General features: G+C 54.4%; 3 protein-coding genes across 3 annotated transcripts; 1 reads left to right on the forward strand and 2 right to left on the reverse strand.

Moving 5' to 3' along the window:
• Positions 1-5,901: 5,901 nt before the first annotated feature.
• Positions 5,902-26,350, forward strand: TERT (telomerase reverse transcriptase). Its single transcript, XM_036410484.2, has 16 exons — positions 5,902-6,222; positions 6,330-7,653; positions 11,530-11,725; positions 13,154-13,334; positions 14,135-14,314; positions 15,056-15,214; positions 18,589-18,684; positions 19,204-19,289; positions 19,509-19,622; positions 19,938-20,009; positions 20,595-20,783; positions 21,118-21,244; positions 21,908-21,969; positions 22,297-22,421; positions 23,220-23,357; positions 23,809-26,350. Exons 1-16 carry the CDS (start codon positions 6,004-6,006, stop codon positions 23,910-23,912), a joined length of 3,372 nt encoding a protein of 1,123 aa, XP_036266377.1. The 5' UTR covers positions 5,902-6,003; the 3' UTR covers positions 23,913-26,350.
• A 2,033-nt stretch (positions 26,351-28,383) lies between these two features.
• On the reverse strand, positions 28,384-39,843 carry SLC6A18 (solute carrier family 6 member 18). The gene is made up of 12 exons (XM_036410491.2): positions 39,601-39,843; positions 38,736-38,876; positions 38,096-38,233; positions 37,355-37,536; positions 35,723-35,833; positions 34,719-34,831; positions 33,836-33,964; positions 32,475-32,631; positions 31,855-32,059; positions 31,335-31,494; positions 29,988-30,150; positions 28,384-28,674 (listed from the first exon to the last, which is right to left on the reverse strand). The coding sequence occupies exons 1-12, from the start codon at positions 39,758-39,760 to the stop codon at positions 28,468-28,470; spliced, it is 1,866 nt and encodes a 621-aa protein (XP_036266384.2). The 5' UTR covers positions 39,761-39,843; the 3' UTR covers positions 28,384-28,467.
• A 1,015-nt stretch (positions 39,844-40,858) lies between these two features.
• SLC6A19 (solute carrier family 6 member 19) lies at positions 40,859-55,877 on the reverse strand. The gene is made up of 12 exons (XM_036410492.2): positions 55,520-55,877; positions 50,734-50,874; positions 50,146-50,283; positions 49,098-49,279; positions 48,657-48,767; positions 48,202-48,314; positions 46,694-46,822; positions 46,442-46,598; positions 45,624-45,828; positions 45,351-45,510; positions 43,096-43,258; positions 40,859-42,879 (listed from the first exon to the last, which is right to left on the reverse strand). Exons 1-12 carry the CDS (start codon positions 55,719-55,721, stop codon positions 42,676-42,678), a joined length of 1,905 nt encoding a protein of 634 aa, XP_036266385.1. The 5' UTR covers positions 55,722-55,877; the 3' UTR covers positions 40,859-42,675.
• Between the last annotated feature and the right edge of the window lie 13,411 nt (positions 55,878-69,288).

The following is a 69,288-nucleotide window of genomic DNA, read 5'->3' on the forward strand; positions in this document are numbered from 1 at the left end:
AGGTACACAATGCACTTACTTTAACAGTGCATGCGTGTCTTCCATCAACAATAGAAAATTTCAGCCATTTTCTCTCAAATAATGCTGCTTTCACACTTTCTGACTCTCCTGTGCTTTTGTTCTAATCTCTTAACCTCTTGCTGTTTCTTTGTCTCTGCTGAAGTCTGTGTAGTTTTTTCATTTACATCATTTTCCATGTTGCTAATTGTCTCTACTTCGGTACTTAGTTCATCTAACTGAATTTCATTCATTGATACACATAATTCTAGACATTCTGTTTGACTCTTTAAATCTTCCTGGTCTTGCTCTTCAGTCATACCTTACCCTCCTGCTTTTGTTTTTAAATAGATGAAACAAATTTGCACTATACTATAAATCTTTTCAGTTGCTGCATAATTTGGACATCTGTTTCACTGTGTTTTGTGTATTTCTGCCTACTCTCCGGGACTTTGTTTTCTGTGTTTGAAGGTTTTGATGGTGTGTTCATAGGTTAAACTTCATCTGTGGGAATCTCGAGACCTAAAATGTAGGTCAGTCCTTCCAGAATGATCCCGTGTTATATCTGCCTGGCAAACACAGGCACAAAATGACTAGTTTTTTCAAAGGTCCTGGCTGAAGGCAAGCATGGGAGGCAGGTGTGGAGAGACCAGGCAATATGCATCTCCGAAGGCCAGAGTAAAAAGCCTGGGTTTATTCTAGGATCAATGACAGGCCCTAGCAAGTATGAGGAGGATGTGACGTGCTCTTAGTCGTGACTTTCTTTTTTTCTCTTTCCTTCTTTCTTTCTTTCTTTCCTTCTTTCTTTCTTTCTTTCTTTCTTTCTTTCTTTCTTTCTTTCTTTCTTTCTTTCATGCATATTTTTATTGATTTCAGGGAGAAAGGAAGAGGGACAGAGAGATAGAAACATCAATGATGAGAGTCATTGATCAGCTGCCTCCTGCACACCCACACTGGGGATCAAGGCCGAAACCTGAGCTGACCGAAATCAAAGTGACCTCCTGGTTCATAGGTTGATGCTCAACCACTGAGCCATGCCGGTGGTGCATTTGTTTTTCAAAGATCCTTCTAGATGCTCCCTGGAGAAGGGCTAGCAGGAATGGAAGGACTTAGAAGTCTGTTGCAATCATGGCAGAGATGGCAGTGGCTAATGTGGCACATGCTAGAAAGAAGAATCGAGGACATTCCCTGGCATGGGGCTTCAGTCTTGCTTTCATCTTAAGCAGTAACTGAGTTTACTTGTAAGGAAGTTTGAGTTTAGTTCCTTTTTTCATAAAATCACTAGCACTCTTCTCAGAAGCTTCTCTGTCTTTGAGGTCACTGCCTCCTCTCTGTCCCTATTTTCCCTCACTCTTGCTGGTGGGAATAGACTTCCCCCAGGTCACAGAGTTTCCCAGCCCCAAGTTTCTCCAAGACCATAGTTAGGACCCTGCTTCTAACGCGCCTCATAGAGGCCCCGGTCCCTGTGCCTTCCTGGCAGGGAACCAGCACTTGGCTAGGCGGGAACGTGGTGCTCACAGAGGGAGTGATTAAAGGACTTAATTCTCTAAGTAAATTCCACCTTTTGGCATCCCAGTGGATAATTTTAACTTACTGCTTTCTTAAATTTCATCAAATACCTCTTAAGAGTGCAGAAATCTGAATGTGGGCGGCTAGAGCTGACTGCCAAGATTCGAGGAGTAAACACTGACAGCCTCGGGGGTTTTGAGCCCTGAGCTTTTTTATTGGTTTTCATAAGGAGGTTTAAGGTGCAAGAAAAAGTACACAGGAGATGGAAACAGATCAAAGAGGATTAACGTGGTGAAGCCGCCCATGGGGGAGAGCAAAAGCTTCATCCAACTAAGAAAGTGGGAAAACATGTTAGCTGCCAAACTGGCAGCATCTGAGTTCCTGTGACTCTTATGACCTGGCAGGGGCATGTCCCCAGAGACCCCACCCTGGGGCACTGAGTGAGCACTGGCCTGAGACTGGGAGACCCTGGGTTTGTGCCCAGGCTCTGCCTCAAATTCTTATGGTGATTTTCAGGAAGCCACCTCTCTGAACCTGTAAGAAAGTACAATGGCACTTACCTAGCTACCTCTCAGGGCTGCTCAGCGATAATGAATTTGCTAATGTGCATAAATTTGCATGTGAATTGTAAAACTCTTTATGAACAAAGACATTATTCATATTGTTATTTATCTTCACCACTAAGAATTAAATATTCCAATAACCTCTTTGGCGTAATAAAACCGACACAGAGCATCCATTGTTTTATTACTCTTTTATTTATTTATTTATTTATTTATTTATTTATTTATTTAAAATATATTTTATTGATTTTTTACAGAGAGGAAGAGAGAGGGACAGAGAGCCAGAAACATCAATGAGAGAGAATCATTGATCAGCTGCCTCCTGCATACCCCCTACTGGGGATGTGCCTGCAACCAAGGTACATGCCCTTGACCGGAATCGAACCCGGGACCTTTCAGTCCGCAGGCCGACGCTTTATTCACTGAGCCAAACCAGTCTCGGCTTATTACTCTTTTATTGTGCTCACAGAGACCTGGCCGGACTCCCGATATAAATCAGATAAACCCAGGATAGAAAATGAACTGGGGGTTGCCCTGAACCCCCCAGGTTGGGGTAACAATAGCAGCTGGAACAATGGGCTCTTGGACAGACAAGTGCAGAGATTCTATGGGACAGCTCTCCTCTTCTTACCCACCCACCACCCGAGACTTGGGCACACAGATTCACACGGCCGTGTCCTCTGCTCCATCCTCTCCCCAGCAGGTCCCTAGGCTCTCTCGCCGCTCCTTGCTTCTCCAGAAAACACTTTCTAAACTTGCCTTAAGGTTGTTTCCTTTTTTCAATCCCTGTCTAGTTTGAATGACAGCTCTCCTGACATGTTTCTGCTTTGCCATTATTCTCTGAGCTGGAACCTACCTCACAGCCCAAATGCAGGTCCTTGTGTTGTGGCCTCAAACTCTGGCTCTGCCAGCTTCCAATCCAGACCCCCTCCTGGACATGTCCCCCAGCCCTGAGGTTGTCAAGGCCTCTCAGGACTATGAGAGAGAGCCTCTATCTCACTTATATACCTATTAGAGTGGCTACAGTAAGAACAGTGACACCACCAATGTAGGCAGGGACACAGAGAAACCACATTCGGAATGCACCAATCTGCATGGGTGATAAAGTGACATCAAACTACCCACACACATACCAGGGTCAGCATCCTGGCTCTGGCTTAGTGTTGACTGGCTTTTGGAAGTTTAACCACTTGTGGGCACAGGGAGAGAAACCTGATGCTGAATGGTTCCTCTAACAGTTGTACTCTACTGTGCTGAGTGTCCTGGGCAGAATAATGCCCCCAAGATGTCACCTCCTGGTCCTGGAACCTGTCAGTGTGACCTGATCCAGCACAAGGGACTCTGCAGAAGGGATTATGTTAAGGATATTGGGTGCGGTGGGGGCATGGGGGTGTGAGGGGAGGAGAGGGTGTGGCCCTGGATTATCCAGTTGGCCCTAAATCAGTCTGTCTCAGGTGCCTTAGGAGAGGGAGTGGAAGAGACTGAGTTAGAGAGCTGGGAGGTTTCCCAGTGTCTTGTCCTCAATGCCTGGTGCTGGCATTTTCACAGGCAAGGGCACGCTGTTACCCACATTTTGGTTTTACACTGTTTTGTGGTCAGGTTGATAAAGACGATTTGAATGCATCCTGTTATGCCACACTGCATTCATCTGGCCCCCATCCTGACAACCTAACCCACTGAGCCACCTGGATCCTGATTCTGCAGCCTGGTCTTCCTGCCTCCTCCTGGCTTTGGGTCTAAGACATGAGCTGCATGTGTCATCCAGGATGCTGACAAGAGGGTGCCCAAGGGGGGCATGCATTGGGCACCTGGCAGGCTGTCCACTGGGCACAGGCACAGGCAGCACCAGAGCACTTTACTGCGGGTCCCTCCCTCGGCCCACGGGCTATCACTCAATGCTAAGCCCAACAACCTAATCACTTATTTAGACATCTCCCTAGGCATAGGTCACACTCACTGGTCTGGAGTTTATGGAATTCTGTCTCCCTCCCTTTGCTCAGATGACTCTTCTACAGGCTTTTCTGTAATCGCCAGGGTCCAGGTGTGCACATTGTTGCAAACCTGGGAACATCAGTCTCTTATTTATCATCTCCCAGTGAGTGAATGGTACATCGGTATCCTTGGCTCCTGGCACAGAATCTGCTCCATTTAGAAACTTCTGAGTGTAAGGCCCATCCATGTCTTCCCAGAAGACCCCAAATGGGATTTTGTGGTTGTATTTGATCTCAAGCTGACAATGCCACTTCTTTTCTCGGAACATTTATCATGTCTCATGAGGCAATGATTTAAGACCATCCATCACTCACACCTCAGAGCCAGAACAGAAGCTGCAATACTGGAGGGCTCTGGATGTGACCAATTTCCATTCAAACTGGAGATTTCCTCACTGTGGACATGGTACTAAGCACACACGCCTGTCATTTTCTGCCTTGGGGCCATCTATTCTTTTATTATTACTATGTTTCATCCTGGTTTTTCCAGGTGAGCCAGAGTAACGTCATTGTTGGAAAAGAACAAATTTCCAGAAGCAGCCCCAAACCCTCTAGCTGCACAAGGAGACAGTGTTCACTCGGGGACCTGCAGAACAGCAACCCTTTCTCCCCAGGATTACTGGCAGTGACAGCCTGAGGGCACCATAAATCTGAAACACCATCTGTCTGGGGAGGGAGCATGGCCTGTAAATGCTAAGGCCATGAATGGGGGCAATTTCCGGAGCAAGTCTCTTCCTGTCATGCAAGGTTAACATTTGTTCAGCCTTCAGTGTTTGCCAACTCGGATCTGTCACCTCAAGGAGCCTCCCAGACCTGGAAGCTTCTCCACTTCGTAGTGATGCAAACGTGGACACCTGCAGTGCCTGGGTCTGGGTGTAATCTCATTGGGTTGACTCCTCTGAACTGCTTTATTCAGACGACCAGCCCTTGTTAAAACTGTCCTCCTGCCTCTGGGGAGGATGAAGGGTTGTGGGGGTCTCTGCTGCTGAGCTGAAAGGCGGAGCTGCAAGGCTATAGGGAGGTGCCTTGGTCTGTCCAGTCTTACCTTCCTTCCTCTAGGTTGGGAGGGCTCATGTATGAAGGGACCACGCAGGTGAGTCCACAGGTGGTGCCACACAGAGTCTGTGTGAATAGGGAACTGACTTTGTGTGTGTATTTCTGTTTATGGTCGGGACAAGAGAAGCTTAAGAAGCCAAAGAGAAATTACAGTCCTGGTCAAGGAGACCAACTCAGTGGAGAAGGACTGCTGCTGCGTGCTAACCACGGCCGCTACCCACTGCCAGCCCTGAAACTGATGCGGGAGCACCACTGGGTGCTGGCAGAGGATGCGCCTGTGCCTTCGATCCCCCCAGATCTGCCTTGCCCGAGCAGTGGGGTCCATTCTCTTTGTTGTACATCATTATATGATATACTGTCCTCCTTCTAAACCCCTCTACCGAACCCCAGAGCAGCCCTCTGTGCCTGAGTTAACGGTCCACGTGAAAAAATGATAAACAGGAAGGACCCTCTCTACAGGGGATGCAGAGTGCACCAGGTCTCCCAGGGGTCCCCTCGGATACCCCTAGAGCCTCTCCAAGGTGGGCCTTGCTGCGAGCCCTGCACCCTGGGAGAGGTCGCTGGGCGCCGGTGGGGAGGCTGACCAGTGCAGCGAGCGCAGAGGGTGCACACCAGGCCTCATGGACACTAGATGCCAACATCAGGCACCGAACACCAGAGCGAGAGGTAAAGTAAAGGGGCCGGGCACCATCTGTGACCCGCCCCTTCGGCCCGACTAGGCTCCGCCTCTTCCTCCCCCAGCCTCGCCTCCTCTGCGCAGACCCCGCCTCCCCCGCCGGCTCCACCCCTTTCCCCCCGGGCAGCCCGCCCTCCCCCGGGACCCCTTCTGGCTGCACAGCGCGCGCGCCCGGGTTCACTACACGTGGGAGCGCAACACGCCTCCCGCAATGCAGCGCGCGCCCCGGTGCCGCGCCGTGCGCGCCTTGCTGCGGGGCCGCTACCGGGAGGTGCTGCCGCTGGACACCTTCGTGCGGCGCCTGGGTCCCCAGGGCCGGTGCCTCGTGCAGCCGGGGGACCCGATGGCCTTTCGCGCCATGGTGGCCCAGTGCCTGGTGTGTGTGCCCTGGGGCGCGCAGCCAACCCCCGTCGCCCCGGACTTCCGCCAGGTGGGCTTCCCGGGGACTCCAGTCGGGCCTGGGAGGGGGGGGGGGGCGAGGGACGGAGGACGCCGTCGCAGCCCTAATGCTCCCGGGCACCTCCATCCGTCCCGCAGGTGTCCTGCCTCAAGGAGCTGGTGGCCAGGGTCGTGCAGCGGCTCTGCGAGCGCGGCGCGAGGAACGTGCTGACCTTCGGCTTCGCGCTGCTGGACGGGGCCCGCGGCGGCCCGCCCGTGGCCTTCACCACCAACGTGCGCAGCTACCTGCCCAACACGGTGACCGAGACGCTGCGCGGCAGCGGGGCCTGGGGGCTGCTGCTGCGCCGTGTGGGGGACGACGTGCTCGCACACCTGCTGGCGCGCTGCGCGCTCTACCTGCTAGTGCCCCCCAACTGTGCCTACCAGGTGTGCGGGCCGCCCCTCTACGACCTCTGCACCCCAAGACACGCGGGCCGGACCCTGGCGGGCCTGGGACCCACGCGCCAGGCCTGGAATGGCGGAGGTGGCGGAGTGGCCGAGGTACCCCCCGGCTGCCGAACAAGGCGGCGGCGGCGGCGGCGGCGGAGCAGCGCAGGGGGAAGTCCGCCTCCGGCCAAGAGGCCCAGGCGTGGCCCAATCCCAGAGCCATGCCGGGGCCCAGGCGCCAGCGATCCCCGCCTGGTGACACCCGCCAGAGCCACCGCGGAAGCCTCGCCTGGGGAGGGAGAGCGGAGCAGGCCCGGGGGTCACTCACCGTTGCGGGGCCGCGAGCGGGAGGCCAGCTGCCCTTTCTCCCGGCCCTCCTGGCCCCAGGCCGCACCTGGTCCACGAGTGGTCGCTGAGACCAGGCAGTTTCTCTACTGCTCCGGTGGCAAGGAACAGCTGCGCTCCTCCTTCCTGCTCAGCTCTCTGCAGCCCAGCCTGACGGGGGCCCGGAGGCTAGTGGAAACCATCTTTCTGGACTGGAAGCCCCTGCAGCGGGGGGCTCCCCGCAGGACGCGCCGCCTCCCCGCGCGTTACTGGCGGATGAGGCCCCTGTTCCAGGAGCTGCTGGGGAACCACGCGCGATGCCCCTACGGCGCGCTGCTCCGGGAGCACTGCCCGCTGCGGGACCAGGCCACTCCGGCCACCCCAGCGGCGGCGGCGGAGGAGGCGGCCGTGGGGTCCAGCAAACTGGGGTGCAGTGCAGTGGGCATCAGAGCCCCGGAGGAGGACACTGGCCCGCCGCGCTTGGTCCAGCTGCTCCGCCAGCACAGCAGCCCTAAGCAGGTGTACGCGCTGCTGCGGGCCTGTCTTCGCAGGCTGGTGCCTGCACGCCTCTGGGGCTCCAGGCACAACGAGCACCGATTCTTGAAGAACGTGAAGAAATTCATCTCCCTGGGGAAGTTCGCCAAGTTCCTGAGTCAGGAGCTGACCTGGAAAATGAAAGTGCAGGACTGCGCCTGGCTGTGCCAAAGCCCAGGTGAGGAGGTGGGTGCCAGGGCCCTGCAAGCCCAGGCCCCTTAAACACAATATGGTAGTGCCCCTCCTTCCCTTATCCCCCCACCCCTTGCTTCTTGGTGCTGCAGAATGGCTGTTTGGTTTCTCTGCCTCTGATCCGCTCTCCCACCCAGTTTGCATCAACCTACACGACTTTTCACGGACACTGGCAGGTTCTGGGTGCTGGGAATGGGCAGTAAGCACCTGGAGCATGAGGAGTAGGGCTATGGCAACAGGATGGAAGCATCCAGAAGCTCCCCTGAGTGTCCCAAAAGTTAATTTGTAATCACCTTTTTGACATTCATTTTTATTACCATGAAATAGTGCCCGGCTGAAACAGGTTGGGAATAGAATCAATTTATATATATATATTGATTTCAGAGAGGAAGGAGAGGGAGAGAGAGATAGAAACATCAATGATGAGAGAGAATCATTGATTGGCTGTCTCCTGCACACCCCCTACTGATCAAGCCTGCAACTCAGGCATATCATATGCCTTTGACCAGGATCAAACCAGCCACCCTTCAGTCCACAGGCCATCACTCTATCCACTGAGCCAAGCCGGCTAGGGCCAGAATCCACTTTTGCTGGGGGATGGGAGATAAAGCTCTGGCTTCCCAGATGCAGCTGGTCAGCCAATACACAGATCCCAACCTAAGTTTCAGTTGTGCAGCTGCTATGCCAGGGCAGGGCAGCTGGCTGAGTGAAAAGACTGTCCTGCACAAGAACCCTCCCCATCTTTAGGAAGGAAAGGGTCCCCAGGGAGCAGCAGGACGCTCCTGTCAGGGAAGTGGATGGCTGCAATGGGCACTTCGGGGAGTTTTCTGCCAACCTGGCCTAGCTCTCCCCCCAGCCCTTTGGTTCTCTGGGCGTGACAATGAGGTCTCTCCAGTCCAGCCGCCACTCAGCCCCCTCTTGGCCAGTGTCCTCTTCGCTGCACACCAGCCACCTTCCCTGCCCTCCTGACAGAGTAGAAGCAGTGAGAACAGACCCAAGTTTTGCTATACTTGATCTCCCCCAACACCCAAGACATTTAGGACTTTAAAAGAAAGATGGTTCAGAGCCTTCTGTTACAGCCAGATGCATGTTACAGCTTTCTGGGGTGCGGAGCCTTAAAAATGCCCATCTCCATCCCCAGAGATCCCAATTACAGTGGTTTCCTACAGGGAGGCAGAGGGGTACACCTTCTCAAACTCCCAAGAGATGCCAGGACCAGCTGATTCAGACAGCAAGGTGACCTTCCAGCAATTGTTTTTTTTTTTGTTGTTTTGTTTTTATTCTAATTGTGGGAAACGCCACATAACATGCAATCTACCTCTTAACCACTTGCATGTACAGGACAACAGTGCTGAGTGTAAGAGGGCTGCACAGCAGATCTCTAGTACTTGTTCATACTGTGTGACTCGTATACCCACAGACCACCTGGAGCGGAGTGGGTGACCCTCAGGTGCGTCAGACTCAGTTGAGTTAGCTGACACACACTCACTGTACTTGGGGCTTCAGCTTGCCTTGTGAAAGGAGAGTTTGACTTCTGTGACTCTGTTTCCCAATTTCCAATGAGGCCTTGCTCCACCATGGTGTTCTCCCAGGCAGCTGGGACCTCTGCAGCATCCTTGCTCACTCAAGCTATACCCTAGGCTAGGGGTGTCGAACTCAATCAGAGAAGGGGCCAAAATCTAAAATCCAGCCTAAATCGCGGGCCGAATGGTTTACTGAACAGTCATAAACTGTCATTGTGATGGAAACGCAGTGGAGTGCAGTGATGACAGCGCGGTGCGGGCCACATTGCAAGGCCTGGTGGGACGGATTTGGCCCGCGGGCCTTGTGTTTGACACATGTGCCCTAGGCATTTGTTTCTTTCTGTGGCTGGGCCATGACAGCTGCCCACTGGCTGAATAAATGATGTACGGACAGCCAGCCTTGGCCTCTGAGCCACCTCTCCAGTCACGGCTGTCCATGGTCACCTCTTCCCCCCTCTCCTGCTGCGACACCCCTTTCTCTGTGCTGGCTTTCTGCTCTGCCAGGCGCTCTGTTCACAGCATCCAACTCCTTTGCTTCTGTCTAGCCAACTTTGACCATTGTCCCACCTGCCTGGTCCCCAGCCTTGGAGGCCAGACTGCCAGCTGACCGCATCTGCCGCATTGTTTAGAGACATCACAAGACAGGTTCCTGATGGAAACTCAGGAGCTGCCATGGCTCCTTGCTTAATTACTCGGTCTCCCTGGGCTGTCTTATCCTTGGGCTGGTGGCAACCCCTGCCCCTAACCTGGGCATACACTGCTGCTGGCTTAGGTTGTGCTCTGCCTCTAACTCCCATCCGACCACACCATCACTTCTCCTGAACTACCATCCAAGTACGTCCCTCCTGTAGAGGCCACCTTTCCCTTCAGGGCAGAGTCTGGGCGGGGCCTTTACCAGACCTTTGTTTTGAATTCTGTTAGTTGTATCCTTCCTCTGCTCTCATCTTCTGACCTCTCAGGTGGATGTCTGGTGGTGCCTTCCCTTGGTCCTGCTCAGCTGCCTGTGTTCTGAAGTGTTATTCACACCTTTATATCAACTGCATTTAAGTATTTTGTAGTTTTTATCATTTCTTCTTTGATCAGTGAGTTCTTTCGACATACGTTTTGGATTTTTCAAATGAGTGGATATGTTATCTTTTTGGTTACTGATTTCCAACTCAGGCGTGTCGTGGTCTGAGTGACCTGAACTATTTGAAACTTGCTTTGTCATCTCATTGACAGACTTCACCAGTGTTCCTTGTGTCCTAGAGGCCCGCTTGGTGGCTGTGTTCACGGTGTCGGCTTGTTACGTGCTGTGGGAAACTGTGTCCTTCCCGGGGCCCCGTGCTGAGCGGCACTTGTTTCATTGGGCGGTTTGTCCAGCTTCTCGTGTTCTGACAGTGTTTGCGTGGTTTTATCAGGCACAGCATGTTTGAGAAGTTTTATCTTCCTGATGTGTGTCTACTAATTTTTTTGCCGTAAAGTCTGTCAGAACAGCTTAGAGAACATCTGCACTGGCTTCTTTTTGGTTAGCATTTACCTCATATCATTTGTCATTATTTGATTTTTATTTTCAACCTTTTTATATCTCCATAATTTAGATGTGTCTTCTTAATAGCCTGTGACTGACATTTTAAGTTTAGTTTGATCCAATGTGAGACTTTGCCACATTCCTATAGAATCTGATTAGTAGTTTTCATTTCTCTATAATTATATAGTTGTGTCTACATGTTTTTCTTTGTCATTTGCCTGCCTTTTCCATGTCCTTACTCCTCATTCTGGTTTTGCCTTCCAGTAGCTAGAAATTATACGCTCCATTCTCTTTCCTCAGTGGTTTTCCTTCTCCTGAGCAACATAAGGGCCTTAGCATATTTTAATCTGGTCCCACCCCTACCTATATGTGCTTTCGCACTGGCCTGGTTATGTCCCAGATTAGACACTGTTACTGTTTCCCACGGTTATTGTACATTCAGCTCTGTCCCCACCCCGTTGTTCCCCATCCTATCTTCTGTCCCACACCTGCCTCTGGGTCCCTGTCCTTCTCCTTTACATGTTTCCATCTGTGCCATGGCCCTTGTGGCAGCCGGGTGACACTGTGGACCTCTTCGCACGAAGTCTCACAGAATAAAATGCAGAGGACCACAGAGGAGGACAGCAGCGCTGGTGCGTGTTTGGTTTCACAGCACGTGGCATCCCTTAGCTGGGTGTGACAGCCACCACTCACCTGTTGTCCGGCCTGGAGAACCCCAGGCATTTCTGGATCTAGCAGCTCAGTGAAGATCCCTCAAGCCATACACACCAACACGTGACTGTGCATGATGGGCCATGCAGGTGGGGTGAGCATGTGCCTCTCAATCCAGGTGGTCGCTGTGTCCCAGCCACGGAACACCGACTGAGAGAAGCGGTCCTGGCCAAGTTCCTGTGCTGGCTGATGGGCACGTACGTGGTTGAGCTGCTAAAGTCGTTTTTTTATGTCACGGAGACCACATTTCAGAAGAACCAGCTCTTCTTTTTCCGGAAGAGCGTCTGGAGCCAGTTGCAAAGCATTGGAATCAGGTATCACAGTCAGAGGGTCGCGTCACCCGTTTCTTCCCATCTGCAGACACAGCCCTGGCTCCTGCTCCGGGTTCCCTGTGCCCCCACCTCGGGGTCCCCACCCAGCTACTCCAGAGGCTGTCTTAGCCCACAGGGGTCTTGGCTGGCATGCACTCCTGGAGCGCCTCTTTCCTTGCCTGTAGCTAGGTCAGTGGTTGGCAAACTCATTAGTCAACAGACCCAAATATCAACAGTACAACAATTGAAATTTCTTTTGAGAGCCAAGTTTTTTAAACTTAAACTTCTTCTAACGCCACTTCTTCAAAATAGATTCTCCCAGGCCGTGGTGTTTTGTGGAAGAGCCAACTCAAGGGGCCAAAGAGCCACATGTGGCTCGAGAGCCGCAGTTTGCCGACCATGGAGCTAGGTAATCTGTAGGGTCTCGAAAGCAGGAACAATAGTGCAAGCAAACCACTTATCCCTGGCGTGTGGTTTCTATTTTAATTTGCACAGAATAAGTGGGATTTGTGTCACAGGATAAACCTGCCTGCTTAACAACTCACTGTGGGAAGTGTCTGGAGTCAGAGGTGTCTGATGTCAGGCAGGACCCTGAGATGGAAACTTCCAGAAGGTCAGCTCACCTCTGAGAGGGTTTGTCTTAGCTGCTCAGTGGCTGTTTCTGGTACAGTGTGTAGGACTGTGACAGGTGTGGGCTGGATTGGAATCCTTAAGGGTTAGGGGTATGACAGCCCGACACACAAGCTTTCCTCCTCTCTGCCACCAGCCTGGCCGAGGGCTTGGCGAGGACCAGAGCAGGGCTCCCGGACTCCCGGGCTCCATGCACATTTGGGTCAAACCCAAGCCTGGACCACACATCTCTGAAGGGAGGCAGCAACTCCTGAACCAGGGCCCAGGCCCAATCCTGCAGCTGGGAGAGGGTCTGGAAGCCCTTATCATGGGTCTGAGGAGGTACACAGTGCATCCTGTTTAATAATTTAAAAGTTCATGACATATGATCCCAAGTGGTCTCTTTTACCCTCCCTGTGGGGACCATCCACTTGCCTGTTGGGCATTCAAGTGCCTCCAACCTCCCTTCACCACCAGGACCACACTCAGGGAGCATTCTTAACCTCTGCCTCTCCCAGAGGAGGTTTCAGGGGAAAGGCCAGCAGGGAGCTGGGGGTCCCTGGAGAGTCATTTCCGACCCTTGTGAGGTTGCACCAAGTAGGCCCTCCCCCACATTCCTTGTGGCAAAACATGGGGCCTTTTTCCAGGGGTCCCATCCCATCCCAGCCGCACTAGCCAGGGCTCTGGGGCCCCAGCGCAGAGGGCACTTCAGCAGTGTCTGGCCATGGTGTCAGTGCGGCCTCCTGGACACAGCACCTCTGCAGGTCGACCACCTGGTTCCTGTGTGGCTGCCGAGCCACCTCTCATGAGGTTCTGTTTCAGACAACACTTCGATAGGGTGCAGCTTCGAGAGCTGTCGGTAGCCGAGGTCAAGCAAAACCAGGAAGCCAGACCTGCTCTCCTGATGTCCAGACTCCGCTTCCTCCCCAAGCCCCGCGGGCTGCGGCCGATCGTGAACATGGACTACGTCGTGGGAGCCAGAGCATTCCATGAGGACAAGAAGGTCACCACCTTTGTTTCATTTTTTAAGCAAACAGCATTCAGCCTCAGGCCTGGTGTCCATGTAGACAGGCCGAGGGCCCCAGGGTGTCATGGGTGGGCCATACTCTTGTGTCTCGGGAGGAGCTTACAGGCAGGCCAGTCCTAGAAGCCGCTGCACAGGCTCCAAGACCCCACAAGGTTCCCATGACGTGGACCTGTGACACGTGGGACTGACCTAGTGCCCATGGTTCTGCCGTGGCACTGGGATGCACGCTTTCCGAGATGCAGGGACGAAAGGAACTGGGCCATTTAGCCTACGGGTTCCTGGACCCTGTAGGCCCCCACCCTGTGATTAGCATCCCTTTCCACCTATGGCATCTCTGTCACCAGCAGTTCTGACCCCTTCCAAGTGCCTTTGGGGCTGATTTTGTTATTGGTGTTCCCCCTCCCCCAAAAGGAAGTGGAACTGTTGACGTGGATCAGGGGTCTGGTTTGGTCTGTGAGTGCAGATGATGAACCCCTCATCTAGGGTGGGGAGGGGGCCAGGTGGGAGAGATGGCCCTGTGTGTTGCCACTTGTTTTTTTATACCATGTTTCTGGGAATTCTGGGGTGGGTCTCTGGGGATGCCCCGGAGTCTGGAGTGGGCGTGGGTGGGTTGTCTATCTGGCCCTTCCACCTGAGGGAAGCTGGGTGGGCAGGGGGATGCCGAAGCAGAGCTGCCCCTCATCACTGGGCCCAGAGGTGGAGGGGGCCATTGTGCTCTGAATCCCCTTGGCTGGGGGCCTCCTATGACCCTGCCGCCATCCCGACTGGCCCTGCAGGTGCAGCATCTCACCTCCAAAGTCAAGACGCTGTTCAGCGTGCTGAACTATGAGCGAGAGCAGCGCCCTGGCCTCCTGGGCGCCTCGGTGCTGGGCATGGACGACATCCATAGGGCCTGGCGTGCCTTCGTGCTGCGCATGCGGGCCCAGGACCCAGTGCCTCAGCTGTACTTCGTCAAGGTGGGTGTCCCCTCCCTTCCCATTGAGCCCACTCAGCACCCTTAGGCTCGCCCACTGGGTGACTCCGCATCATGGGCCCTGGCCAGAGCCTGCAGTGTGGCTGGCTTTTTCAGGGCCTGTGTCTGCCAGGGTGAGGTCCCTGTGGTGGAGCTGCAGCCTTGGGAGCGAGAGGGCCGGGGACCCAGGAAGGAAGATGCTCCATTTGGGAGCCTCTGACTCCCAGGGCAGAAGCTTTGAGCCTTCCTTGTGGGCATGGACTCTGCAGTTCTGCACCCCAACTCCACAGTGGCCCCTACTCTTGGGGAGAATATGACACTGCACCTGCTCAGGGTGTTGGGAGATCCCCTTCTGAGAAGGCAATGCTCCAGGCTCAGCTCACAAAGCTGGGGTGCCTTAGCACCCCGGTCATCTGCCAGGGACCTGCTGTTCATCTGCCTGCACTCAGAAAGGAACACAGGTCCACCATGGGTGTCACAGTCTGGGGTGTGGAGAGAGGGACTCAGAGTCACCCTGGGGTACTCAGTCTGGTGGATGTGGGGATGTCTCAGCAAGAGCTCCATAGTGGGATGGGTGTGTATGCCTGGGATGGGGCTCTGGGAAGGGTGTTCAGGGGCTCCTATCACTCCAGGGTTTTCTAAGGACAGGCTGGGGCCCCAGCTTGGCAGAGCAGAAGGGGTGGGAGCCAGGACACGGGGCCAAGGTGAGTGTGAGCAGCCTATAAACGCACCTCTATCCGTGCAGGTGGACGTGATGGGTGCGTACGACGCCCTCCCTCAGGACAGGCTGGTGGAGGTGATCGCCAACGTGATCAAGCCCCAAGAGCACACATACTGCCTGCGCCAGTACGCTGTGGTCCAGAGAACTGCCCATGGACGCGTCCGGAAGTCCTTCAAAAGACACGTAAGGCCTGTGGGTGTGTGCCATGAGGAGGTGTGTCCATGACATGGATGCCTGCCCCTGCGGTCCATCCCTCCCCCATGGGCCCTGAGCCCCACTTCCTGAGCTCCCATCCTGGGAGGTGCCTCCATCCTTGTCATCCTCATACTCTTGTTCATGTCACAGTCAATTCTCTCTTCAAGCCACTCCTGCCTGCTGTGCCTTCCCAGGGCACCAGAATTGTGTGAGGAGGTGGCAGCACAGCCATGGTGTGCTTCTTGGTGTCCCGTGGCTGCCCCCTGGTAGGAGAGCCCAAGACACACCTGTGGCTCCTCAGTGGGACCAGGTGCTTCATGGCTGGCGCTGTGCTGGCTCTGTGAGGAGAGGGCCAGAGGGCACCTCACCCAGGACACCTGGGCCTCGCTCACCATTCTGCCTTCCAGGTGGGGCCAAGGGTCCTAGGTGCCACTCCCTGCAGCGGCCAGCGGCCTGAGGCCTCAGTGGTGCAGGGAAAGGACAGTTGGAGTTCAGGTTGCACTTGAGGCCCAGTCGGCATATGGGAATTTCTGAGCAATTGTCATGAGCATGTTGGAGTGTGAGGGCACCCAACCTTCTAAACCTGTGTCTTGGGAAGGCAGGAATGTGCAGAGAGTTCCCCCAGAAATTCTTGGGAAAGGCATACCTGCACACCCCTGGGCAAGTCAGGTGAGTGTGGGTTGCAGATCCAGAGTGGAAAACACAGTGAGATTGTACATTTGTGGACAGATGGCGCCACCACCTGTATCAAAGGATAGAAAGCCACCAGCAGCCACGAGCCTCCCCCTTTCTCTCCAGGTGCCTGCCGCTCTGACCTCCCTCATGCAGACTCTCTTACCTGTCTCTAATTCCGTGAATGTGGATTATACGGATCGCCCTTCCTGTCTGGTTCCCATTGCTCCCCAGTGGGTCTGAGAAGCAGCTGGGGCCCCGGGAGCAGCTGCCATTCACCTCGCCCGGGGCGTGTTCCTGTGCCCACACCGCTCTCCGCCGCTGGCGGGCCTTTGCTAGTTCCGAGTGGGGACGTTTGAACGCTGCTGAGAGCATTACTGCGATGTGTCATTTGGTGGATTCGGGTGGAGATGCCAGGCCACAGGCGCGCTTTGTGCAGTCTTAGACATCACCAAAGGGTGTTCCTGAGTGGCCTGTGCCACAGTGGCCATGAAGCACTGGCCACGGGTCAGGCCTGGGCTCTGGGGGCCAGCCACGGGGACACCAAAATACGGGAGGGCCAGGCATGCTCCTGCTCACACACTTGCAAGTGTCAGCACTTGGGGGGTGGGGGTGGAGGTAGCCCGAATTCCCGGAGGGTGGGCACAGCGTCTTGAAGGGTCTTTTTTTTTTTTTTTTTTTTAAATATATTTTATTGATTTTTTACAGAGAGGAAGGGAGAGAGAGATAGAGAGCTAGAAACGTCGATCAGAGAGAAACATCGACCTGCTGCCTCTTGCACACCCCCTACCGGGGATGTGCCTGCAACCAATGTACATGCTCTTGACCGGAATCGAACCCGGGACCTTTCAGTCCGCAGACCGACACTCTACCACTGAGCCAAACCGGTTTCGGCTTGAAGGGTCTTGACTTGCATTCCCAGTGACCTTTCTTCCACCCTTCACGTGGACATTTCTTGCATGAATGCCTGTTCAAGTCCTCTCCTCACTCTCTGACGGGCTATCTTTGTTGTTGACTTACAGGTGAAATTTGTATGTTCTGAGTACGAGTCCTCTGTCAGGTGTCTGCCTTGGTTTGTCTCGCCTTTTTAGTTGCAAGGGGAGTCTTGATGATGAGAAATTTTTAATTTTAAAGAAGTCTTTATCCATCGTTTTTGGCTGAAACTGTGTTCTGTTTTAGAAACCTACCCCTTCTTCTTTTCTTTTTTTAAACATATTTATTGATTTTTTACAGAGAGGAAGGGAGAGGGGTAAAGAGTTGAAAATATCAATCAGCTGCCTCCTGCACACTTCCTACTGAAGATGTGCCCGCAACCAAGGTACATGCCCTTGACCGGGATGGAACCTGGGACCCTTCAGTCCGCAGGCCTACGCTCTATCCACTGAGCCAAACATGTCAGGGCTGCCCCTTCTTTCTTATACATGTGTTTTCCTTCAAGATGTTTATTGTTTCTGCTTTCTCATTTAGGTGTTGGGTCCATTTTGAATTAGTTTTTGTATATGGTATTTTTAAACTGCTCTGTTTCTGCTTAAATCCAAATTTCTCGTAAACCTGCTTCCAGTTCACTAATCTTTTTCTGTCTCTAATCTTTAGTTAAACCCACTTACTGAATTCTTAAGTCCAGCAATCCTGTTTTTCAGTTTTAGAAATCCCATGTGAATTTTCTCATACATCCCAAGTCTCTGGTAAAATGCCCCGTCTTCTCCCCTATTTTATTGACTCTGTCATCTTTACTGATTTTTAAATTCCATAACTCAGTAACCACCCTGCCCATAATGGGCTCTGATGGATCGTGCCTCTTTCTGCTATTTCACTTGTGATTTGGTTACACAGGCTTGTTCTTCGGCACGCCTCACTTTGTTTTTCATGAGATGCCAGACTTTTCAGTTAAAGAATGTAAAACATGGGTTTTTACACAATGTTTTTCTTCGGGGAGGATAATATTTTCCTGAAAGTTGGAGTAGTGAATGGCCTTAGTCCTGCAAGGGTCGTCTTTACACTGTGGGCTGGTCTCCTTCATGTTCTCCGTTGCTGGCTGTGGCCTTCTGCTTCTCACCTGAGAGCAGGTGTGCAGGCCTTGGTGGGCCTGGGCTCCTCTCAACTCCCTCTACCCCCGGTGGCTGCTAGGACCACGCTCAGCTCCGGCTTCTGCCAGGTTCCCTGCAATCTCCCAGGAGTGCCTGATGCTGGGGGTTGGTGAGGATTGAAGAATAAATCACTCACAGTTTTGACTCCTTTGTCTGCAGCCCCCTTCTCCCAGCACCTGACCCTCAATCCCAGTTGCTTTGATGGCTCTGAACCCTAAGTGTTTTCAGTCATAGCCTTCCACTTTTTGCTTAAGCTCCACCTCCTTGGATTAGACGGGCCTCAGAGAGATTGTGGGATGCACCTAGGACTGGTCCACCTGCTTCCTGCCTCTCCAGCACCCCCCAAGAAACTTCCTTCTGTACTCTACCAGCACAGTAGTCATGGGGGAGGTGACTGCGTGACGTCCTGTGACTTTGTGGCACTCTCCTCTCCCTGCATCTCCGTCCTCCTTTTCCTGAACACAGGCTGCTCCGCGGGGCGTCCTTGGATTCCTCCCAGTCCCGACTTAGTCTTCCTTGCTGTGACTTCTGCTTGTCGATGTCGAGGCCAGGGCCCGGGAGGGAGGCGCCCACCTGCCTCACACCTGTCCACTTTGCCGGCAGGTGTCCACCTTCACAGACCTCCAGCCTTACATGAAACAGTTTGTGCAGCAGCTGCAGAAGACGAGCTCGCTGAGGGATGCCGTGGTCATCGAGCAGGTAGGTGTGGGCAGATGGCAAGGCCACCCTCAGGCAGCAGACACTTGCTGTGCCTTCAGCCATATTTCTCTTTTTGCACCTCACTGCATTCTGTGCTACTGTCCAACTGCTTTAAGTTTTGCTAGAGATGTCTTCTCCCTCAGTTTTGATCTTGAGGCCAGAAGAAAACGTGCCCCTGTGCTATGGGAAGACACATTAGATTTGACCCCTCAGGTGGGAAACCCAGGTTTCGTGTGCCTGCACAGGGACTGCTCCTGAGTTTGTGGCTTTCGGTTGAGTCAGTCCTCCAAGTATGGTCTGAGCCCTCTGGATGGATGCCTTTCCTGTGGCCTCAGGGCCCCACCATGTGCCACAGAGTCAGTGTGTGTGTGGCACAAGCCGTCTGGGCCAGCGGTCCTGGGTCTGAGCCCAGCCAGAGCCACGATGACCCACGCTGTTCCTGCTCGTCCACTACCACCCACCCCTTCTTCCCCCTGTGTATCCTGCTCACCCACGTGCGCCTCCCACTTGCCGTTCCAGAGCTGCTCCCTGAATGAGGCCAGCAGTGGCCTGTTCGATGTCTTCCTGCGCCTGGTGTACAACCACATCATAAGGATCGGGGGCAAGTGAGTCAGGGCTACCTGCTGCACATTGGTAGAGAGTCATGCCCCATGTGGAAGGTCCATGGCAGAACTTTGCGGGCGGGTGTGTAATCTGTGTTCTCTCTGTGTATGGTGTATGCATGTTTATGTGCTCTAAACAACGTGTCTGCATGTTTGTGTGGTCTGCATGCATGAATGTGATATGAACATGTGCTCCACCCTTCTGCCCACATCTCCCCCCAGGTTTTACATCCAGTGTCAGGGGATCCCCCAGGGCTCCATCCTGTCCACCCTGCTGTGCAGCTTGTGCTACGGAGACATGGAGAGCAGGGTGTTCCCTGGACTTCAGCAGGATGGGTAAGAGGTTCCTTGTCATTGTGCCCTGGATTGCTTTCGCCCCCTCCCATGCCCTGGCGCAGACAGGGCTGCCCTTTCTTCACGGAGGTTTCACAGGAGGAGGTGAGCAGGCCTCAGACGTAGGCTGCGTGGCTCCCAGTGCACCGGGGAACGAGGCGTTTCCAGAGGACCCAGCTGGTGGCTGTGCTGTCGTGATCGCGGGGCCACTGCCCCCTGTCCCCAGCCCCCAGCCAGTACCGAGTCGCACAGATTACTTTGTTCTCGTGCATGTGAGCTCGTATTTAACTCCCTTCCTCGGGCCTCTTTCCCTACCAGGGTGCTCCTGCGTTTAGTGGACGACTTCTTGCTGGTCACGCCTCACCTGACACAAGCGAAGGCCTTTCTCAGGTAAGGGTCTGCACACTTGTGTCTCGGCAGATGCTTCTGTGGCCTCCTGCTGCTGACCTTGCTTGTATCAGAAGTAGTTCTCACCTTGTGCTCAAGCCTCTCACGGCATCCCAGCCTCCCGCTGAGGGCACGTGGCACAGTTGTGCGGGTCTGAGGCCCCAGGCGTACAGCGCAGAAGCCTGGAGCTGAACGTGTGGCACCAAACACATGTATCCCCAGAGTGGACACAACTGGCCATTGCAGAGAGGACCTGTGTCCTCCATGGGCCCTGCCTGCCCTCCCATCTGGCCCGTCTCAGTGCTCAGCCTGGAGCCTGAGCTCTTTGCTCACCTGTCTTAGTTGTGAGCAGGGTCATGTGGCACCTACTTAGCCTTCAGGACTCAGCCTTGTGTTTCCCTCCCCCGCTGCCGGCCTCTGCCCTCCTGGCAGCCACCCTGCTCTTTGATTGTTGGCACTGGTCATCCAGAGCCTTTGGAAATAGCACCTGGAGGCCCACAGGATCAGTGTGGCCTCCCTTCGAGTGCTTCTGAGACCCGGGGTGGCATCCCTCTCCTTCCGGTGGCTGAAGTGGCCTGTCTGCTTCAGGACCCTGTCCAGGGGAGTGCCTGAGTACGGCTGCAAGGCGAACTTGCGGAAGACGGTAGTGAACTTCCCCCTGGAAGACGATGCCCTGGGCAGCACGGCCCCCCTGCAGCTGCCGACCCACTGCCTGTTCCCCTGGTGTGGCTTGCTGCTGGACACGCGGACCCTGGAGGTGTTCTGTGACTACTCCAGGTGAGTGCGCCTAGCCAGGTGTTCGTGGGCCAGTCTATCCTGCTCTGTGCAACACGTGGCTACTGTCCTGTAAGGTCAGAGGCCTAGGTGCTAGCTCCCCCTCTAGAGCAGGAGCATGTCATTCTTGTGTGGGTGAGGGGACTGGCCAGGTGAGTTTTCTGGAGTATTTTTGGTGAAAGGAAATTGTATGGCAGACGTGGGGACCCCAGCATGTAGGGGAGCAGTATAGATCTGAGCCCAGAGATTTCAGGTCCTGCTGGACACCAGGCTCTCTGCAGTGAGGGCACGCACTTTAATGCCCATCCACAGCCTCGCTGAATGTCATGTGTTGCAGTTATGCCCAGACCTCAATCAGAGCAAGTCTCGCCTTCAGCCAGGGCTTCAAGCCTGGGCGGAGCATGCGTCGAAAGCTCTTTGCGGTGTTAAGGCTGAAATGTCACAGTCTGCTTCTGGATCTGCAGGTGAGCATGCCGCCAGCAGGTGAGCCATGCAGCCAGCTGACTTTAGAGCACAGACCTGCTGCTCAGTCTACCTGTTTTCTAGGTCCTATTTGTATTGTGTGTGTATAAGTGTGTGGATTTGCATGCACGTGTGAGTGTGAGCATGTGTGTGTGTGAATGAACGCATGGGTGTGCGTGCATATAGGTATATTTTTACATGTGTGCGTGCATGGGTGAGTGTGTATATATATATATATACATATATACACACACACACACACACACACACACACACACACATATATATATATATATATGCATGTGAGTGTGCATATATGCCCCTGTGTATTGAGGGTCCTTTTCCTTATCCCTCCTCCTGCTCCCATCCTCCTCAGCCCTCCTCCTTGTAGGGTATGGACTCAGGCCTCAGCTGGCTCAGGCTTTGGAGCCCCAGGGCCCACGATGTCATCCTGGCAGGTCTGGGCGCTCATCTCCCTGTCCCTTTCTGTCTGGCTCCCTCAGGCAGCTCCAGCAGAGTCCTGACTCCATTCCAAGCGGTGAGGGGCCACCAGTGAGGACACAATGGCCCTTTTTTAAAAACTCCATTTGAGCTGGTGATAAAGTTAAAGATAAAAATTTAACCTTCAGATGCATTTCCAACATTTCCTTTCCTTGTGGCTCCAGGTGAATGGCCTTCAGACGGTTTGCACAAACGTTTACAAGATATTCCTGCTGCAGGCCTACAGGTGGGCTCATTGGCTGCATTGAGCACCACCCCACTTGGGAGAGGGTCCTCCAACTGCGGAATACGGTCCCCTTCCAGGCCAAGGGGTGCGGCCCCACCCCGTTTCCAGACCTGGCTCCCCTCCCCCGGGAGTGGGGAAGCCTCCACCTCAGCAGGGTGAGCGTGAGGGAGGGGTCAGATTGCTGGCTGATGGACACACGTGCACGTTGTTTGGAAGGGGCCCAGGGAATGGGCCATGTGCACACCGGCCCCTGTAGTCACATATACACCTGCTCGTACACACGTTGCAGCCACGAGACTTTCCTCTGAGAAGCCTGACCTTCCTCAGGTTCCATGCCTGTGTGCTCCAGCTCCCGTTTAACCAGCACGTTCGGAAGAACCCATCGTTTTTCCTCCACGTCATCTCTGACACTGCGTCACGCTGCCACGCCCTTCTGAAAGCCAAGAATCCAGGTGGGTGCAAGGGACCCAGGGCTGGGTGGCCTGTGGTGCTGGCAAATGCCAGGTGCTCACTGCACGATTCCGGCACAGAGCTGCCTGTGCTCCATGGGCGCCTGTGACTGGCACGGCTCCGGCCTGGTGTAGCGGAGGCGGGATTCAGGGAATTGGGCTCTCAACACTTCCCGGCATGGCTTAACTTGCTAAGCACGAGCTGACCTCTCACCCGCCCTCGGCTCTGTGGGCAGACATCTGTCCTGGTTGGCACGCAAGGGGACATTGGGGAGCTGCCTTCTCCCGGGCAGGACCTCCTCCCAGGTGCTCAGGGGGTGCTTGCACAAATCTAGGCAGTAGTCAGGAGGAGGCTGGGCCCCAAGTCCCCTGCCTGTCTTGGGGGGTAGGGGTTGAGGTGAAGGGTCACCCACACCATCCACTTTGCTCGTCTCTGCTCCACAGCCTCGTCATGCACAGTCATAATCCGTCTCTGCTCCACAGCCTCGTCATGCACAGTCATAATCAGCCTCAGGTCAGGTCGTGCTGTGTCTTTGTGGTCCTTAGGTTGACAGACTCAACTTTCTGTTTATTTTTGTTTTGAGGACGTTTCTTTGAAGAAATTGAAAACATTTCAGTTGTCAGAATTCTGTGCACCATGTTGACAGGTGGCTCCTGAAACAAAGTCTCCTGTTTGGCCCCCGCTCCTGCCCTCAGCCCGGCAGGGACCGCTGGCGTCCCTGGGAGCTCAGGGCCTCTCCTGGGAGGAGCGCTGGGACACGGGCCAGTGGGAGTGTCAGCCTCTGCATGTGTTGTTCCCAGGGATGCGTCTGGGGACCAAGGGCGTTGCAGGCCCATTTCCTTCTGAAGCCGCTAGGTGGCTGTGCTTTCACGCCTTCCTGCTGAAGCTGTCTTGCCACAGCGCCACCTACAGGTGTCTCCTGGGATCACTCCAGACTGGTAAGCTCAAGGCACTCCTTATCCGCCCCTCTGTGTCTGAGTAACAGGGGTGGCGAGAACAGGAACCCCCAGGTGATAGGGTACAGGTGGCTTGAGGGTCCTGGCGCCCTCACCTGGAGGGCCTGGTACATCCAATCAGTCGCTCCACCACCAACCCTCCAAGGCCAACATTTCCCGAGGGAACTGTGTCTCCCTCTCTTCTCCAGCCCCACTGATCTGAGTGCCCTTCCTCCCACCCCTGGCCTGTGTCCTGGCTGCTGCCCCGTCTTCCATGCTCTGGCATCCTTACTGGTCCCCGACTGTTCCTCGGCCTTGCACCTGAAGCCTGACCTGCACACAGTAGGCGCTCAGGACTCAGCCGTCTCTTCCTGCCCCTCAGTGGGTCCAGGAAGCTGAGGTGAACATTCTCTGGTTTCCTCTGGGAAGAGGTCTGATCTCAATCATCTTGCAGCCCTAGCGCAGCTGTGCCGGCAGCTCCCGAGGGCGACGCTTGCCACCCTGGAGGCCGCAGCCGACCCAACTCTGACCACAGACTTCAGGACCATCTTGGACTGATGTCCAGTCAGCTTCTCACAGGCCCTCGAGCTCATTTCCAGCTGGTTCCACCCATAGGATCTGGCCTCTGTGCCTCGAGACCCCAAGACCTGTGCTGCTGGCTGGGCTGCTCCCCGAAGGGGGTCAGCTCCCAAGTCATCGAGGAAGCAGAGCCCACCCAACCTCAACCACACCCCACCCCACCCCACCACCACTTTCTAATGACAGGTTTGTTCTTCAGCTGCCCGCTGCCAGGAGGAGGCAGGTACGAGAGCCTGGTTGGGGCGTTGGCATCTGGCAGGGAAGCATCAGGGACCTTTGTTACCCTCCTTGCTGCAGGGTCAACCCTAGTTTGCAGGGATAGCTCACGTGTGGTGGGTGGGTGTGACCTCCTTCCTGCTGATCAGCTGTGACTCAAGCTGTCCACACCCACTGGAGCAGCATTCACCCAGCTGACCCCCCAGCTGCATCCAAAGTCCATATCTCGATGAACTTGCCCAGAAGCAAAGGGCCCAGTCAGCTGTTTGAGCCCATTCCCCACTGTCCACGCCCACGCTTCTGACCTGTGTGACCCCATGCCCTGCCCAGGCCTCCTGGAGCCAAGCATACAGCACCCCCCACCCACTTGCCACTTCCACTTCCGGAGTTTTCTGCTGGCCCCACTCAGCACACAGCCCGTGGCCCCTCCTACACTACCTTCTGCCTCCATGGATGGGGTGAGAGCTGTGAGAGAAGAGCCTTTGTATATTTTCTTAGTTTTTCGATATTTCTCTTATGTTTGTATTAAAATATGTACCACATAAGTACGATTATCTATATAAACACGAATATTGAGTTGATGTGCATGGCCCTGTGGTTTGGTGGGGCCTGGAGGGTCCTGGAGTGGAGATGTGGTGGGAGCGAGGGAGGTGGGTAAATGGGAAGGGCGCCCTCACAAGGCAGGTGCGGCATGCCGGTGGGCGGGAAGGCCCCAGCCCAGCACCCTCCCCTGCCGACGGCTGACTGCACTGGCTCAGCTTGGAGGTGACCTGGGAGCTCTCGAGGCAGCAGATTTCTACCTGAGCTCTGGGTTTCGGTGCTGGAACAATACCTACTTGGGGTCCTGTCCCCCGAGTTTATAGTTCAGGTCTTGGGTGGGATCTGAGAATTTGCACTTTTACCAAGTTCCTGACACTGCTGGCTGGTGGGGTGGCGGCCCCAAACAGAGCTGGTCTTGGGGCATTTCTATGCAGTGGCTCGGAGAGCAGACAGCAGCTTGCTTGGTCCATGGTCAGGAGTTGGAGGATGTGGAGGGTGAGGTTATGGGGGCATGGTGAGGCCACCTGGGAGAAATGACTGGCACCTGGAGGAACTTGCGTGGGGAGGGGCAGTCTGGGGCCTTGGTGATAGGGAGGAGGGGCTCTGGTGTCATGCCCCCCACATCCCTGATCTGATGCCCACTTCTGGGCCCACCCTGTCCTCCAGTCCCTGTGAGGAGCCCCAGTGAGCAGGGCTTGTCCTCGTAGTGGAGGTATCATCAGGAAAAGGAGCTGGAGTTAGGCCCTCATCCTTGTGGAAATTACCCCTCGGGTGGGAGACCCACAGCATGCCTGTCTGGACCTCTGTGGGGGCACGCTGTGCACCTGTGGGCCTTGTACAGACAGCTGGAAGGATTGCACCAAGAACAACAGAAAGGGGTGGCAGCTCAGAGGAGGTGTCATTGGAAAGTCCCCACCAGGGCAGTTGGCTCTGGGGTAGAGTGGTGAGCAAGTTGGAGGCTTCCTTCCGGATGTCCCTAATGGGGCCATAAAACGTGACAGGTGCCGCTGAGAGTACCTGGGAGGGGCTGCGTGCATGCTGCGGTCGAAGTTTATGGATATTGCCTTGTTTACTGCTACTGTGGCGAGCGTTCAAGTATCTGGGCGATGTGTTTATGGCTGACCCAAGTCCACCTCGTGCATCGTAAATGCCCAGGAGAAATGAGCAGCGAGAGGCTGAGCCCCACCCGGGGCGCCGGCCTGCAGTGCCCTCACTATCACAAACACGGGAGGACTGACCCTCAGCCCAGGGTGGAGGGCACTCAGGGCAGGTAGGACAGGGCCCAACCGGGCCCTGCAGGCGCCTGAGACAGCAGATTTTAACCTGAGCTCTGGGTTCCTTGGTGCTTGAACCACACATAGTTGGGGTGCTGTCCCCCCAAGTTTGTAGTTCAGCAAGTCGGGTGAAACAGGCACCTGAGCTGACCCTCGCTGGCCACCCCGGGCGTTTCGGGCATTTCCATAGCAGACTGGGTCCAGGAGGTCAGCGATGGCTCCGTTATTCGTCTTCTAGAAGCTGTAGAATCTTGCTCTCTAGGAAATACACCCCGGGGCAGCTTCACTCAGTCACGTGCATCTTTACCCAAGTGTTAAGCCCTTGAGAAGGGCCCATGCTGTGGTCAGGCTTTACTCACTGAGAATTTCTGATTTATCTCTCTTTTTTTTTTTTTTAACCACTGTGCAGTCTGTCAAACTCCAGGTGAAATGTTAAAACAATAAACACTTTAAAAGAAGGATTGCTGGTCTTGCCTAGAACTAAACCGCGTGAACAGGAGCTTGTGTGCGCCTGCATTCCACAGATGTGTGTGGAGCAAGAGGTGTGAAGCTGTGAAAAGGAGTAACCAGGATGCAAGAGTGAAAGCAGATGATGCTCCAGGGCCCCCAAATTGCTCAGTGGTTATCTCCCCAGTCCCGTGGTCGACAAACTGCGGCTCGAGAGCCACATGCGGCTCTTTGCCCCTGTGAGTGTGGCTCTTCCACAAAATATCACAGCCTGGGTGAGTCTATTTTGAAGAAGTGGCATTAGAAGAAGTATAAGTTTAAAAAATTGGGCTCTCAAAAGAAATTTCAATCATTGTACTGTTGATATTTGGCTCTGTTGACTAATGAGTTTGCCAACCACAGCCCCAGTCCCATGATCCTGCCCCTCCCTTGTCCACATGTGTGCCTGGCTGTAAAGGACACTACAGAGCAAACGGGTCCCAAACCTGGGTGGGCTCAGAATGCCCCGGTGCTGTGAGGGGCAGAATAGTGACTCCTGCCCTAATCCCAAAACCAGCGAGGAATATTAGGTAACGGATCAGCTGACTGAAATGGAAGATGATTCTGGGTTATCTAGGAGAACCAATGTGATCACAGGGTCCCTAAAAGGCTGAGAGACAGTGTGTCAGAGAGATGCCACAGGAGAAAGACTCTGGCCATTGCCGGCTTTTCGACAGAGGAAGGGGTCAGGGTCATAGCTTGGGGGCAAAGGTCAGGACTCGCCCAACTGTGGGGCTTACCACACACGTTGGGGTACCCTTGAATTCAGACCATTTCCCACACTTAGCTGCTCTTGGGCAGCAATTGTGCATGCTCTATTTGCCGGGTCTTGGGCTGGCTATGGGCACAGATGACTCCCAACAGCTGGCCTGGCCTGGGCTGTTTATAACCTGCCATAAAACTTGCTGTCTGGGGGTTTTCAGCACCCTGGACAGTGTTAACCCAACTGGGGATTGGTTTAAAATGGGGGGTCTTCATGGGGGCTGTTCCCAGCAGCATCTGGCCAAGGACATGATGGTCTCAGGGTGGCAGATCAGAAACAAGCCTGTATGTGTCAGGGCTCAGCTCCTTAGACCTGACTCCTGGCTCCGTACTGATGGAGAGGAAAGAGGGAGGGAGGGCAGATGAGGAGTTGGGGAAGAAGCACTGTGTTGAGAGCTCTAGAGCAGGCAGGTCCTGGCTGTCAGCTGCCAGAGGGCTTGGCACCTGGCGCCACCAGCACTGGCACTGGCACAGAGGAGTGACAGGGAGCAAGGGGAACAGCTGGGAGTGATATTTCTCCCCCTGCAGACAGTGGGAACCTGAATGATAATCAGCCTTCTCGTACTTTCTTGACACACATTTAAGTCTTTGAGAAAGTTTTAAAAGGACTAAAGGCTGTGTTTCTGATAACATGTCAGGAGCAGTCAGGCAGCCCCAGCTCCCAGGCAGGGCTCACTCTTCCCTCTAGGAGGGTCGGTCCTTGGGTCCTGGGGAGGCCATGGGTTCCCTGATACAATTCTTCACATGAGGCTGCCCACCTCGCCCTGGAAAAACCGTGTCCTGCTGCCTGCATGGTTCCCTTCACCTGCGTGGCCATGGCAGACCGTCCCCAGGACCTGAGTGTGCTGGGTGCAGGGGCTGCTGCAGGCAGCCTTGGAGATCAGCCCTGAAATTCCCACAACCCCTGTGGCTCAGGGCCAGTGCAAAGGTGTGGATGTGGCTTCCTCAGAAACCCCCTCCTCTGGCCTGCTTGGCAGCAGGACCTCCCTGCCATGTTGCCCATGGACTTGCCAGGTGCATCCTATGGCCACTCAGACAGTGCTGTGCAGGACCCCTGACCAGATGCCGGGCTTTCTCCCGTATGGCGAACAGCATGGACGGTGATGTCTAAGCTGGGCTGCGTGCTGAGAGGGTCGGAGGCGTGAGAGTGTGTGGAAGTAACAACCATAGGGTCGGGGTTGGTGAGTGTAATGGGGTCAGGTGATCTGTGAGCGAGGGCGTACAGGCCGCCCCCCCCCCCCCCCCCCCCCCCGCCCTCAGCGGACCTCGCTGTCGGAGACCTCGCTGACCTGCAGCTTCAGGCGTATGTTCTGCTGCACATTCTCCTGCTTCTGTCTGCGCCAGATGGGCAGCTGGGCCAGCGCAACTCCTGGGACTAACAGTGCGGGCAAGAAGGACAGGAGCCCGCAGATGGCCTGCACCCAGCCTGGGTAGGACTTCTCCTGCCGCGAGGGAAACTGCTTCTGCAGAGACAGGAGGCCACAGGGTGAGTGTCCGAGAGAGAGGGCAGCATGTCCCCCCTCCCCAGACCCACCACCTGGACAGAGCGAGGCTGCCCCTCAGCCAAGTGATTGTGGTGTGTGGGCAGCTTCACCCCATCTCTTCCTGAAATGAAGCAGCAGGTTGGTTCATTCCTGGCGGATGAATGGAAAAGGCACAGGGCCAGGGGCTGCTCCCTGAGCAGTGAGGGCACAGGGGGCTGAAGGCTTAGGACAGGACATGGGCCGAGCCTCCCGTGGGGGCTGGGCTCTGAGAGACAGGCTGGGAACCTAAGGGGCTTTGTTCTGAAAAGAGCCACCCTGTCCACCCCGAGGGAACCCACAGTCTCCAGGTTGCCTCGGCCTGACCCACGGGGCATCCTGAGGCCCTCTGACCCCCTCTGTCCCCGCTGTTGGGGAACGAGACAACACACCAACTTCAGGTCCTATTTTTGAGGTTCACAAGGCACTACTGTATGAATCTAAAAGGATAATATTCACAAGAATTCTCTTTCTCCTCCTCCTGCCCATGGTGTCTTGGGCAGCTCCCCTTTCCAAAGGGGAATTTGGACGGAATTACTTCCATGCTCCCACAAGGGACACAGTGAGGTTCAGACAGCTAGATGGGGTGGCAGGTCAGCCAGGCCACAGGGCTCAGCCCTCAGACAGGGCTTGGTGGCAGTTCAGTGATGTGTGTGCTACATGCACCTTCTCTCATCTCAGACTAGGAGTGGGCAGCGTGAGGAGCTTGTCCCCACACACCTGGAAAGGGCGGCTGGAGGCTATACCTCTACGTGTGGAACTATAGGGAGGGACCTGTGATGTCACCAGAGTCTGGAAACTGCTTATCCTCCTGCTACTGGCTGAGGTTGTCCGGGTTTCCCGAGTCACCTATGATGCTCCAGGGCACTCTAGGGCAGTGTTTCCCAAACTTTTGACATATGTGTACCCCTTCTGTAATTTTTGTAATGCTGAGTACCCCTCATACTCATGATAACATAGAATTAGGTGCAGCTAAGCACGGTGCAGTGCATATCCCCACCAAACTCCGGTGCAACGCGTACCCCCACCAAACTCTTCCCGTACCCCTGGGGGTACGCGTACCACACTTTGGGAAACACTGCTCTAGGAGGGTCTCCTGACCTCGGATAGCATAGCAAAGACAGCTCACTTGGTCACTTAAAATACTTGTCCACCATGAATGTCATCTGGGTCTGAGAGCACCAGAGCCGGGCCAGGCCAGGCCCGAGGCAGTCCCAGGGCCCCTGGGTCCCCGGGTCCCCATATGAAGGACCTACGTATTGGGGGTTCCAGGCCTTGTAGCTCAGCGTTGTCCAGACCAGGAAGACAATATAAGCCACGAAGATGGTCAGCAGCAGCAGGGGGCTGATGACCTTCCAGGTCACCCGCCAGTAGAGGCCAGGCCGCCTCTCAGTCATCCATTCAATGTCATCACAGAACCTGCCAGAGACATTGGGTTTAGGTCCCCACACCGGGCCCCATGTCTGCAAGCCCACATGCTCAGCCAGTAGCTTCATCCAGTGTCACCAAGATGTGGTCTGTAGGGCTGTCCCCCACTCCACACCGTCCTTTGTCCCCATGCCTTCCTGAGTAGCCACCAGATGGGCAGCCCTCTCAGATCCTGATGAGGACTCAGTTCCTGTCCGTAAGTGGAAATGTCCCAAGTGAGCAGGTCAGTCCAGCCCCAGCCTGGGCCCTGAATGAGGCTCATCTGGGAAGGAACTGTGGGTTCCACCCCTGGCAGGGCTCAGCTGCTGGATGAGAAGCAGCAAAGCCCCTGCCAGCCCAGCTGTGGGAAGGAAGCAGGTGCCTGACCTGGTGCCCTCAGTGCCCAAGCTAGAGGACGGGACCTGGACACCATTGACCCAGAATATAAAGCAGGTGCATCTAGGAGCCAATAGAAAGGGCAGGACCCCCCAAGGCCCTCCCTCTGCTTGCTCCCTCCAGTCCAGCTCCACTCCAGGTGTTTCCCGAGATCCCACAGCTGGCTGAAGTCCAGGGCTCACTGTTCATCCCACATTACCAGGTCAGGCCCCGCCAGACAGCTACCTCTCACTTGCTCCTCTCCAGGTGAGCAGTGTCTCACCCTAGGACAAGCATGCTGGCCCCTGAGCAGGGGGGAAGGCCCTGGATTTGTGACTTCCAGGATGCTTTGGAACCAAGGACCGAGAACACAACCTCTGGGGCCACTTCGGCAAGGCTGTGGTCAGGGGTGGCAGGTGTGAGTGAAGATGTGAGTGACAGGTACGCAGCAGGCCTGAGCCAGGTGGAGATGGCAGGACAGGTGCTAAGCCTTCTTGGAGGCCTCCAGGAGGGCATCTGGACCTCCTGTGCCCTAGTGTCTACTTATCCTTGTACTTGAGGAGTCTGCCCCCTGTAGCTGGAAACTAGCCATTTTGTCTCCACAGTCTGGGAGGCTGGCATAGCCAGATGGGTGGGTCCTGTGGGGGCTTCTGTGGATATCTGGGAGTCACCCTTGGGAGGGGTCTCAGCTGATTCTGTCTCATCCCTGTAGCTGCCCTGGAGCCTGGTAGCCACGATGCCCAGACTTTGTATATGAGGTATGCTGGGGGCAGAGGGGTAGGACCCCAGCCCCCGCTGACGCCAAAGGAAGTGGAACTCACCGTTCCATCCCGTAAACATAGACGACGCCGATCACCTCGAAGAAGGCGAAGATGATCAGGTTCAGGGAAGCAGCGTATTTGTCGAAAACCTCGAGCCAGTAGTTCCCGGACTGCAGTGTGAAGCAGGTTGCCACGAGGAAGCAGACCAGGCAGACCGTCCCTGCGGGCACGCACACTCATGCCTCCCAAGTCTCCCTGCTGCTGCCCTCCCAGCTCTCCCACCTTCTCCCTGTCTGCTTGTCCCCCCCGATTCCTGAACTGTGCCCAGAGGGCAGGAGGATGCTGGGACTGGCCTCAGAGGGCAGTGTCAGAGGGGATCCCTGCTCCCAGCCCTGCTGACCCTCCCCTCCCCATGATGGCGCTTGGGACTCAGTACAGAGCCACTGGGACCAGCCCTGAGAGGCAAGGCTGACCCCGCCCTCCATGGAGACTGACACGGCCCTGGAGCCCTCATGGAGGAGGGTGTCTGGACAGTGGGTAGGAGTGAAACCAGAGGCAGGCGAACAGCGAGGACTCTCACCAGTCAGGACCTCCTTGGGGACCCATTTTGGCAGGATGCCCATATCCAGGAGTGGCGTGATGACGCCCTCTATGTTCCCGAACATGGATGACAGTCCCAAGGTGAACAGCATCGCGAAGAAGAGCACGGCCCACATGGGAGCTCCAGGCATGTGCAGGATGGCCTCCGTGAAGACAATGAAGGCCAGGCCTGTGCCTGAGGCGCTCTGCAAGACACGCACAGCCACGCTGGGACACATGTGCACGGGGCGCCCAAGCTTGACACACACACTGACACTCCTCATGCTCGGACATACGCGCCAACATGGCCTGTGCTGTGAGACATGTGCTCTGACACCCTCCTGGCCTCGGGTGAGGTGCTGGGCCTGCTCTGTTGGGGCTGTGCCGGGACAACAGAGGGCACCACTGAGTGAAAGAAACCTCCTTTCCTTCAACAGCCTACAGCCAGCTGTGCCGTGGGGCCCGGGCTGTTGGGCTCAGGCACCATTAGACCATTGCCCTGAGGACCTGCCCATCTCAGCCCCAAGGATTAGTGGGTCCTGTGTGCGGCTACCCACTCCTCCACAGCCAGTAATGCCCTCCCTTGCCCAGCCGTTAGCAGCAGGGCCAGGCCCTCAGTACCTTATCCAGAAAGTCTTGCAGACGGCAGGACTCCAGGTGCAGCCCAGCCAACCTCTCAGGCTGGGTGGCATTCAGGTGTGTGAGGACATCGGGGTACTCGTCCCTAGAGATGCTCTGGTCTGGGAACTCAAACTCATTGGTGATGCTGAGGATGTTCCTGCAGGGACAGAGAGGCAGAGTAAGCGCTCAGTGGGACACCGGCTCCCACAGTGAACACGCCCAGAAAGGACCCAGCAATCCCTATGAGGGTCAGCCCCTCGGTCTGCCAGGGTCTCCAGGACACCTGGGTGAAGGGCGGGCCTGGAGGGGACGCTCCCCGGTTAGGTACAATTGTCCCTGGGCAGTGGGAGCTCCTTGCCTCCTGCACCTGTGGATCCCCAGCCGACCCGGGCACAGGGCTCCCCGAGGGCCGAGGGCCGGGGAGGGGTGGGCCAAGCTCTGCTCCTCTAGCCTCATAGTCGGAAGAGTTTCACCCCGCCCCCAGGGCTCCTGACTCAAAGGAGTAGAGTAGGTGTTTTTGTATTTGCAACTTTGCCTGCTTGCTTCAGTTATTTGTAACCTCAAAGTCAGCACCGTGGCCCTTCTGTAGTTATCTGAAGACATGTTCAGAGCGGTACGTCCGTCCCACCGAGTCCGGAAGGCCCCCACCCCTTCCTGTTTCACCTCTACTGTGGACAGGGTCTCTTACAGCCCAGGTAGGGCCACGGTTTTCACATCTTTTGTGCCTTTTGATGGTGATTTTGCTGCTTAAAAGTCCCCTAAGGGAGGCACAGATGTGGCACAAAATGCAGTGAATAGGACACACCTCCCGGAAGCTCAACCGCCTGACCCCTTGAGCAGTTAATGGATCAACAGCTCGTGTTCACCAGGTGTCTCGGTGGAATTACACTGCCCCCAGGGCACAGACCTGCAGCGCCTCTGAAACATCCCTCCCCCTCCTGGGAACACTGTGTGTCCTCTTCCTCCCTCTGCAGGCTCGGCCCAGCACCGTGGACATGGCGGATCACCTTCTGTGGCTCTCAGGGACGTCCTTCCTGGCTCCTGGCGCTCGGCTTGCTGGGCTGTGGCCGTACCCCTGCAGCCTCTGCTTGTCATCACACGGCCTCTCCCTGTGTGTCTGTGTCTCTTTCTGTCTCAAATAAGAACCCTCTCCTGGAGTCGGGGCACCCTATCCAGTATGATCTCATGTTGATCAACACTCTCTGAAAAGACCCTATTTTCAAGTCAGGTCACGTTCTATGTTCTGGGTGAACATACCCTTTGGGGGACACTCCACCCTCCTGCCCTGAGGACTAGGAGGTCACTGAGTGGGACCCTAGGGCAGCAGGCTCCATCTGGCGGCCCCTGGATACTGTGCTCACCTGTCCAAGCAGCGCCCATAGTCATTGGCTGCCTTGAACCCCAAGACAGAGAAGACAGCAATGGAGGCATAGAGGGAGGTCATACTGTTGACCAGGGCGATGGTCACTGCGTCCTTCTCACAGTCGTTCCTGAGCAGAAGGAGCGCATGGCTGTGGTTAGGGCCTCGGGGAGGAAACTTGGAGGGAGCTCGCTGCCTCAGCACCCTGTCTGGATGCCCCCACGCTACTCCTGGGACCCTCTTGTGTGTGACCCAGAAACTCTGCCCTGTTCCTGGTGCTCTCAAGACAGCCTTGGCCCCTCCCACCCACCCCTTCTCACCAGCCCCTCCTGCCTCCAGGCTGCTGAGGTGGGTGAACTAACTGCACACGAGCTACTGGGAGTTGAGACAGAGCTTGTCAAGACAGCCAGGGCCTAGCTGGCCTCGGCCTCCGCCTCCTGCCCCTGCCTGCTCTGAGGGGCGGGAACACCGACCCCACAGGAATTCGGTTGAGGGTGTCACAGGGCCTTCACTGTGTGGTTTACGATGGTTGTAATGGGAGTACCAGGTGCCTGTGGCTCCTTGTAGAGCAGAGGCTGAGTCTCTTTTAGTGACTACAGAGGCGACACGCGTGCCCGCCCCAGTTATGGCCTTGTTCCTGGGTTTGGTTGTCTGGGCTCTCTTCCAGCAGCTGCTCCGAACGTGTGGGAGGCTGCCTGGAGGCCCTGACCTCCAGCCCCAGGGGATGACTCAGTAATTGCTGGAATGCCCAGAATCTGGTCTCATCTCAAGTTCATCTTTGCTTGCCCTCTGTCCCAGGCAGGAAGCCCCATAAAGACATGCTAAGTGAGCACCGAGACCAGCCTGGACCTCGGTTGGAAGGTCCCCACCGAGCCCGGCCCTACCTGGGTGGGTTGTAACTCGCTAACGCGATGTGTCCTCCGAAGGCCAAGGACAGAGAGAAGAATATCTGGGTGGCTGCGTCCAGCCACACCCGGGGGCTCTGGAGGGTCTGCATCTGGAGGGAGATGGGAGGCCCCTGTGCCACAGGCCAACCTCACCCGCCCAGTGCCTTCCGTCCCAGGGCATGCCCAGGACTTCCTCTGGGCAGCGGTCATGTGTGGTGTCACCTGCTCAGACCCCAGGGGCAGTTGAAGATCATGCAGGAGGAGTGTGCTTAGAAGGGCCACTTGCAAACTCGGCCCCCCGTCCTGTGAGGTGTCAAAGAACCCACAGCTCCCGTCCACATGGGACACGTGGGTGCTGAGAACTTGGCTGCAGGCCCTCCAGGAAGGAAATGGGTCTGGGCAACTTGAACCTGGGTGTACTGATCTGCTCCTCTCAGACCTGGTGGATTTGAGTGACTTGAAGTCTCCCACCTGACACAGTGCCTGGTGTTTCTGCTGCTGAGGGAGAGGGGTAAACACACTTCCACACAAATATGTCCCCTTCCCTTACCCTGGGCGGGCACTGCCTGGGGAGCCTGGGGAGTGTGATGCAGCCCCCAGAACCTCGCAGGGGCTGCTGGGATCTGGAGACATGGAATGTCTAGAAGAGCTGTGGGCTTTGGTGGGCAGGTCCCTTGGTCCCATGGCTCCTCGCCTAGTGGGGCTGTGCAGCTAGACTCTCAGAGGTGTGGGGTCCAGAGCATTAGGGATGGGACAGTGAGTGCCCAGCCAGCCTCTCTTCTGAGCCCAACATCCTGCGAGCACCAAAGTCCACATGCCCCAAACTGTGTCTTTCTCCTGCTCTCTTCACCCTGACCCTGACTTCCTTCCTGAGGCCCATTCTCCCCTCCTTCCCCTCCTCCTCCCGTAAGGCCAGGGGGTAGGACGAGCTGGGCTGGGCTTGGCTGTGGCCCGACCTGTGTGCTTCCTGGTACCTGGGCTTGCATTTGAGACCCACTTACGTTGGGAGTGAACAGGTAGATTAAGCCTTCCGTCGCCCCGGGCAGGGTGAGTCCTCTGATGAGGAAGATGGTCAGGACCACGTAGGGGAACAAGGCTGTGAAATAAATGACCTTAAAGAAAGAAGCCACACAGATTGTGAGACTTTTCAATGGTATCTGTTCCACATAAAAAAATCTTTAGAGAGGCAGGCCTGCTGGAAATGCCTCAGTGGCCAGTGGCCCGTCATTAATCTGGGACCCAGTCAGGTCAGGCTGGAGGGCACCAGGGAGGTGGTGGGTGGGATCCGGTCAAGCTTGGAGGGGTTGGAGCTCTCTGTGATGGCCACAGCGGACTCACGTAGGTGTCTGTGGATCCGCTGAGGGGACCACCGACTTCCCATGCGGTGGCCTCCCTCTTGTTCACACAGAAGGCATTGAGTTCTTCCTTCACCGACATTTCTTCCCACCCACCCCCTGGCTGGCCACTCTCAGGGTCTCCTGGTCCCACACCTGCCCATACCTTCTCCCACATGGCACCCACTGTCAGCCAGGTTTGGCAGGAGTCTGCACACATGGCATCGATGCAAAATAAATCTCTTTTCTCACTGCCCCCCAGACTGACTTTGAGGTCACCCTGACACATCTTTAGGGACTTTCATAACCAGGCCATCAGAGTATCTGGCTGGCTTGTTGGGTCTCATGGCTGCTCTGTCTCCCTCGGTAATTCCAGTCCTCTCAGGTGTGCAGACCCTCATGTGGGAGCAGCTGTGATACCCACACGCCCACTGAGGAACATTCAGGTGCACACATGGGTGGGTCTGTGCAAGAGCCGCACAGCCACGACCGGGAGCCGGGGTCTGAAGGTGCCCGGCACTGCACACAGTGACTTAAAAAGATAGATATGACGCTGGCTGGTGTGGCTCAGTTGGTTGAAGCATTGTCCTGCACACCGAAGGTCAGAAGTTCAATTCCCAGTCAGGGCACATACCTAAGTTATGAGTTCAATCCTCGGTCAGGGATTGTATGTGAGGCAGCCAATTGATGTTTCTCTCTTATATCGATGTTTTTCTTTCCCTCCCTCTCTCTTTCTCTCTCTTTGGGATCAATGAAAAATATATCCTCAGGTGAGGATTAAATGGAGGGGAGGGGAGAGATACTCAAAAAAGAAAGAAAATGAAACAAAGAACAGACTTGACAAGTACAAAACAAACACAAGTGACGGGTGATATGAACCAGGTCAATAATTGCATTAAATGTAAATGATCTAAACACCCTACACAAAAGGTAGGGAGCATCAGATTAGGTTGGGGAAAAGCAAGACCAACTGCATGCTGTTGAGTTCAAGAAACAGACTTTAAACAGAGATTTCATCAGGTTAAAAGAAGCAGAATGGAAAAACATAGATGTCAACATGGTCAAAGAACGCTGGGTGGCTAGGTTAATATCTTAATTGACTTCAGACCAAAGACTATGACTTGGGTAAGGTCAGTCACTCTGCAAGGAAAAAGGCATCGATTCTCCAAGGAGATATGACAGACTTGATACCCAAGCCTCTCCCAGCAGAGCCTCTAAACTCACTCTGACGGCAGTGGGGGAGGGGAGGACTCTGCAGCTGGAGGGAGTGAGGGAGAGGGTCTGCCCGCAGGCTCTCACCTTTCCAGTGGATTCGATGCCTCTGATGACACACAGGTACAGGATTGCCCAGCAGGCCGCCAAGCAGACCAGCAGCCGCCACTGAATGGAGCCGCTGTAGTCAATGTCGGCCGTGATGTTCAGCGTCTGCCGGTACCAGAAGTAGCTCACGGAGCTGCTGCCCTGGCACTCCTCCACAAACCCTGAAACCAGGAGGTCTGGTCACGGGGCTGACCTCAGGGCTCGGGTGAAATTCGGGCTTTGCAATCCTCCACCCAGAAATGAGACTGTGCATAATCCACCCTGGACCGGTGTCCTCCTCTGCCCCGGCACCCAGCATGGCCAATGGGATGGACACAGGGAGCCTCCAGGCCTGACTTAGGTCAGGCACCCAGGGTCGGCATTGTTCAGAATGAGTGAGATGCAAGATCATACCAACCAGAGGTGGGAAAGGAGAAAGTGAGCAAACTGCTGAAAGCAATGACCGTTTTCCGTGTCGCCGAGATCTAGTCAGATCCAGCACCAGGCTGGGGTCTGGACCTAACAACCTAATTCAGCCAACACAGCAACCCCCTGCTACCCCTCTCATTACTGGGCCCAGCGTGGCTCTGAGCCCCCAGCAGAGCGTGTCTGTGGGCCCCTGGGTCCAGCAGTGAGCAGAGACACGGGTGAAGAGAATCGGGGTTCAGACGCGCTCTTTCATGGTGACCTTGAGGGGCTCCTGCAAAGGCAGGGTGTGAACTCCCCGGTCCCGGGCACTACCTGTCTGGTTGAGGTTCAGTGGGCAGGTGCTCCAGGGCAGTGGGTGCTGGAAGGAGTTGAGGAAGTACCACAGCACCCAGGTCAGGACAGTGTTGTAGTAGAGACTGATCAGGAAGGATACTGTGAAGCAGCCCAGCCCTGTGGGCAGACAATGGACAGTCACCGTCCTTCCTGTTACAGACTGTCTTGACTCACCTTCCGCCATTTCTGCTGCCCCACATCTGGACGAATCTTCTGGCTGAGGACGCATCGTTGTATGAAGTCCTGTTCAGCCCCCTTCATCCATGCCCACAAGCTTCCCGGACATGCATGCTCCACGTTTGCACAGGTCCACAGGGCTTACGACATGGGACAGCCTGAGCTGTCCGAAGGGCCAGCCTGTTGCCTCCTTCTTCTGCACCCTGAGCTCACTCCACCCAAGTCTGTCCTCAGGGGAACCAATGAGTCCTCCTCGGAGTGTGACTAGGGATGGCTCCCTCAGGGACACTGCTGCCTGGGTGTCCCTGCACCTGTACCCAAGGGTCCCTCCTTTGCCTGCAGGTTCCGAATCCCAAGCAAGCCCACCTCGCCCTTGGAACTGCATCCTTCCCCCTGTCCCTCCCCAGCAGCTGTGGGCAGGAGTCCCAGAGAGGCAGCGTACCGACTCCGCTCAGGTAGGGGGAGATGGCCTTCCACACCCCGATGCTGCCTCTGCGCAGGCGCTGGCCGATGGCAAGCTCAAGGTGGAACAGCGGGATCCCCTCGAAGGCCAGGGCGATGAGGTAGGGGATGAGGAAGGCTCCTGCAAGGACGCTGCGGTCAGCAGGGGATGGCACCTGGGCAGGATGTCACCGCGGCCTCCCTGAGAGGGGACAGACCACACGTCCGGCCCGGTGCTGCTGTTTTAAATCCCTTGTCAGTGCTTCCGAGGTGGTTTCATCAGCAAATGGGCTGTTCTGTTCCTACTGAGACCCCGTGACCCCCCGTGACAGGCTCCCTCAGGACATGGAGCTGCCTCATGCACACAGGATTCTGGAGAAGGTCAATGCCTCAGGTTGTCTGCCCAGCTGTGCCCCGTGTTGGGGTGGGACCTGTCCCTCTGTCCCTTGTCGGCCGTGCAGTGGAAGGAGTGGAACAAAAAGCTTGGTCCTGGTGGCTGAGCTGTGTGAGAGGAGCCTCGGCCTCTCCCAGAGCCACAGACCCGAGCACCCAGCACGATCAGGACCTGCAGCCTCTGCCTGTCTTAGGGATGCTCCAAGCCAGACCTCTTTGGAAGAGCAAAGACTCAGGAACCAAAGGCCTGGCAAGTCTGCACACATGGGCAACCCCAAGGCAAGGCTGGGCAGGAGCAGCGTTGGGAGGATTCGCCTGGGTCCCAAGAGCTCTGATGCCCTCAGATGGTTTCTCCCTGGGCCATGGCGTAGTGCTCTTCCTGGGAGGACCACTCCCACCCGGCAGGAACCAGTGACAACCCAGCCCGAGGTGCGGCCATTCCCCTTCTGTTTGAGGATGCTGCACTGGCTCACCTCCCCCATGGCTCTGGCACAGGTACGGGAACCTCCAGATGTTGCCCAGGCCCACGGCAAACCCCACGCAGCTCAGGAAGTACTGGAGCTTGTTGTCCCACTTGGGCCTCTCATCCTCGCTGCTGTCCTCCAGCGGGTCTAGTCCCGGGGCGCTCGTCATGCCTGGTCTCTGGAACCCTGGAGACTCAATGCTCGAGCCTCGGCTGGGACTTGAAGCAAGGAGCAGTCTCCCCTTCAGGTGTATTTTTTTGTTATTTAAAGGAAAACCGTAGGGCCAGTTAATTGCTAACTCAGCCAGGCCCCGCTCTGGCATGCAGTCCCTCGCTGGCCCCCTCCCATCTTGTATGCTCAGTGCTGCCAGCCCGCAGGTGCCACCACCAATGAACCATTTCCAACAAGGCCCCTGTTCCCTGCGGGGACACTCAGGGGCTCAAGACTGGGGCACACTTGGCTGTCTTGACTGTGAGATAATCATCTAAGAAACACTACAGAGAGCCATGCACCCAGCTCCCCCAATGGCAACATCTTGCAAATATCTCATCAACAATGGGATGCCGATGTCCATATGTCAACTCGGGCCCTGTTCATCACGAGGGGGGTCCCTCCTGTCTCTTTTTCATTTTCTAAATGTATTTTTATTGATTTCAGAGAGGAAGGGAGAGGGAGAAAGAGATAGAAACATCAATGATAAGAGAGAACCATTGATTGGCTGCCTCCCACACATTACCCACTGGGGATTGAGCCCCCAACCTGGGCACATGCCCCGGACTGGAATCAAACCCAGGACCCTTCAGTCCACACGCCGACCCTCCATCCTCTGAGCAAACCAGCTAGGGCCGCTCCTGTCTCTTTTCCTGGCCACACCCACCATCCTTCCACTTCTACCCTTCTCCCTAACCCCTGACACCTCTAATCTATCGTTGTCACTTCAACAATGTTATATAAATGGAATCACACAGTGGTGACCTTTGGGGTCAGGGCTGGGGGTGGGGGAGGATGGGCTTCCTCCTCTTGGCCCTGTAGCTTCTCCCCACACTTAGCACCCATCCACTGCTGTCCTCAGGCAACAGGTGGGCAGGGTGACACCCACTGCACACAGGGCCACCCACCCACCACACCTGTGTGCCATGGACACCTGGCCATGGCTTCTACAGAGGAAGCCCTCGCAACAGAACCCCAGCTCTGCACCCTCCTTTCAGGTGACTCGGCTGTTCCCTCTGCTCATCCCTCTACATTTGGACAACACTTAGGCTGCAAATATGAAATACAATGGTTTATTTATATACTTTATGCTCATAAAACCTGCATGTTTGACCATTTGCAAAGATGGCACTTCTGTAAAATGAGGCATTCATCAGGGGACAGGAACTGATGGGTTTTGCCCACCCAGTCTCCCCTCTCCTGCATCCCCAGATGCTGATGAGTGTTTCCCAGCCAAGGGTCAGAAGAACTTCATGAAGAGAAGGAGGTGAGTTCCCACAGAGGCCAGAGGCACCTGGGGGTGGGGTCCAGAGCGTCATGGTGCCCGTGGGCCTCCTGGGCAGGGATGCACTATCGTGGCCAGGGGTGGAGAGCTGTCGGCAGGCCTCCCATTCCACCTCTGGAGGTTTCTATCAATCATGATGGCCAGGTGATGGGCCACATAGGAGGCCTCTAGACACGCCAAGGTGTTAGGAGGTTCTCAGCCGGGCTTTGGGGATGAAATCTGTTGCACAGGAATCGCTGGAAGAGGGGAGCGTGCGTGGAGCATCTCCAGTGGACGGATGGGACTTGGAAGCAGATCCCACCCTCCACTCAGCTCTCCCATCCCTGCCCAGAGAACTCTCAGAAAGTCCACTTTAACTTCAACTTCCAGATGTTTCCATGGGAAATGGAAGTGGCTAGTTCATTGAAATAAACACCCCAAGTGCCCAGTGACTTTGGCTGAGGTTGAATGTTGCGTACAGGATGGGAGGAGACCTTCCCTTCACTGAGTGGCCCCAAGCAGACGGTCTGGCAGGAACTCACGGTTCCTGACATTGCTCAGGACGTATGAGCTGTCCTCAACCTTAGTGACCAAGTCGAGTTACCCTGTAACCCATCTTTCCCAACATCAGGCTAAAAATTCACACAGTTAATGTCCTCTTAAAAAAAACACAAAGGGTGTTTCTGCCTTAAATTATGCCAAGTTGAGTTTTATTTAACTGTCATCTATTCATGGCAGCCAGAAGCAATGATTAAATGGGTTAGTATTTATTAAGCTGAACATTGCCAAGACTCAGGACTCCCTGCCAGCTGGCGGACAGGCAGGTCTCACTGGCCGAGGGGCTGGAGCCTCTGGCAGCTGGGGCTCCTCCTCATGGGGTAAAACGGCAACCTTACAGCAGGAGCTCCTAGGTCACAGGGGGACAGCGAAGGGACGGGGCGGGGCAACAGGACTGTTCCAAGGAGCCAGGACAGCAACACATGCCCGTCTCCCATGGCCTCCCTGCTGTCGCTTTTGACAGACTTTCCCTCGGAAGGCAGGGCAGGACCTGAGCATAGGTCCCACCATATTCGTGATGCAGGGAATCAAGAGGACAGCTGGGCCCCACGTGGGAGACATGTATACTGCAGGACAACATGCATACACATGAATACACACACACACACACACACACACACACACACACTACTATACATGTCACATGCATACCCACACATTTATAAATATACAACCAGCATGTGCAGACACATGTATTCACCAAGACACATGTATATGCATATATACACATCCTTACACACGTGTATATTTCTATGTATTTATACACACATGTGCAGGGCATGTACACAAAAATCATACTGACACATACACAAAAGCATGTGTGTACACACTCACATGTGCACACATACCCATGTGCACATGACTTGTACACATGTACACATATACATATAACACATGTATATGCATTATACACACTCTCACCTATGTGCATACACACGTGTGCACACTTATATGATTACATGCATTTATGCTTTTATACATATACTCATGCGCACGCTCACATGCTCACACATGCATATGTACATGCACACATGCAGCCATAGGCGGGGCACTCAATACTTCACGTCCCCATTTACGGAGGTCGTGGACATGGTGCTGACCAGCCCCTGGTGGCTTTCTTGCTTCTGGCAGTGGTTCCGGATGAGCTTGTAGATGGCAAAGCAAGGGATGGTGAGGCAGGGCACACCAGCAACGACAACCACCACGCCGTACGCCCAGCCTGGGTATGGGACCTTCTCAGATTTGGGAAATTCCGCCTGGGGAGAGAGCAGCCACATGGTGAACAGACATAGACAGCCAGCAAGGCCTCCTTCAGGGGCACAGTGCCGCCTTCTCCCCAAGATTATCACCTCCTGGCCCTCGTGGGGGAGGGAAGGGAGACCTGAGGCTCCTCCCACACACACCTCCTCACAGAGGGCACGCCCCCTCCTTTCCCCTCCCCCCCTCCCGCCCAGCAGCTCCTGCAGGCTCACATAGGCAGGGTCCCAGACGCTATATATCAGCTCCTTATTGACGTTGATCACAAAGAAGAACAGGAAGATGACCAGCATGAGCAGTGGGCTGACCACTCGCCACGTGATTTGCCAGAAGATGTTGGGCTTGTGGCCGATCATAAACTCGATGTCCTTGTTGAACCTGGAAGCAGAGGCCAGAAGGGAGCCATCAGCTGGTGGACATCCATGCCACCAAAGTGGAGGGCGGGCCAGCCTCTCCGTACGGACACGCGGTGCCATCCTACAGCGCTGCCCCTGCCTTTCGCCATCGCAGCTCTGGCCGCCCTCTGTGCCAAGGCTCGCTTCCCTGGGAAGCCGCCAGGCAGTGGTAGCCTGGTTGGAGGCCTCGGAAACCTCCCTACAGAGCCACAGCCCAGGTGTTCTGACTTGTGGGCTCACACAGCCTGGGCAGCCACTTTTGCAAATAAGGGTCAACACTTCTGTTGAAATGGAGGAAGGAAGCTCAGCCCACGTCCTCAGCGGGGCAGTGGTCCTGACCTTGGAGGCCCTACCATCCCCTGCCCATGTTGTGCTGAACTCTCTTCTAGCACAAAAGTCTTTATTATCTATGGAAATCAGAATGGAGAGCTGACCAGGACCCCCAGGAGCCCACTTCTGGAAAAGGACAGGTGCCCAGGCCTTGTTCCCAGCAGGGTCTGGGAATGTGGTGACCAGTCTCTTCAGCTTGGGGCCATGCCTGGCTCTCAGCCTCCTGCTCATGTGGCCTCCTTGAGGCCGAGTTGCCTGGGACGCCCAGCAGTGAGTGTCTGACTTCAAAGTGTCTGTGGGCCGAAACCAGTTTGGTTCAGTGGATAGAGTGTCAGCCTGCGGACTGAAAGGTCCCGGGTTTAATTCCGGTCAAGATAACGTACATTTGTTGCGAGCACATCCCCAGTGGGAGGTGTGCAGGATGCAGCTGGTGGATGCTTCTCTCCCATCGATGTTTCTAGCTCCCTCTCTCTCTCTCTCCCTTCCTCTCTGTAAAAAATCAATGAAATATATTTAAAAACAAACAAACAAAACAAAACAAAGTGTCCTTGGCCATTCGCAGAGGACAGGCACACACCAGGCCAGTCGTGCCTGCTTCACATCAGCAGCACCCACATGACAACATCGTGCACTTCCATTTAAGCCATTTTCTGTCTGTCTATCTGGCCTCTGGGCCTTTCTAGTGAGAGAGAGAGCTCTGCAGCCAGCCAGACACTCAGACAAAGAAGGGAGCTGTGCAGCCCTTCCAGCCATGCTCTGGGCCAAATACTCGGGGTATCACTTCATTATCCTCCATGTAAGGGGCCCAGAAAATGGCACCATCTCCTTGACAGGAGATGGACTTTCCACAACGTCAGAAATAAGACAGCATGCATAAGCCGTTGGGGGTGGGGGATCCCACTTTATGAATCCTGTTCTGCATCGCCATGACGTGTGTGTGTAAGGGCACACACGCAGGGGGCCTGACTCAGCCACACAATGCAAGCTGCCAGGTGGCAGTCAGGGAGCATGCGGAGGACTCACTGTGCCATAACCTCAGATGTGCCCGCAGCCAATGTACAATGTGCCCGCAACCAATGGCCATGGATCCCCAGTTGACATAAAACACCCAGCCCCTGGGTCCAGGGGACACCCCCTTACCCACAGCGAGTATCCCAGTCCTGTCACTCCTCCATCTCTCCTCCCTGCATGCTCCACTGCCCTGGAGGCAGCTTCTGTGCCCCACAGGACACGGAGCACCCTCTCCTTATCTGGCCCCTTGGTCATGTCATGCCTACCAAGGGCTTCTACTGTACCAGTGCTTCACCCCCATGCTTGTCAACTGTTTCCCTAGCTGATAATTTCTCTTTTGACTTTGCTTAGGACATGTGGGTTATAAATGTTTTTAAATCACATGGTCAGATCAGAGGTGCCAGTATTTTCATTTGTGAGGCTGTTTCCTCTTTCCCACCCCTGAGACTGTGCAGTCTTCTCTGGTCTGTGCCTACCCTTCTCCGCTAGGTCTGGGAGCACCTGGAAGCTGGAGGGGGTACAGTGTCAACTGCTGAGTGGGCATCCATCTGGGAGCCATCTCTTTTCTATCTCACCCACCCAGGTGCCAGACCCATGCCCATATCACACCAGTCTTTCAGGCCTGTATTTGCACACCTGTGTTCCACCTGGAACTGGAGCCCACACAACCCATCCCAGGATGGGAGTTTCCTATGACTGTTGGAGACGGCCACATGCCTTGGTCTCCCTCCTACCTGTCCACGCCGTACACGTAGACCACAGCAAACATCTCGCAGAAGGCGATGATAAGCAGGGGGATGGAGCCAGCATAGCTGTCCAATAGGGTGAGCCAGTACTGGCCGGAATTCAGAGTGAAGACAAAGGCGATGAGATACGACACCAAGCACATGATACCTGGGGGCAGAGAACAGCCGCTGTGGACAGAGCTCCCGTTTGCGCCCCCCAGCCATGGCCCCCGAGGCCAGTCCTCATCACCTGCCTGCCCAGCCAAGCCCTGGCCTGTATACCTGTGATCACCTCCTTGGGCCACTTTTTGGGGAAGACTTTGAGGTCCTGTAGGGGCACGACCACGCCCTCCATGTTCCCAAACATGGAGGACAGGCCCAAGCAGAAGAGCATGATGAAGAAGAGCACGGACCACAGAGGGGATATGGGCATCTTGGTGATGGCCTCCGTGAAGACAATGAACGCCAGCCCCGTGCCCTCCACGCCCTGCATGGACAAGCAGAGTGTCACCCACACAGGTCTCCCAGCCTCAGTCACACACATCCCTCTCCTTCCCTGCCAAACACTGGTCAGCTCTCCACAGGCCACGCCCTCACTGTGGAGAGCATCTTGTGAAATAATGGTCATTGTCTCTTCAGCTCAACTATGTTTTTAAAAGCTGAACTGTGGTAAATAGACAGGAAGGGGATCACATTTCCCAGCAGCAGTCAGGGCCCAAGCTGTCTGGACAGACACCTGACAGCTATTCAGACTGCTGAGAGCTCATACAGGGCGCCACGCCCTCCACAGACGATTCCTGAGATGCACCCCCACTCCCCCGGCCATTTTAAGAGCCCCCAAATGACTTCAACAGGACCTGCGTGATCTAAATAGCTGCCCTGAAGGTGTGGCCCATTGGTTGATTAGAGCCAGTGAGAGCAGGTGCAGAGCAGGTGTGTGACGGAGGGGACCCAGGGGTGCAAGCACTGGGGTGAGGCAGGAGGATCAGAGGCGGGCAGGATGGAGACAGACCTCCAGGAACTGAGATCCTGGGGGAGCTCAGTGTCCCTCAAGGGTGTCCCCTCCCCTGCCTTGCGCTGCCGCAGAGAGACTCGCTCACCTCTGACAGGAAAGAGTCTTTGTTGCAGGTCTGGAACTGCAGCTGGGCGAAGGCCGTGGGGTTAGAGTAATTGCACCACTGCTGTGCCTCCAGAAAGTTTTCCTCGGTGACAGAGCCTTCGGGCAAGTCAAACCCATTGATGAGTGTCAGGATATTCCTGGAAAGAAAAGAGAGTGAGGCTGGCATGGGCCCTGGGTGGCGCAGGCCTGGCAGGCTCCTCGGAGGTGGGTGTGGGCCGGGAGGAGCACTCACTGGTTAAAGCAGTTGTCATAGCGCTCTGTGGCTCGGAAGCCGATGATGGAGTAGACCACGGTGGCTGCGTACATGGATGTGAAGCCGTTGATGACGGACACGATTACAGAGTCCATCTCACAGTTGTTGCTGCAGATGAGAGTGGCGTCGGGTCACTGCAGGCCCAGACACCGTGCCCACCTGCCCGGCCATGGCAGCACAGGCACGGAGCCTGCCCTGAGCCTGAGCTACTGGGGTGCTGCGGGAGAGGGGACAGAGGCCTCCCACCTGTCTTTTCCCATTGCACCCAGCAAGAGGTGACCAGAGGGCCATCCCCCAGCCAGTGGCCTTTACTCCTGCCCTTCTTACCACTTCACTGCAAGTTGGTGGTCTGGAGACCCCTGAAAGCCCTGGGAACTTCTAGAGCTTTCAGCATTCCAAAGCTGGGTGGGAAACCCTGTGCCAATCCCTGCCTGGTCAGCAGGTGCTCTGTGCCCAGAGGGTGGGCACTCAGCCTCATGCTGTTGGGACTGGCTAAGGTCTCACAGCTGCACCCCAAAAGCTTTGAGGAGGTGGCCTACCTCCCCCATCACCTCCTATGCTCCCTATCCCACCGGAAACCCCCTGCCCTCGCCTCCAAGTCCTGTCTCCTTCCAGCGGAGGGTTCCCATCTCCATCCAGAGCCTAAAGACTTTCCTGGCTCAATGTGTCCAAAACCCAATCCCCGACCTCCCCAACCCAACCCAGCAGCTCTCCCACTGGCCCCACTGTTAATGCTAATACATCCTTCTAGATGCTTCCAGCAGAAACCTAAACCCTCAGCTCTCAGAGAAATGCAAATAAAAGCACAGTAAGAGACCTAATCTCACCCACCAGGATGGAGAGACTCAAAAAGTCATATGGTAACAGGTGTGGAGAAATTGGGCCTCACCATTTCCCTGCTTGGCTCCCACCCTCTGAGACCACCTCCCACAGCCAGTGACCAGCAGCCAGCAGGTACCAGCACTCACCCCTCCCTGCCTGAGTGCTCACACTGCACCTTCTGCACATGAGCCCATCCCATTGAGGACCCCAGCCTGGTCCCACACCCCTCCAGGGACCCCTCCTCCTGCTCATTTTGTTTGTTTCTCTAGGATGCCACAGGCACAGGTCTTAGGAGGACAGAACCCCATGCTCCATGCAGGGCACAGAGTAGGTGCTCTGTAAGTGTTTGTGGAGATGAATTGATAACAATTTTCTTCCTCTGAAGACCCCTAAAGGCCCTTTCTGTGTGGGTGTTGGTCTGGGATGGACTATGGTGGCTGGGCATTTAGAGTCCTGGATGCTGAGGGGCAACCAGAAGGGCAATAGGGGATGGAGGGGAGCACACCAGGGCTCGTCATCCCAAAGACCAAGGACCATGGGGAGGACAGTCAAAGTGTGAGGTACCTAGTGTGTGAAAATCTCCCAGATCCTAAGCCTGCCTCCCTGGCACGGAGCCCTGGACCCCATGATCCTCTGCCCAGCCCACAACCCCTGTCCACACTCACTGGACGGAGTTGTAGCTGGAGAAGGAGATGAGGCCCCCGAAGGCCAACGAGAAGGAGTAGAAGACCTGGGCCCCCGCATCCAGCCAAGTCAGTGGGTTGGACAGCTCCGTGATCTGCAGCCAAACAGAGACCCTTAGCTGGCACCCCAAGGATGAAGGGTCACAGGAAACCCAGGAGGTAGTGGCCCAAGGCAGAGATGTGAGCCTGGAGGCTGGTGACAGCTGAGGCTGCTGGGCAGTGGTCATAACAAACAACACCCTCTAAAGGTGGTAACTGATAACTTGGAGGTGGTTGCCATCAATCCACACAGGGCCTCCCTCAAGCTCACAGGCCCAGCATGCATGCATTGAGGGGCCTGGGACTGGCCAGGGCTGGTCTCAGGTGGGGGGGCCCATCCCCCAGGGTGTCCTCTCCCACAAGAACAGGAGCCCCAGGGTGGGCAGTGGGAGACTCACATTGGGCTTGAAGAGGAAGATGATACCGTCGGTAGCTCCCTTTAGTGTCAGTCCCCGAATGAGGAAGATGGTCAGGACGACATAGGGCAGTGTCGAGGTGATGTACACAGCCTGGGGACAGGGCAGAAGTGGGATGAAGGGGAACACAGAACCTACAGTGAGAAAGGACCCTGGCTCTGTTCCTCCAGGCACCCCTCTGGCCCCAGCTCCCAGGGCAGGGAGACCTGACGTTTCCTATGGCTGTATTTGTAATGATGACTACTCGGTCCTCCTAGTCAGAGAACTACTGTGGGTCACTCTTGCTACAGCTTTTTAAGCACAGGTTTGAGGACCATCCAAGCCAGCACTATGTCCCCAGGGCCAAGCTGGAGGCCTCTCCTGGACATGGGGTGGTAACCCTCAGAGCTGATTAAGGGGCAGCTCCCCAAGCCCAGCCCGCACCTTGCCGGTGGTCTCGATGCCACGGATGGTGCACACGTAGAGGACACACCAGGCACAGGTCAGGCAGAGCAGAACCCACCACTGCACAGAGCCCGAGTCGCTGATGGAGGTGGAGATGTTGAGGGTCTCTCTGTACCAGTAGTAGTCCACGGAAGAGCTGCGGGTGCACTCCTCCACATAGCCTGCAGGGGGCACTCACATCATCAGTGTGGGTCATAGGGAACCCTGGAGGAGGATGGGGAACATGGCAATGCTGTGCTCCCAACTCACTGATACCAGGAACATAGTGCACACAGACATGCATGTACATACCCACACAGACACATGTGCATGTATACAAGCATAACTGCATGTGTGCATGCACACGTACATACCCACACAGACATGCACGTGTGCATGCATCTAAGCATACCTTCACACATTTGCACATGCACACATGTATACATACTCATAAGACACATATGCACCCATGGGCATACCTGAATGTAAACATGTGCATATATGTGTGCACACAGAAGTGTGAGCACACTAGACATACACATGTGCATGTGCTCGCGCGCGCGCACACACACACACACACACACACACCATGCACTGACTACTTTCTGCTTATTGAACCCATGCTTACAGATCGGGCAAATGTGTGCAAGCTGTGGAGCTGAGCACACAGCCTGTGTCCCACAGAGGCCCCAGGCAGAGCTGTGAGCCTGGAGTCTGGTGACAGCTGAGGGGATCCCAAAAAGTCCCTGGGGAATGTGGTGGGAAGGGACAGTGGAGAATCAGGCCTCCCCTGTGAGAGGTCAGGGAGCAGCAGGTCCCTCCCTCCTTTCCTTCATTATAATCTTGGCCGGTACCACCTCCTGAGGGCTTTTCTCTGGCACAGCGATTTTTAAAAATTCCCTGTTGCCGTAAATGTGCTCCGATTTTTGCATTTGAGGAAATCAAGGGGTGACTACTCATGGACTCTGTATGCTCAAAGGTGCACATGCTCTCGCACCACCAGCCACCCTGTCCTCCTACCCCTGACCCCACCCTGCCCTGGACACACCTGTTAGGTTGTCGTTGAGCGGGCACGTGCTCCAAGGGAGGGGCTCCTGGAAGGAGTTGAAGAAGTACCACATGACCCAGGCGATGATGGTGTTGTAGTAGAGGCCCACCATGAAGGACACGAACATGGACGCAATCCCTAGGGGGCAATCAACACTGCTGGGGACACCACTAGGCAGTACCACGGGGGCCCCACTGGGGTCTGGGCACTGTTAGCAGGAAGGGATTGTGCTGGGGAGCCCCTTGAGGACTCAGTGTGAATAGACTCAGGGTTCCAGAAAACAGAGTGGTGGTCTTCAGGTGCTTGCTGAGCCCTCTTGTAGGCAGCACGGGGGACTCAACTCTTTCCACCTATACACATTCCCAGGCCTGGACACCCGGGATTTAGGATAGCCTCTGTTGCCCAGCTGGCTTTAGTGGCCAGGCATGATCCTAGCCTGGACCCTGCCACCTACACTTCTGTGAGATGCTAAGGAAGGGCTTGCAGAGGCTTGGGAGGGGGGGGGGGGGATGAGTCCACTGGAGACAGGCAAAAGGAGAGAAGGAGGAAGCCTGGCAGGGGTCCCACCCGCTGGGCCCAGACACACACCTATGCCCTTCAGGGCTGGGTGGATAGAGCTCCAGACGCCCACGCTGCCCCTGCGCAGTCGCTGCCCGATGGCGAACTCCAGGTACAGCAAGGGGACGCCCTCCACCACCAGCAGGATGAGGAACGGGATCATGAATGCTCCTGGTGGGGGAAAGGCATCTGTGTATCAGGTAACGCACGCCAGGTGGCCAAGGGCCGGCTCTGGAGACACAGGCGTTGGTAGAAAGTACCTGCAGAGCCCAAACCGGTTTGGCTCAGTGGATAGAGCATCGGTCTGCAGACTGAAAGATCCAAGGTTCAATTCCGGTCAAGGGCATGTACCTTGGTTGTGGGCACATCCCCAATAGGAGGTGTGCAGGAGGCAGCTGATCAATGATTCTCTCTCATTGATGTTTCTAACTCTCTATCCCTCTCTCTTCCTCTCTGTAAAAAAATCAATAAAATATGTTATAAAAAAAGAAAAAAAAAAAGAAAGTGCCTGCAGAATTTGCCCACAAATACAGACTTAGAACCACACCCTCACATACACCACTCTTGACGGCCATCAGCACTGTCTTATGGGGGATGCTTCATGCCATCATGACAGTGGCCGGCTTGTCTACTGTCCCTCCAAGACCGTGCTTGTCCTACAGGGTGAGCATATCACAGCTCCTGGGGAAGTAAGGAAGGTGTCCACATGCTGGGAGGAGCAGCGGGAGGTCAGAGGGAGCCCTTTTGGGGCTCAAAATCCAACAAGAAGACATGGGCAGCACATGGAACCTTCATTCAAAGTGATGGTGAGCTCAGTGTGACAATGAGATGAAAAGCAGAGAGCAGCAGTGATGATCCCCTTGCTGGATCTCCTGCAGGAGAGGAGGGGGGAGTTACCCTAGGTCTAGGGTGCGACTGGGGCTGCAGGCTCACTGGGTCGACGTATCAGTGAGGGTAAAGTGAAAATAAGAAAAGATTTGCCTCTTTACTGTTTTCCCAGAAGTTTGATGTGAATGTCTTTTGGGCAAAACTATTGAGAAAAACAAAGTCCGTGGCTCTCAGATACCCTTTGATCCCATCCCTTCTTCCTGAAGTCACTTTTACCCACAGGTCCCACCGCCCCTCCATCTCCATCAGGAAACTCCTATTCATCCCTGAAAACCCCACTTGGATGCTTGCTCCTTAGGAAGCTTCTGCTGCCTGCGCTCCTGGCAGCTCCTCGCGGCAGCTCCTCCAGGTGTAACGTGGTGGGCGCCTGACACGCCTGTCTGCCTGCAGTCCTGTGTGTGCTCTTGCACACTGATGGACACACACACACAGAGGCAGAGACGGGAGGGACAAGGCAAGGTGTAAAGGTCCCGCAGAAGAAAAAAACACTAGCATAGAAATGCAACTTCCTTGGCCCTAGTCAGGTAGTTCAGTTGGTTAGAGCATCATCCTGATACCTCAATATTCGGGTTCAATCCCCAGTCAGGGCACATGCAAGAATCAACCAATGAATGCATAAATAAGTAGAACAATAAGTCAATGTTCTCTCTCTCTCTCAAAATAAAAATAAGCTAAAATAAAGAGATGCAACTTTATCTTTGAGAATTTAGGAAGCAGGTGGAGAAGGAAAAAGAGGGACAACTGGGTAGGGGCAGCTGCTGTCTTTACCGGCAGGGTCTAAGGCTTTCCTGCATCTCTCTCCCTGCAGGTGGTGTGTGGCACAAGGGAAAAGCTCGAGGACTATTTGCTGACCGGGTGCAGGGCCAGGACCAGTAGTGAAGGGCCAGCCCCAGGGACCAGGCTGGAAAGGCACATGGGTGGCCCAGTGTTGAGCAGACAGCATGGTCCTTGGGCTGTGTTGCTTCCTAGTTGTCCCTGCCCCACCCCCACACTGAGCTCCATCCACCTAAAACGGGGTGAGAAATATGCCTTGTGTCAGGTGACAGCACTGGGACAGACACGTGGTGCATTCACGCAGAGAACAGAGGTTGTGGGCTGATGTGTGGTGAATGCAATTCCCCTGGACACACTCCTGGGCCTGGTGCTGGTGCCGAACTCTTGGCGGTAGACCATCTGGTCACGGAGACCCAGCTTTTGTGGCCAACTCAGGGAGCAGGGTGAGTGCTGACTCTGACCAAGTCCCCTGGTTTCAATCTCCTGCATGCCCCCCACTTCTAGGTCTGCAAAGCTCACAGCTCGACAGAGCAGTTCTGCAGTGCAGCCCTTGGATCAGAACTCTCCAGCACTTCCCATTTTAGGGGGGAGCCTCAAGGCCCAGAAGGTGCACACGAGAGTAAGCAGGGCCAGGACACAGATGGTCATATTCACTCAGCTCAGGGCTGGCTTCTGAAACATCTGAGATACCCGTCTTCAGAAAAAGGGCCCGTGAACCCACCTGTCCCAGCACCCACACTGGGGCTTTGGGGCCCCCAGCTCCTCTCACTGTTCCCTGAAGGCTGAATGAGGAGAGGCACTGGCCTCTCCCCTGGGCTGCCCCTGCCACCTGATTCAGTCCTCACTGACCCATTGAGAGACACATGACACGTGCCCATTTCCTCTGAGTGGTGGCAAGACGGACTCTGCCGAGGTGACTTCACCCTGCTGCTTGCTGACAGCAGATGCACAACACGGAGAAAAGAGAACTAGGCGGAGGCAGCTGAGGTGACACAGGCAGAGGACACGGCCCACCTGGTGCCCCATGTACCTGCCCTTTGGTCACAGAGATGCCCCATCCGAGATCTAGAAGGTGGGGCCCTCACGTGAGAACACATCTCAATGAAGGCTCTGTGTGCACACCCACATGCACACGGCCACCGCCCCACTCAGCGTGGCAATGTGCTGCAGGTGCTGCTCTAGGCCATGAGGGGAAGGGTCTCCCCTGTAGCTTTCTCTACTTTTCTGCCTTTTTTTTTTTTCCATAATATAAAGTTAAACACAAAGTAAATGATTATTTGTTTTTACTTTTCAAATTACCCCAAACTCTTATAAATAATTGAAGAAAAACTAAGTTTTCATCAAACCAGGACCGGTCCTCAAAGTCCTCAGATCCTTCATTTTCTCTCCAAGTTTCCCAATCACTCCCTCACCGGAGATCTGGGGCTACAGGCTTGGGAAATGCCACCGGGAGGAGTCACCTGCCACACCCTGTCATTGTCCTCAGCAATTTTCTCCTGCTGTTGGCTTCTTATCACTGTCCTCAGCAATTGTCTCCCAGGCTTGGGAGGTTATCACTGTCCTCAATGGTTGTCTGTCCACTCAACAGGACCAGGGGTGAGGTGGGACAGCTCCTTCTCATCCACAGTGTCTGGAGGCAGTGTCCCTGCATTACCCCTCAGACTCACGGTGAGTGTGTGCTGCACCCCAGGGGTGAACACTTCTCAGTCTCAGCCCTTCCCTCCCCCTCAGACCCTTCCCTTTGGAACTAAGTAAATGCTGCAGGTGTTGCCAGAACCCTGTCCCGGGCAGCCCTGGTGGGGGTGGGGAAATGACCAGGACCTTCCAGAGGGAAGAGGTAGCTGACTTCTAGGACTAAGTGATTCTACTGCGGGGCCATCCCACAGACTCCCAGGGTTCCATTCACCCCTCCACCGTGCAGAGGTGACTCACAAGACTATCTGGAAAGCACAGGATGAGCCCCAGGTGTAAAGACAGAGCCTCCCAGACATTCAGAAGCTTCCAGACATTTTGGGCCATGGAAAGGGGGGTGGGTCACAAAGGTGGCCTGGGAACAACCGTAAAGCTTTCTTTTCTGCCACAAAGCCTGGTGAGAGCTGGCAGGTTCTTCAGAGTAAGAACAAACCCACATCACTAGAGAGGATTTGTGCTTTGAGAGGAGGATATTCAGAAGCCCTCAGCAGCAGAAGCATCCTCAGAGCGTCCAGCCAGCTCTGCAGAGCCTATACCTCGGGGAGCACAGCACCGGCCTGGACCTTCTCTCAGAGCAAGCACAGCTGTTCCCCTTCCCGCCACGGAGCTCTTGGCAGCAGCTCCCCTCCCAAGCTGGGGTTCAGGGGAGACAGAAGCCACAGGTGCATGGGGGCTGATGGGACCACAGGTGTGATCTCCAACCCTGAAGCCTGTTGACACCGGGAGGATGGGTGGAAGGACAAAAGCATGGGGACTGAGACCCAGCAGCCCCAAGGTGGTCTCTGCAGCTGGGGGAGAGGGAGTGGCCTCAGCTCAGGGAAAGGAGACCCCTAGGCCACAGGCAAAGCTCCAGAGACGTCTGGAGGCAGCAGGACTGGCTGAGGCAGTGTTCCCTGGGGGATGCAGCCTTCCCACCTCCGATCAGGAGCCCGCCTGCCGGTTTCTCCAGCTCCCTGCTCTGTCCCTCAGGAACGAAGAATGTGTCCCTCAAAGGAGGGCTGGCCTTACTGTCCCTCCTGCTGGCACCATCCACCCTCACAGAAGGGGCTCCATCCAGAGGAGCACCTGGTCCCTCTCTGTCCCTCCCCCCACCAGCAGGTCAGGCCTGTTCTCTGGGGGCCGGTCAGGGCTCCTGGGTCCTGGAGCAAGGGTGGCCTCCACTGACACAGCACTTGGGCGTGTGGGACAGCACTGGACCTCCCTCGCCAACTTGGGCGAACAGGAGCGGAGTGAACATGTAGGCACCTGAGCCCATGTTCCAGCCCGGCCCTCTGCCCAGCCTGCTCTCGGTGCCAACATGGGGCTTGAGCGGACCAGTGAAGGGGTGGAGGGTACACACCTGTGCTGTCCTGCCCCAGCCCTTTGCCCTGAAACGTCTCCCCTCTATGAACGGGGTGCTGGGGTCCTGAGGACGCCAATGTTGTTTGCCTGGACCCCCAACCTGCCCTCCTGCCCAGCCTACCTCCGCCATGGCTCTGGCACAAGTAGGGGAAGCGCCAGACGTTGCCCAGGCCCACGCAGAAGCCCACGCAGGTGAGCATGTACTGGGCCTTGTTGTCCCACTTGGGCCGCGAGCTGGCCTCCTCCTTCTCGAGGACCTCCAGTTGCCCCAGGGAGGGGATTCGGTCGTCCAGGCCCGGGTTGGGCAGCACAAGCCTCACCATGGTGATCACAGGTAGGTCCCTCTTGGCGGGACAGGACAGGAGCTGGAGGTCGAGTGGACACAGCCGGAGCCCCAGCACTTTATAGGGAACCTTTGGCACCTCACCCCAAGCACCTAGGCTGAAAGGAAGCGTCAGCAGATCCGAAGGGTGAGTCCACGGGACTGTTAATGCCTTATCTGCAGAGGCGCTGGCCGACCCTTTGAGGCTCTCAGCTGGCACCGGCCAGCCCCTCCCCCTGTGCAAACAGAGTCCCGGGCACAGAGGAGCCGCCCCCACCCCCGCATGGGCTCAGATAGCCAGGCTCCCAGGGAGGAGGAGCCCAGGGCAAAAGGCCCCATCCATGGCCCTGCCTGGACCTTCGAAGCCCCCTACTCCCCACCAGTCACACACTCCCACCTGCGGGAGGCTGCCAGAGGGATCCTCTCTCCACAGCTCTTTCTGCCAACAGGCTGGGTGCTGGGGTACCCCCATCCTGCCCCCCTCCAGTCCAGAAACATGAGCTGGAGCTCTGGACCCCGGGACCAGCCACTGCCCTGGTCACACTTTGCTCTAAATAGCTACTCAGAGTGGCCGGTGCCCAGAGCCCTGTGGATGTGGCCCCTCAGGATGCTCTTCCCATGCGCTCTCCCTGGGCTCTGGGAGTGCACCGTCCCCACCCACTGAGCAGCCTCCAGGCTTCTCCACCAGTGCAGGGCTTCTGTCCTTCCACCAACTGACCAGCTTCTGTCCTTCCACCAACTGACCAGCTGCCTCCTGCACTCCCCCAGCTGGGGATCAAGCCCCAAACCTGAGCATGTGCCCTGACCAGGAATGGAACCGGCAACATTCGTGTGCACAGGACACTACTTAACCAACTGAGCCACACCGGCCGGGCCAAAACCAGGGCTTTTGAGCACAGTTCCCAGTTCAGGGAGTGAGGTGGGGGTGTGCCTCCAAGCTCTGGCCCCCTCATCCCCACATGAGATCCCGAGCTCAGTGATTTCCCCCTCCCCCACAGAACCTTCCCTGGGGCTAGTGACCACCGGACAGTCATCCCTCGGCTGGACTTTCCTTCAGGACGGCCTTCCCACCAGCCTGTGTCCAGCCTTCTGGTCAGTGCTCTGCGAGCCCTTCCTGGCAGTCTGTGCCCGCTGACCGCCCACCCCACCCTCACTCCCGGCGGCCTTCCTAGAAGGATGGGTGTGTCCTTCTGTCTCTGTGTAGCTGTCATCTGTGGTCCTCGCCACTGGATGGTAACGATGCCCTGACCCTGCTTAACTGGTTCACACCAAGCTTACCAAACAATCCAGGAAGGCGGGTGGGGGTCACTAGGCACAAGTAAAGTCAAGAGCCTGACCTTTGACCCCATGGAGGGGGGAGACTGGGGAAAGGTGGAGGCTGGAAGGAAGAGATCCATCCGGTTTGCTCTCGGGGACATCTGGCTCCTGACAGGGACAGGGGAGCAGGAGAGAGGTGCTCCCGGCTGGCCAGGCCTCGGGTGGGGACTGGGGGAGGGCTGACTGGACCCTGAGGACCAGCAAGGGGGAGGAGTGAGGTGTGGTTCTGACCTAGACATGTCCACAGGAGACAGGCACGGAGCCAGGTGCTGGGTGGAGGGTGAATGTCTAGTTTCACCAGTGGGTTCTTCTGGCCACTCCCTCGCAGAGGAAGCCTGAGTGGCAGGAACTGGACTTGGACCCACATTCCTAGAACTGCAGCCTCTGAGAGCCCCAACCCCACTGGCTCGAGGGCCCTGAGGCTCTTTCCTAAGCTGTGAGACACGTATACAACCAACTCCACAGCAGTTTTCCTAGAAAATATCCAGAAATGGTGCCTGGCAGACTGAAGGCCAGGGGCCAAGTGTGACTCTGAGCAGCTGGGATCTTGCTGACACGGATGAAGGGGTCTGGGACCGACTTAGTCAGGGTTCCAGAGGCACTTGGGTCCTCCACGGCCCTGGGTGAGGGTCTGGGCGGAGGGCTGAGAAGGCAGGCACCTCTGCGATGGCGCCGTGGGCTCATGGGGCTGCAAGCGGCCTCTGTGGTCTGAGCATGCTGATATGTAGGGCAGATTCGGGGTACGGGGCTCACAGGAGAGGGAAAGAGAAAAGGAGATAGGCCGGTCAGGAGACAGAGCAGGACGTTCTTGCAGCCTGGTGAGGGCATGGCATCCCCTGTTCCTCCTGCTCCAAACTTCCATCCTGTTTCTCCAAAGGGAAGGCTCGGGGCTGGCATTTGACCTGCCAGGACCCATAACCCCCTTTGGAAGGTCCGACCTTGCACCCCAGGCCCATGCCTGCTTCCCCTGCCTGGAGCCATCTTCCCACGGTGTCTGCCAGTCCTTCCTTCCACCTTCAAGTCATAGTGTAGCCACCATGGGGCCACCCTGGTACTCTCTTAACACGCAGCCTAACCCCCGCTCCCTACTCCACTGAACTCTGCTTTTCCTTCGAACACGCTGTGAAGGTGACTCAGTTACTTGGCTAATTGCTTACAGGCTCTCCTCCTTATGAGGCTGTGAGGGCCACGGGGGTAAGAAAGGGTGGGAGAATGTGAGGGCCACAAGGGTGGGGTGTCTCTGACTCCTGATAACGCCCCTCTTGCGTCTGAGGCCTCGGAAATACTCGGACCAGGGAGGGTTCCTGCAACTGGAGGCTGGTGGTGCCCTCCCTGGATGGCAGGTCCAGGCAGGCCGGGAACAGATGCCTCCGTCCTGAGGAGGAGAGAGTGCTCCATGACGTGGCTGGCCTGCCAGCCAGACGTGGGCCCGGACAGAGACTGTTCCCCAAACTCCACAGAGATGACAGCAGTAGAGGCTTTCCCTCGGCCCTGGGCCGGCCATGGTCCTGACCCAGCCAAGCATGTGAGGACGGTTCCATGCCTGGGCTGGGTCACACTCCCTTATCCTGCCCACCCTGCCTGCTCTTCGTATTTCTCTGGCACCTGCCAAGCAGTGTGGAGGATGCCCTCCTAAGATATGCTTTCTATGGAAGTGTCTCTTAATAAGCTCTGTTAGTTGCCAAACTGGAGAGGTCATTGGAGTAAATTGTGGAAAGTTACATTGTCCACGATGAAGACACAGAGTGGGTCTCCTGGTGAGGATCTTCTCAGGAGGCACACCCATCCGAAGGCATCCGCAGCCGGAGGCCGTCTCCTCATCCTGTCTCCTCAGCCACGCCTGACATGCCAGGATTGTATTGCAAAAGAAAAACATGCTCCATAGAGAACACTGGAGGTGAACACTAACAGCTCTCTCCTTGGTCTGTAGTTCTATAAATAGGTAAGCATCTGCTTGTGCGGGGCCCCTGGGGTGGCGTGCCACAGCTCACGTATTTTTCTACTGCTTTGGGCAGTAGCCAGTGTGGGCCACTGTCACCAAAGCCTCTGTGAGATCTGTCCTTGTCTCTGGCACACACATGTCGTATTCCCGGTAGAACCGCTTCTCCTCAGGGTGCACGTGCCCAACTGGAAGGGATGCTGCCATGGCCTGCAAGAGGGGTGGGGCCAGTTACCCGCTTCCCCAGGGAGGCCCCACACCCTTGCCAGCTTGGTGTCCTTGCTTAGTTTCCCTGTGGCCATTGTGCCAGTGCTAAATAGTCACCTGTGAAGTTGTTTTATTTTGTTCTGTTTTGGTGTTTTTTTTTGAGAATCCTCACCCAAGGATATTTTTTTTCCATTGATTTTTGGAGGGTGGGGGGGAAGGGAGAGAGAGAGAGAGAGAGAGAGAGAGAGAGAGAGAGAGAGAGAGAGAGAGGGTGGGGGGAGGGAGAGAGAGAAACCGACGTGAATGAGACACATCAATTGGCTGCCTGGTGTATGTGCCCCTACCAAAGCTGGGGAACCTGCAACTGAGGTACATGCCCTCGACCCAGAATCAAACCCACAACCCTTGGGTCCAAGGATCGACACCATAACCACTGAGCCAAACCAGCTAGGGCAATCATCTGTGGTTTTTAACCTGCATTTCTTTGAAGGCCTGTGCCATGGAGCTTAATCCTGTGAACTGACCAGCCGTCACCATCCTCCCATTCAAATGCCCTTTCCAATTGGATGCTGACCCTGTCTATTAATTTTCAGAACATTTGACCATATTCTGGAAGGCGGTGCTTCAGAAACACCTTTCCCCCTCAGCCACTGGCCTCCCAGCCTTTCTGTGCCTCCAGGTGGCGTCCTGGGGGGACAGAAACTGCCATTACACTGTTGTCCTTTAAAAAATACCTTAGCTTACCTCAAGGTCATGAAGATATCCTCGCAGGTTTTATTTTGGAAGCCGGGGACCAAGCCTGCAACCGAGGAATTCAAATGAAGGATCCAGCTCTGTTTACTCAAAATATCACCCTCTCCTCCTCTTTCTGCAAGCTGCTTTAGTCATGGATCTATTGTTTGCATCTATGCAGTCTGTTTCTTCCCTTCCCACTCTGTTCCATGAGTCTGTGTGTCCACCTTCCGTCATGGGTGCAGTCTTCATCCCTGGGGCCTTACACCTGGTCTTCGTATCTGACTGGGTATGTCCTCCAGCTGTGCTCTTCTTCAAGAACGTAAACATTTTAGAATCCCACAGAAAACCTTCTGGGACTTTGATTGGAGTGCATTAAATCTACAGGTTTGTAGATCAATTCAAATAGAGTCTTACCAATATTGTTTTTCAAATCACAAACACAGTGGCATTAACATATGCCTTCTTTCCTCAATAACAGTTTATAGGTTTTTTGTGTGTGGAGGTCTTGAAGATCTTTCATTCAATTTCTTCTTAGGTATTTGTTTTTTTGTGGTTTTTTTTTTCCATGTTATTACGAATGGTATTTTTTTTAATGTCTACTTTCTAATTGCTGGAATATATAACAATATAATTAATTTTTTTATTTTTTAATTTATTTTTATTTTTTATTTTTAAATAAATTTTTATTGTTCATATTATTACAAATGTTCCTTTCCCCCCCCTTCTCACCCCACCCTCTGCCCTTTCCCCACCCCCCATTGTCCTCATCCATAGGTGCACAGTTTATGTTCAGTCTCTTCCCACATACCCCTCTCCCCTTTTCCCCAAGAATAAACAGTTCACTCCCCTTCCATACCTCTGATTCTATTATATTCAACAGTTAATATTGTTCCTCAGATTTTTTTTTTTTAGTTTCCTTGGTTTTTAGATTCACTTGTTGATAGTTACGTATTTGTTGTTCATAATTTTTATCTTTATTTACTTTCTCTTCTGAAAGAACCCCCTTCAGCAATTCATATAATTCTGGTTTGGTGGTGATGAACTCCTTTAGCTTTTTTTTATTAGTGAAGCTCTTTATCTGACCTTCGAATCTGAGTGATAGCTTTGCTGGATAGATTATCTTTGGCTGTAGGTTCTTGCTATTCATCACCTTGAATATTTCTTGCCATTCCCGTCTGGCCTGCATGGTTTCTGTTGAGAAATCAGCTGACAATCGTATAGGTGCTCCTTTATAGGTAACTACCTTCTTTGCTCTTGCTTCTTTTAATATTCTCTCTTTGTCTTTTGCTCTTGGAATCTTAATTATGATTTGTCTTGGTGTGGTCCTCTTTGGATTCCTTTTCTTTGGAGTTCTATGCGCTTCCTGGACTTGTAAGTCTAATTCTTTCACCAGGTGGGGAAAGTTTTCTGTCACTATTTCTTTCAGTATGTTTTCGATATCTTGCTCTCTCTCATCTTCTGATGTTGGTTCGCTTGAAGTTGTCCCAGAGGTTTCTTACATTATCTTCAACTTTCTGGATTCTCTGGCCTTCTTGCGTCTGCGGAGGAGTGTCTTCTGGCTCTTTATGTTCCAAATCTTTGACTTGATTCTTGCGATCTTCCATTCTGTTTTTAGGACTCCATAAAATATTTTTTATTTCAGACAATGTATTCTTTATTTCTTGTTGATCCCTTATTATTTCTAGTTGATCCCTTTTCATATCCTCATAGGTCTTGTTTATTTTATCGGCCTTTTCTAGGAGATTCTTGAACAACCTTATAAGTGTGGTTTTGAACTCTATATCCAGTCGCTTTTTGTCTTCCAATTCTTTCGTTTGTGATCTATTTGGTTTAGGCATTTTCACAGGCAGCTTTCCTGATGGGGTGGGGTTTCAGGGTGGAGCCTACAGCCTTGGTTTCCGTCAGCCCGGCCCTATGCGACTCCTGAGACTCAGGGTCCTTCAGTACTTGTTGCGAGCGCCTCTGAGAGAAAGGTGCCCTCGATTTTCGCCTGCTGCCAAACTGTCTATGCTCTCCCCCAATGAGTCCGGTATTGGGGTTCAGTTCAGTTGGTAGTGGGATTGGAGGTGGCGTTCAGAGCAGTCTGGAGCCCCTGTCTCCTTCCCATCAGGGCAATCCCGCGGCACAGCCGGCCGGCCCTTCTCTGCGCGCAGTGTGCGCGCCTCCGGGACCTCCGCTTCCCCGGAGTCCCACCTTACAGCCCGGCTCCCTATGGATGAGCCTGGGTCCCCGGGGTCTGGCCTAGAATTGGGGTTCAGAGCAGTTGGAGCTGGGCCCAGCATAGTCAGAGCTTTTCTCTCCTTCCCGCTTGGGACCGCCAGCCAGGCACTCGGCCTCCCTCCTCTCCGGCTCTGTCCTCTCCGCGCACACCGCGTGTCTCCGTACCTTAGGCTTTTACAGCTCCTCCGCGCTTCCTTCTGGTTTTCTCCTTGCTTCTTGTTGTAGAATTTCCAGTCAGTTGACTTTCCTGTAGTTCTGGGTAATGTCCATTTTATATTTTAGTTGTATTTTGTTGAAATTGTTGTGTGCGGCTGCGGCTAGTTGCCTACCCGAGCAGCCATCTTGGATTCTCTAATTTTTATATACAGGCCTTATATTGAAATTTTTTTACTTTTTAAAGTAAAACTATATATATATATACTTAAAAATATGTATTTTTATTGATTTTAGAGAGAGATGGATAGAGAGGGAGAGAGAGATAGAAACATCAATGAGGGAGAAACATCAATAGGTTGCCTCCTGCACACCCCCTACTGGGGATGGAGCCTGCACCTAAGCATGTGCCCTGACCAGTCAACACTCATCCACTGAGCCCTACCGGTCAGACTATTTTTTTTTTTTACTTTGACTTTTAGATATACTTTCAATACAAAAATGTGCCAAATGAAAAATTACAGTTTATATCCCTAACCGGTTTGGTACAGAGGATAGAGACTTGAGGTTGAGGGCCTTCTGATTGAAGGGTCACAGATTAGATTCTGGTCAGGGGCCTGTACCTTGGTTGCAGGCATATTCCCAGTGAGGGGTGTGCAGGAGGCAGTTGATGAATGTTTCTCTCATCGATGTTTCTAACTCTCTATCTCCCTTCCTCTCTGTAAAAAATCAATAAAAGATAAAAAGAAAAATGACAGTTTATCTCGATCCTTTTACCTTTTATTTTTATTTATTTATTTTATTTTTTTTACCTTATTATATTGGGTCTAGCACAATGGTGGACAAAATCATTACCAGAAGTTATTCTGGGCTCATTTCCATCTTACAAGAAGCTCCTATTATTTCACGTTGGACCATTGAACATGATAATTTTTGTATGAACTCTTGCCAGAATAAGGAATACCTCTTCTATTCTCCGTGTATTAAGAGGTGCTTTTATTTCTTATTATTGCAGATTTATTGAGATACAATAATCACAACATACAATTGACTTGCTTTTTAGTGTATCACAGCACTGTGCAACCATCACTACAACCAATTCCAGAGCTCTTCATCACCTCTAAGAGAAACCTGTGCTCTGTAGCCATCACACATCCCCATCCTTGAGGGTCCTTTTTTATTACAAATGGGTGATAAATGCTATGAAATGGGTCCCTACATTTTTGTGACGATTATTAACTTGTTTTCTCTTATTCTCTCAATGTGGGGATAACTATTAGAGTTTTCAATATGAAGCAACCTTACATTCCTAGATTAATCTCAAACCATGACCTCTTGGTTCATGGGTTGATGCTCAACCACTGAGCCACATTTGAGGCCTCATAAGTTTTAAAAAATGTAGTTTGGCCTGGTTGGTGTGGCTCAGTGGTTGAGCATTGACCTATGAACCAGGAGGTCTGGGTTTGATGCCCAATCAGGGCACATGCCTGGGTTTTGGGTTTGATCCCCAGTGGGGGGCTTGCAGGAGGCAGCTGATCAATGGTTCTCTTTCATGATTGGTGTTTCGCTCTCTCTTCCTCTCATAAAATCAATAAAAATATATTTTTAAAAGCTAAATAAAATGTTTTAATAAATATTTTTTAAATGTAGTGTGAATCAGTAAACCCATTGAAGCCCGTAGGAAGAGGATGTGGTCCTAATCCACTTTATGTTTGTCTCTCACATCTTATTTCAGTGGCCCACGTTCAGCTCAGAAGTTCACACTTTAGTATTGGAGGAGGACACTCCACCCGTCAAATCGATGGGAAATGTATGAACCTCTCCCTGTGCTGGGCCAGGAGCCATGTGAGAGGGCCCTGCTCCTGAGATGTTCCCTAGACAGAACATGCTAAAGGCTAGGAGGATCCCCAAGCCCTAGGACAGTGAGGCTGGGGACGGAGCTGAACATTAGTGACTGACGTCTGCCGGCCACACGCCCACCATCTCGTCCTCGGTGCGGTATCGCAGCAGATGAGGGAGGGTCGCACGCTGATCTCATCATTAAGCTTTGTCTTGAATGGAGTGGCTTGTTTTCATGAAGGAGTCCTGTTTGTAAGGCCCGAGTTACTGAGTAGTAGCCTCAGAAGTCACGGGATGTTTCTCTGCCCTCAACCCCAAGTCTGCATTCACTGACGGTGAATGCAGGAGTAAAGCCCACAGGGTGAGTGTCACCCCCTCTGGCAGTCAGCTCTGGCCTTTTACCAGTATTCCCTCTGCCTTTGTCTTCCCAGAGAAAAGGAAAGAGGGAGCAGGGTGTTGTCTGTGCAGGAGAGAGAAAGAGAGCGAGAGCGAGAGCGAGAGCGAGATCGAGAGAGAGAGAGAGAGAGAGAGAGAGAGAGAGAGAGAGAGAAGAGAGTTAGAAAGAGGGAGGGGGGAGGGGGAGAGAGTGGGGGGTTCAGCTGTCCTGCTCCTGCCAGCTCAAGATGACAGCCCCTGCATTCACAGAAGGCTTCATGCCCCCAATGCCATGCTCACTGGGAGTGGGAATCCCATTGTTCCTGCCCTGAGTGGAGCTTTCATTGAACTGCACCGGGCCTGGCCTGGAGGTGGGGGCAGCCAGAGTTAACCAGAGTCTCCTGCCTCCCTGTTTGTTTACTCAGTTGTTAACAACCTGGATCTTTGAGGAAATAGCCCAGAGATAAGCTGGGACCGGATGCACTGTGATTCTGCCCTGTGTTATGGCAACAGTTGCTCTTAGAGCCCAGCTGGTAGCAGGGGGAGGAGCAGAGGGGGTACCCTGGGCCCCACTTCCCTAAATGGTCCCCAGCAGGCCTGGGGAGAGGGGACATCTGCTGGGAGCTCAGGGTCCAGCACACAGAGCACTCACTTTACTTTTCAAGGTTGGAAAAAGTGGGCACAGTATTGGGCTAAGGGTCTACGATAATTTTGCTAGATAAAAAGTAACATGTGAACGTTTATATTTTTGTAACTTTTGCAATTATAAAATATCACATTTTTGCCGAAACAGGTTTGGCTCAATGGATAGAGCGTCGGCTTGGGGACTGAAGGGTCCCGAGTTCGATTCCCGTCAGGGGCATGTAAAGGTTGCGGGCATATCCCCAGTAGGGGGTGTGCAAGAGGCAGCTGATCGATGTTTCTCTCTCATCGATATTTCTAACTCTATCTCTCTCCCTTCCTCTCTGTAAAAAGTCAATAAAATATATTTTAAAAAATATATGTCACATTTTTGTAATTTCAGAGCAAAGAATGGAGTAAAAACAACTCATAATTCTACCATTCACAGATGGTTATCAACAGTTAATTTAGCATTTTCTTCTTCTATATGTATATATGCCTCTGTACATGCATATCACATATACTATCAATAGTATACTCTGATATGTATTTCTAATTGGTACCATTTCGCATTTTCCCACTTCACATATTGGGTTTTCTCATGTCATAAATCACACACTGCCCACTCGCCCGCATGCCGGGACCTGTTGGATTGCTGTCCACCTTCTATTGTTGGGCAGCTATGTTGTCCCAGCTTTCCATTACTGCAAATGTTGTGGCAATAGACATCTTTGTTCAAACACCTTCCTCCCCATCTTTGGACTCCTGGGGCAGGTTTTTCTAGAAGTGGCTGAATAGGCTGAAGGAATGAAACAGGATGGGGAGACTTAGCAGACCCAATAAGGCAATGTCCCCTGGGACGTTCCCAACCGTGACACAGCCCTGCAGAGGAAAGAGGGGGGTCTCGCCTGGTGACCCAAATATCCAGGAGGACTTTTACAGGAGCTCTGGGGGTTCCAACCCCGTTTTAAATCCGTGTCAAGTGAAGCTCAGAGAGGAAGCTCAGTCAGGGCTGTGCCACCTTCCATCAAGGGCTCCAGAGCCCCGAAGGCCTGGCAGGGACAGAGGAGATGGTCTGTGAGAGAGCCCCAGGGGCAAGTGAGACATCTAAGCCCACCCCACACCCCCAAAGCCCAGAGCAAAGGGGTCCCTGGCACCTATGGGCTTGGGGCTTACATCCGTCCACCTGCCCACTGGCTTGAGGGAGCAGAGGAGCCCAGCCCACCCTCCCAGAAGGCAGCGTTTGCAGGGGGCAGAGGGCAGTACCCAGGCCACCGCCCCCTGCGCCGCTGTCTCTGGCTCCTCCCTGCTCAGGGCATTCCCAGAAGAGCCAAGTTGTTTTCAAACTGACTAACGTGATTAACCATCAACCTGAGGAAGTGACTTCTCAGCAGGCGGTACTTTTCCAAGAGGCCCTGTGCCCCGCCCTGCCCCGTGTCCCTTTGAAGGTGGGCAGGGCTGGACAGTCTGGAGAAGACAGCCTAGTAAGCTAGGATCAGCGGGGCAGGGAAACTAAGAGACAGTTAAGTGGTTTACAGGCATCTAGTACGTAAATCGCAAAATCCTTTTTTCCTGAACCAAGGACTCTTAAGGGTAAAGAGATCTTGCTCCCCAGTATATGTCATCAGGTTGACTCAAACTCATAAAAACTCTCTCTAAAAAGGGGGGGGGGGGGTTAAATGGTTCTCCTTCCCAACCAGAGGGTAAATAGCTTAAATCAGCCTACTCAGGGAGATAGATAGCAGAAAGCCAATTAGTACCATCTGTGCCAACCACACCCAACAATGGATAAAGTCAGGGGAATAACTCTCATTTTGGTGCATCAGCATAAAGCTGAGGAAACCCCAGCTTGTATTTTTTTTATATGTTTTTTTATTGATTTCAGCAAGAGAGAGGAAGGAAGAGGGATAGAAACATCAATGATGAGAGAGAATCACTGATTATCTGCCTCCTGCATGCCCTCTCCCCCCCCCCCCCCCCCCCGGGGATTGAACCTACAACCCCGTAATGTGTCCTGACCAGGAACTGATGCTCACCCACTGAGCCACATTGGCTGGGCAAACCCTAGCTTTTAAAACCCACGAGATAGTAGGGCTAGTGTGTTGGGGCATCATCCCTTGCACCAGTCAGAGCATATACATAGGTTGCAAGTTTGATCCCCGGTCGGGGTACTTTCAGCAACCCATCTCTCTCGTGTCAATGTTTCTCTCTCTCTTCCCCCTCCCTCTCTAAAAATCAATATAAAAAAACAACAACAACAACTCTCCTCATTCTTTACGAACACACCCTTCAGGACAAATGAGCTCAGCAGGACCTTTCACCTCCCACCTCACCCCCCTTTCTCTCTCCTAAGGTCCAAGGGCCCTTCCTTTGTCTCTGTAAGTTTCTAAATAAACTTTCTCTTATAGCTCTAAACGCTTCCTTAGCCAGAACTCAAGAAAACAAAGTCCAACTTTGCCGATAACAACTGGTGCCCTTTTGCCACCAATATCACCAGTAACATGGGAACCCAGCCTTTGCACCTGCAGCCCCTGTGGGGGGCCCACCCAGCATCCCACTTGGAACCCTGCTTCTCCCAATCCAAGCCCCTTCTTCCCAAAACTCCTGGTCCCCCCGACTCCTGCTTCAGAGCAGCCCCAGCATCTTTCCGGCCCCCAAAGGTCAGCACCTGCTTGCATCCCAGCTTCTCAGTGATGCTCACAATCTTTCCTCAGGCCAAGCACAATGAGCTGAGTGGGCCCAGTCCTGGGGCTGCCCTCTTCCACTTACCCCCCTTACCAAGGGCCCTAGGCCCCCCATGGGGGCAGGGCTCCCCACCTAACACCACCCAGTCTGAGTGTTGGAGGAGATTTTAGGTGCACACAGACCACACAGAGCAAGTCTGAGGGAGTCCACCCGTCGAGGCCCAGCACCTGGCATATGTACATTTCTGCTGTGTCCTGGGCAGAGCATGCTGGGAGGACCTGGCAGTGCCTTCTCAGGAGCAGAGCCCCATGGTTGGCAGGAGCTGTGTGTGGACATAAAAGGAGTGCTGTAATAAATTATAAACCCACAACTGGGCAGGTCATGTGGGTAGTCATGCCTAGACGTATAACTTTTTTTTTTTTTTTAGTTAAATGTTTATCTTTGCCTTAAGCAAGTCCATTGTTTCTGTGCATCTAAGTTAACACACCTTTAAATTAAGTCACAACTGAGAGAGATGCGAGTTTGCATGCACAGGGGAAAGACCACATGAGGACACAGTGAAGACGCAGCCATCAGTACATCTGCCATCATGGGTATGTGTGTGCAGGTGTGGGTACCAAGAAGAGAGGCCACAGTTGTGCGAGAAACCTAAAACCAGAGCCCAGAGAACCAAGGAGAGTGGGCCACAGAGGACCATGCTTGGCAGCCCTTCCCAAGATGCAGTTGTCCCACACGGGGATGGGGTGTCCCATGGTGGGGCTGCCACAGCTGCTGAAGGATGCAGAGTGGAGGCAGCTGGGTGGAGAGGTGGGAGGCTTCAGGGATGTCCGGGGTTAGAAGCCCAGGGGATCTTATAAAGATAGTTGAATGAAAAGAGTAAGAAAGAGAAGAAAGTTCCGAACAGTAATATTACTTCCTACATTAAACCACACACATTCCCCAAGAACTCATGTAAACAACGTTCATTCTTTCAGAAGAGTTGCTGGGACAGGAAAGGAGAAGATGCAACAAGTGCTCCCACCTGACTGACTCTCCAGCTGGAGGTAGGGGTGGGGAGGGGAGGAGAAGAGCTGATGGAGAGAAAAAGGAGGGGTGTATGGAGGGGAGGGGCCTTGGAAAGGGTGCCTGGAGGGAAAGGGCTCACACACAGAGAATCTTGAAAAGTGGTCAGCAGCAGTCAGGTTGGAGGTCAGGAGTATGGAGCCCATTGAGAGGCTGAGAGGAGGAAGGGAAAGGTATTAAAACAGGACACACACACACACACACACACACACACACACCAAGCTCCAAGGGGCCTTTGTGAGGGACAGAGGGTCTGATAACAATGAGTGGAGGGAGACCTGGGCCTAGAGAGGAATCAGGAAATTTGGAGGAAGGGGCCATAAAGGCCCCAGCCCTGCTCCTCTGGTCTAAGGGTGGTGCTAGGGCGGCCCAGAGCTTAAGGACATGTGAGAGCTGTGGGGCCTGTGGTGGGAGA

The sequence above is a fragment of the Pipistrellus kuhlii genome, unplaced genomic scaffold (genome assembly GCF_014108245.1).
Source record: "Pipistrellus kuhlii isolate mPipKuh1 unplaced genomic scaffold, mPipKuh1.p scaffold_m20_p_4, whole genome shotgun sequence".
Classification (NCBI taxonomy): Eukaryota; Metazoa; Chordata; class Mammalia; order Chiroptera; family Vespertilionidae; genus Pipistrellus; species Pipistrellus kuhlii.

Coding starts and splice junctions, on each gene's coding strand:
- TERT (XM_036410484.2), top strand. CDS start 6,004: ATGCAGCGCGCGCCCCGGTGCCGCGCCGTGCGCGCCTTGCTGCGGGGC. Junction 6,223..6,329: donor TCGCCCCGGACTTCCGCCAG/GTGGGCTTCCCG, acceptor TCCGTCCCGCAG/GTGTCCTGCCTCAAGGAGCT. Junction 21,970..22,296: donor TTCCTGCTGCAGGCCTACAG/GTGGGCTCATTG, acceptor GACCTTCCTCAG/GTTCCATGCCTGTGTGCTCC.
- SLC6A18 (XM_036410491.2), bottom strand. CDS start 39,760: ATGACGAGCGCCCCGGGACTAGACCCGCTGGAGGACAGCAGCGAGGAT. Junction 37,537..38,095: donor ACTGAACCTCAACCAGACAG/GTAGTGCCCGGG, acceptor TCCTGGTTTCAG/GGTTTGTGGAGGAGTGCCAG. Junction 34,832..35,722: donor TCTACCTGTTCACTCCCAAC/GTAAGTGGGTCT, acceptor ATCTCCCTCCAG/ATGCAGACCCTCCAGAGCCC.
- SLC6A19 (XM_036410492.2), bottom strand. CDS start 55,721: ATGGTGAGGCTTGTGCTGCCCAACCCGGGCCTGGACGACCGAATCCCC. Junction 46,823..48,201: donor TCCAGCTACAACTCCGTCCA/GTGAGTGTGGAC, acceptor TCTCATCTGCAG/CAACAACTGTGAGATGGACT. Junction 45,829..46,441: donor AAGACTCTTTCCTGTCAGAG/GTGAGCGAGTCT, acceptor TTGTCCATGCAG/GGCGTGGAGGGCACGGGGCT.